This window comes from Hyperoodon ampullatus (genome assembly GCF_949752795.1).
Source record: "Hyperoodon ampullatus genome assembly, chromosome: X".
Taxonomy (NCBI): domain Eukaryota; kingdom Metazoa; phylum Chordata; class Mammalia; order Artiodactyla; family Ziphiidae; genus Hyperoodon; species Hyperoodon ampullatus.
The window spans coordinates 131,131,737-131,203,136 of NC_136913.1; the positions used below are offsets into that span (position 1 = coordinate 131,131,737).

The 71,400-nt window shown below is 54.3% G+C and overlaps 3 protein-coding genes across 3 annotated transcripts; all 3 read right to left on the reverse strand.

The window, feature by feature from the left end:
• Positions 1-21,133: 21,133 nt before the first annotated feature.
• On the reverse strand, positions 21,134-24,260 carry LOC307069844 (melanoma-associated antigen 8-like; the record flags this gene model as incomplete). The annotated part of the gene is made up of 5 exons (XM_079728146.1): positions 21,134-22,149; positions 22,224-22,294; positions 22,444-22,541; positions 22,896-23,032; positions 24,197-24,260. 5 exons carry the CDS (start codon positions 24,258-24,260, stop codon positions 21,134-21,136), a joined length of 1,386 nt encoding a protein of 461 aa, XP_079584272.1.
• A 4,813-nt stretch (positions 24,261-29,073) lies between these two features.
• On the reverse strand, positions 29,074-32,201 carry LOC307069846 (melanoma-associated antigen 8-like; the record flags this gene model as incomplete). The annotated part of the gene is made up of 5 exons (XM_079728148.1): positions 29,074-30,089; positions 30,164-30,234; positions 30,384-30,481; positions 30,837-30,973; positions 32,138-32,201. 5 exons carry the CDS (start codon positions 32,199-32,201, stop codon positions 29,074-29,076), a joined length of 1,386 nt encoding a protein of 461 aa, XP_079584274.1.
• A 4,813-nt stretch (positions 32,202-37,014) lies between these two features.
• Positions 37,015-37,968, reverse strand: LOC307069847 (melanoma-associated antigen 8-like; the record flags this gene model as incomplete). Its single annotated transcript, XM_079728149.1, has 1 exon — positions 37,015-37,968. One exon carries the CDS (start codon positions 37,966-37,968, stop codon positions 37,015-37,017), a length of 954 nt encoding a protein of 317 aa, XP_079584275.1.
• Between the last annotated feature and the right edge of the window lie 33,432 nt (positions 37,969-71,400).

Consider the following 71,400-nt stretch of genomic DNA (forward strand, 5'->3'; position numbering starts at 1 on the left):
TCCTCACCTCGACGCCCGGCAGGTCCTGGGATTCTTCCCTCCGCCCTCTTTAGGCCCCGCCCCTTACACCAGGTCCCCAGTGTCTCTGAGACCTGGAGGCGGAAGTCAAAACTCCTTGCCAAGTGCTCATTCCGTCCCGGGACTGCCCAGGGCTGATGGCAGGGGCGGGGATCAATGGCGTCCCCTCTGTCCTCCTTCAGAGTCCTCAGCTCGAGCCCTGGCAGGTCCGGGGACGCCCCCTGTGTTCACCCGAGGCCTGACCCTCACACCAAGGCTTTCACTGTCCCGAGACCCCCAGGGGGAATCTATGCACAACACATCAGGCCACCAAGCCCAGGGCTTCTCAGGGCTGATGATGATCCCGCGGGGGTCCCTCAGCGCTCCCTCGGCTCCTCACCTTGACTCTCCGCTGGCGCCCCCTCATGCACAGACATCTGAGTGCCTCTCTCGCTCTCCCCACACGGGGGAGTCCCTCCCCGAGCACCCTCAGCACCAGGGGCGGCTCTCAGCTCTCGCACCGCAGACGCAGAGCCCACCCCTCGTTACCCCCGCCCACCCGGGAGCCCGAGCCCCCTTCCAGCCACGAGCGTCCTCCCCCCCCACCCCACGCCCCGCCCCGCCCCGCCCCGGCGGGAGCTCCCTAACAACTACCGAACCCGCGCCCGGGAGTCCTCCCCCATCGACCCCCGCCTCAGCCAGGAGTACCTCCCCCTTCCTCCGCCACACGCAGCAGCCGTTAGCCCTCCCCTCCCTTGTCAGCCCCTTGGGGCGGGGGCCCGCCCATCCATCCTCCCCACCCCCACAGCCAGTCGTCCTCTCCTCTGGCCCCCAAAGCCGGCCCCACCCGTCCAGCAGGAAGCCCTCCGCTCCGGCCCCCCCACGCTTAGCCATTAGCCCCACCCTCTGCACCCCGACTCGAAAACGCCCCCCACCAGCCACCCAGCAGCCAGCGGTCCTCCCCTCGGACCCGAACACAGGGGGACCCTTCCCTCAGCACCCCTTCAACCCGCTGCCCTCCGCCGCCGCTCCCCCGCTCCCAACCGAGCAGCCCGTAGCCCTCCCACCACCTCCACTCCTTCCAGGGCCCCCGGTACCTGCGGAGTCCAGCCCCCGGCAAAGCCCCCGCCTGTCTCCTGACTTGCTCTGACTCTGTGGATGACTCCGGAGTCCCGCTCAGAAGGGGCTGAAGAGCTCGTCTCAGCAGTGCAGCCAGGAACTCTGCAGCCGACGGTCCCAGGCACTCTGTGCGAACGCCACGTGGGTTTCCGGGTGCTCCCGGAAGCTCCAGGAAGATGAGGGAGAAAGTTCTAGACGTCTCTTTACAGAGAAAGTGGTTGGATGACAAGAGCACGTGAGGAGGCGCTTTGCTACGGAAGCCGCAGTAGCCATGCGCACTGAGGGCCTGAGGTCCCAAGGTTTGGCGCCTCAGGAAGCAAAAGACACGCCCATTGGCCTTCCACCAATAGGAGGGCCTCCCTGCAAGGCTGTGGAGTTGGGGGAGCAAACTTGGCGATGCAGAGCCCATTGTGGCAAATAACTCAATTTGTCTTTACAGGTGGTTTTCTACTGTGATTGATAATGTCATAAACCTATTCTGATTTCTTTTGTTTTTTTTTAATTTTTGAATTTTATTTTATGTAAGTTTTTATACAGCAGGTTCTTATTAGTTACCCATTTTGTACATATAATTGTACATTTGTGAATCCAATCTCCCAACTCATCACACCACCACCCCCCACGCCCCCACCATTTTCCCACCTTGGTGTCCATATGTCTGTGCTCTACATCTGTGTCTCTGTTTCTGCCCTGCAAACCGGTTCATCTGTACCATTTTTCTAGGTTCCACACATATGCATTAATATACGATATTTGTTTTTCTCTCTCTGACTTCCTTCACTCTGTATGACAGTCTCTAGATCCATCCACGTCTCTACAAACGACCCATTTCGTTCCTTTGTACAGCTGAGTAATAAAGCAATAGTAATAAAGCTCTTCTTTATATGGACTGATTTCTTGTCTAGTTGTATCAACTAGCCATCTTCTCACATGGCACAAGAGGATGAGGCAGCTGTCTGGGGTCTCTTTTATAAGGGAGCTAATCTCATCCATGAGGGCTCCCCCATCATGGGCTAATCACTTCCCAGCGCCCCACCTCCAAATCCCATCCCTTTGGGGGTTAGAATTTCACAGGTGAATGAGGGGGAGAGGATTACAAATATTCAGTCCGTAGCCCTGTCAGTCCAACTATTGTTGCTCCTATGTTCCCTTTTTCCTGCTGAGATAATCAAGTTTTTCATTTACATTTTAACTTCTCTGCTGCCTTTTCAGGCAATTATCAGTTTTCGCTAAAACTTTACAATTCACCTATGAAATGGAAGAAGAACCCTCACCATGTCTGGGTCTGCAAAGTGCCTACCCTACCCTCTCACTGGAGAGGTGTCCCACAGGTGCTGATCAGGAATCCGACTCTGGACCCCCACCCTCACCCGCAGCAATCCTTTCCCTCCGTTGCCCACTGCGGAGGCCACACTCAGCTGAAACGTTCCGAGAAATTTATTAAAGAGAAACATTGACTGAAACCATTGAACGGAGGGCATGATAACACAGAGAGGAACTTCTAACGGCCACCGGACCCCACGGGTCCCCCCCCCAGGGTCCCCAACAAGGTGCCTCCGCTACACCCCACCCATCGGCCCTCCATCCCCCCCCAGTCTCCCTTCCTGAGGGCCCCACATGTGGCCTCTCTCCAGGACGATGTGTGCTGGCAACGCCTGCTCCCCGCAGGGAAGCCCCTCCCCCTATGGCCCACATGCCTGGGGCCTGGCCCTGCCCTATGGTGGGCACAGGACAGTCCCACAGCAGGGCACGCACCACTGAGCCGACGACGTGGTGTCCCGAAGAACAACCCGGTGGCCATTAATTGTACTGGTAATTACTTTCACATTTCCAAGTAAATTCCTATTGCAATGCTGTGTTATCTAGGTTGGGATCACAAACTATGAAGGAATGTTTCCCAGTTGATTTTACAAATACCAAAATTCAGCCTTGTATTGGATCAGTACAAATATATGTGGTCAATACCATTCACAAACGTAGAAACTGGAGCTCATTAAATACTATTATTAATATACAGAAATCAGTTGCATTTGTATACACTAAAAACAAAGTATCAGAAAGAGAAATTAAGGAAACTATCTCATTTACCATTGCATCACAATGATAGAATACCTAGGAATAAACCTACCTCAGGAGGCAAAAGACCTGTACACTGAAAAGTATAACGGTGATGAAAGAAACTGAAGACAACACAAACAGATGGAAAGATAACATTGCATTCTTGAATTGGAAGCATCAGTAGTGTTAAAATGACCATACTACTCAAGTCAACCTACAGAACTGCAATCAATGCAATTCCTATGAAAATACTCTTGGCATTTTACACAGAATTTGAAGAAATAATTTTAAATTTTCTATGGAAACACAAAAGACCCTGAAGAGCCAAAACAATCTTGAGAAAGAACAACAGAGCTGGAGGAATCATACTCCCTGGTTTCACACTACAGTATAAGGCTACAGTAATCAAAACAGTATGGTACTGGCACAAAAACAGACAAATAGATCAATGGAACAGGATAGAAAGCAAAGAAATAAACCCACGCACCTATGGTCAATTAATCTACAACAAACTAGGCAGGAATACAGTATACACTGGAGAAAAGACAGTCTCTTCAATAAGTGGTGCTGAGAGAACTGAACAGCTACATGTAAAAGAATGAAATTAGACCACTGTCCAACAGCATAAACAAAAATAAATGCAAAATAGGGTAAAGGCCTAAATGTAAGGCCGGATACTGTAAAACTCCTAGAGGGAAACACAGGCAGAACACTCTTTGACATAAATCACAGCAATAGTTTTTTGGATCTATCTCCTAAGGAAAAGAAGTAAAAGGAAAAATAAACAAATGGGACCTAACTAAACTTAAAAGCTTTTTTGCACAACAAAGGAAACCACTGACAAAACTAAAAGACAACCTATTGAATGGGAGAAAAGATTTGCAGCCGAAGTGACTGACAAAGGATTAATATCCAATATATATAAACAGCTCATACAACTCAACATCAAGAAAACAAACAACCCAATTAAAAACATGGGCAGAAGAACTGAATAGACATTTTTTCAAGGAGAAAATGCAGATGGCCAACAGGCACATGAAATGATCCTCCACATCACTAATCATCAGGCAACTGCAAGTCAAATCCACAAAGAGATATCACCTCACACCTAGTCAGAATGGCTATCATGAAAAAGAACACAAATAACAAATGTAGGTAAGGATGTGGAGAAAAGGGAACCCTTGTGCGCTGTTGGGAGAATGTAGATTGGTGCAGCCACTGGGGAAAACAGCATAGAGGTTTCTCAAAAAACTAAAAACAGAACTACCATAGGATCCTGCAGTTCCACTCCTGGGTATATATCCCCTCAAAACCCCACTAATTCGAAAAGATCCATGCACCCCAATGCTCATAGAAGCATTATTTACAATTGCAAAGATATGGAAGCTACCTAAGTGTCCATCGACAAATGAATGGATAAAGAACAGGTACTATATAGGTACAATGGACTACTACTCAGCCATAAAAAAGGAACAAACTTTTGCCTTTTGCAGCAACATGGATGGACTTGGAGGGCAATATGCTAAGTGAAGTCAGTCAGACAGGGAACGACAAATAATGCACGATATCACTCATATGTGGAATCTAAAAAATGCAACAAACCAGTGAATATATCAAAAAAGAAGCAGACTCAAAGATACAGAGAACAAACTAGTGTTTATCAGTAGGGATGAGGGAGGGGCACTACAGGGATGGAGGAGTGGGAGGCACAAACTTTGGGGTGTAAGACGGGCTACAAGGATGTATTGTACAACACGGGGAATAGAGCCAATATTTGGTAACAACTGTAAATTGAACGTAACCTTTAAAAATTCTATAAAATTTACAAAGTATTGGCATTTAAAACATCTTCTATGAAAAAGAACAACATTTGAAAAATCACTAAAGGAAACAGATGAATTTCCATGTCATCTTAGAAAACAGGAAAACAAAGATGCTACACCGGGTTCCCCCCTCTTGCCCGGGCCCTCACTGCTTAGAAGGCTGACCGCTCCCTCTTCAAACTCAAGAGTGAAGGATCAGCCTCCCTTCCTGCCCCACAGGAGAAGCTGCTGGACGTGGGCCTGGAAGGAGCCTGGCTGCTGCTCTGGCTCAGGGTCCCTGTTCCTCGTCGCTCACACCCTCTGCAGACAGGGATGGGAAGGACCTGGGATCCCATTCACTGACCCTGTGCAGATGCTCCAGGACCTGACACTTGCTGGTCTCCGCGTGGGCCCGGGGACCCCAGAGGAACTCGTAGCGGGCGGGGTCGCTGTGGGGCACCTGCCGGTACTCCACGTAGCCCTCCTGCACCCACACTTTGGTGAGGAGCTCCCTGGGCTCCCCATAGACGTAGTGCTCCCTCCCGGCACACACATCTATCTTGCTAAGTGCTCCCCAGACCACCTCCTCAGGGGCAACAAAGTCGGCCTCCAGGACGATCAGGCCCAGGAGCAGCACCAGGAGGCCGGTCTTGGGCATGCTCGGCCTGTCACTCAGCATCCCATCGTAGGTGAGGCCCAGGGTGGGGACGAGGACATAGGAGTGATTGCTGGGGTCCACTTCCTTCACGTCGAGGCCAAGGACCAGCTGCATGCCCTCGGAGGCTCGCCTGAAGACCATGGGGAAGTGGTCCTGGTAATCTTTGAGGATGGTCAGCATTTCTGCCTTTGTGGTCAACTCCTTGGTGTGATACTTGAACAGCAGGAACCCCACCAGTTCATCCACCTTCTGATGTAGAGCATGTTGGAGCACATCTTCCTGGTCATGCCAGGTGCTCGGCCCTTCCTCATCTTGGGGGCTGAGGCCGTCGTCTTCAGATTGGCTCCATGGAGGGGTGGCCATGGCAGTGGGGGAGGGGCTCTCGGGGGGACTGGGTTCTCCAGCATCAGCCACCTCCTCCAAGGTGCCCAGGAACAGGTCAGAGTAAGAAGAGGAGGACGAGGGGGATACGGCCTCCTCCCCCTCAGCCCCCAACAGCTGTGCCTCCACCAGGCCCTGGGCCGGGACTGGGGTCTGAAGGTCTGCCTCCGGCTGGCGGAGCTCACTCATCTCGACCAGGGGCATGAGGACTGGGGTCGGGCCGCCGACGGGAGTGTGGGCAGGGGTGACAGGTAGGGACCACGGACCTGGGGGAGAGAGGGCGTGTGAGCGGCCTCGGCGGAGAAAGGCACCCTGGGCAGCTCTGACAAAAGTCACTTACAGGTCTCGTCTTCAGGGGTGCCCTCGGGCCTCACAGGGGCGCTCCTCCTGGGCGGCCTGTCCCCTGCCAACCTGAAGAAGGGAGTGAGGGGGCTCCTCAGGGTGCAGCCAGCACGGCCCCAAGTTCTGGGGCTGAACGGGACGGTGGGGTGACTCGGGTGTTGTGGGGTCCCCTCTGTTCTGGGAGGGGGAGCCCCTGGGTACACACTCAGGGCACGCACCTCCCCTTGACTCCTGGCACTGCCTGCGCCTCCTCTGCTCTGTGGCCTGAGGACGCGGTCCTCAGACTTGGGCCTTCGCCTCCCGGTTCCTGGAGCCCCTGTAAGAGGGATGGAGGGGGCACCTCTTGCGTAGACTGTGGCACAGCCCTGGGCCCCTCGGTGCTGGTAGGAGGGATGGGCCGGACTCTGTGAGATCCCCCCAGTTCTGAGTTCTGGGGTGGGTGGTCTCCTCGGGGCTGGCTCGTAGTGCTCACCGTTCCCCTTAAGGGCCTGGACTCTCCCCTTTGCGGGCCTGAGGGGAAACTCAGAACAAGACCCCGAGTCTGAACAGAAAGCAGTGAGGGGGCCCCACGTGTGGCCGCACCTGTCCAGGGCCTCCCGAGGGTCCTAGGATGGGGACATTCTGGGTCCTCACCTCCTCCTCACATCCTGCCTGGCCTCCCAGCACTGACCACAGGGGCAGGTTTCTGTGGAGGCCCCTGTACCAGGGCTGGGGGTCTGCTCAGTCCGCCCTCGGGGTCCTGGGAGTCCACCCTCTGCGGACCTGAAGCCTCACGCCTCACACCGAACACCTGACCTCCCGAGGACCCTGAGCCAGAAGTCAGGAAACATCTCATCTGCTGACCGTGCTCTGGCGCCTCCAAGGCCCCCGTGGAAGGGCAAAGGATCCCTCCCTGTGTTGGGGTCTAACGTCCTCAATCCTTGCTTCCTCGCGTGCAGGCTGGACTCTGGGCAGGACCTGGGATTGTCCCGTCTGCCAGCGTGAGTCCCTGCTCCTTCTACCAGGGCGCCAGTCTCTCAGAGACCCGGACGTCAGGACGTCAGGACAGGCCTACTGTGCTCATCCCGCCCCGGGGCCTCCCACGGCCACCTGCCAGGGCGGGGATCTGGTGGGTCCTTTTTGTCCTCTCTCAGGGTCCCCTCAGTCCTGCCTAAGGGCTCTAACCTTAGTCCACCAGGGACCTGACATTTTACCCTCTGCCCTCATGAGACCCTGCCCCTTATCCCAGGTCCCCAGCTTCTCTGAGGCCCGGATGTCAGGATGTGCTGCTGTGCTCATCCCACCCTATGGGCTCCCAGGGCCAGCTCTGTTCTGGGGTCCAGGCTGCCCTCAATCCTCCCTCAGGGCCCTCACCTTGACTCCACGCAGGACCTGGGATTCTCTCCTGTGCCCGCCTGAGACCCCGCCCCTTATACCCCCTCCCCAGGCTCTCTGAGACCCCGCCCCTTTTAACGCCTCACCAGGGTCTCTGAGACCCGGATGTCAGGAAGTGCTGCATGGGGTCATCCCACCCTATCGCCTCCCCAGGGCCCCCTCTCTTCTGGGGTCCAGGGTCCGCTCATTCCTCCCTCAGGTTCCTCACCTCGACGCCCGGCAGGTCCTGGGATTCTTCCCTCCGCCCTCTTTAGGCCCCGCCCCTTACACCAGGTCCCCAGTGTCTCTGAGACCTGGAGGCGGAAGTCAAAACTCCTTGCCAAGTGCTCATTCCGTCCCGGGACTGCCCAGGGCTGATGGCAGGGGCGGGGATCAATGGCGTCCCCTCTGTCCTCCTTCAGAGTCCTCAGCTCGAGCCCTGGCAGGTCCGGGGACGCCCCCTGTGTTCACCCGAGGCCGGACCCTCACACCAAGGCTTTCACTGTCCCGAGACCCCCAGGGGGAATCTATGCACAACACATCAGGCCACCAAGCCCAGGGCTTCTCAGGGCTGAGATGATCCCGCGGGGGTCCCTCAGCGCTCCCTCGGCTCCTCACCTTGACTCTCCGCTGGCGCCCCCTCATGCACAGACATCTGAGTGCCTCTCTCGCCTCCCCACACGGGGGAGTCCTCCCCCGAGCACCCTCAGCACCAGGGGCGGCTCTCAGCTCTCGCACCGCAGACGCAGAGCCCACCCCTCGTTACCCCGCCCACCCGGGAGCCCGAGCCCCCTTCCAGCCACGAGCGTCCTCCCCCCCCCCCCCCACGCCCCGCCCCGCCCCGCCCCGGCGGGAGCTCCCCTAACAACTACCGAACCCGCGCCCGGGAGTCCTCCCCATCGACCCCCGCCTCAGCCAGGAGTACCTCCCCCTTCCTCCCGCCACACGCAGCAGCCGTTAGCCCTCCCCTCCCTTGTCAGCCCCTGGGGCGGGGGCCCGCCCATCCCATCCTCCCCACCCCCACAGCCAGTCGTCCTCTCCTCTGGCCCCCAAAGCCGGCCCCACCCGTCCAGCAGGAAGCCCTCCGCTCCGGCCCCCCCACGCTTAGCCATTAGCCCCACCCTCTGCACCCCGACTCGAAAACGCCCCCCACCAGCCACCCCAGCAGCCAGCGGTCCTCCCCTCGGACCCGAACACAGGGGGACCCTTCCCTCAGCACCCCTTCAACCCGCTGCCCTCCGCCGCCGCTCCCCCGCTCCCAACCGAGCAGCCCGTAGCCCTCCCACCACCTCCACTCCTTCCCAGGGCCCCCGGTACCTGCGGAGTCCAGCCCCCGGCAAAGCCCCCGCCTGTCTCCTGACTTGCTCTGACTCTGTGGATGACTCCGGAGTCCCGCTCAGAAGGGGCTGAAGAGCTCGTCTCAGCAGTGCAGCCAGGAACTCTGCAGCCGACGGTCCCAGGCACTCTGTGCGAACGCCACGTGGGTTTCCGGGTGCTCCCGGAAGCTCCAGGAAGATGAGGGAGAAAGTTCTAGACGTCTCTTTACAGAGAAAGTGGTTGGATGACAAGAGCACGTGAGGAGGCGCTTTGCTACGGAAGCCGCAGTAGCCATGCGCACTGAGGGCCTGAGGTCCCAAGGTTTGGCGCCTCAGGAAGCAAAAGACACGCCCATTGGCCTTCCACCAATAGGAGGGCCTCCCTGCAAGGCTGTGGAGTTGGGGGAGCAAACTTGGCGATGCAGAGCCCATTGTGGCAAATAACTCAATTTGTCTTTACAGGTGGTTTTCTACTGTGATTGATAATGTCATAAACCTATTCTGATTTCTTTTGTTTTTTTTTAATTTTTGAATTTTATTTTATGTAAGTTTTTATACAGCAGGTTCTTATTAGTTACCCATTTTGTACATATAATTGTACATTTGTGAATCCCAATCTCCCAACTCATCACACCACCACCCCCCACGCCCCCACCATTTTCCCACCTTGGTGTCCATATGTCTGTGCTCTACATCTGTGTCTCTGTTTCTGCCCTGCAAACCGGTTCATCTGTACCATTTTTCTAGGTTCCACACATATGCATTAATATACGATATTTGTTTTTCTCTCTCTGACTTCCTTCACTCTGTATGACAGTCTCTAGATCCATCCACGTCTCTACAAACGACCCATTTCGTTCCTTTGTACAGCTGAGTAATAAAGCAAGAGTAATAAAGCTCTTCTTTATATGGACTGATTTCTTGTCTAGTTGTATCAACTAGCCATCTTCTCACATGGCACAAGAGGATGAGGCAGCTGTCTGGGGTCTCTTTTATAAGGGAGCTAATCTCATCCATGAGGGCTCCCCCATCATGGGCTAATCACTTCCCAGCGCCCCACCTCCAAATCCCATCCCTTTGGGGGTTAGAATTTCACAGGTGAATGAGGGGGAGAGGATTACAAATATTCAGTCCGTAGCCCTGTCAGTCCAACTATTGTTGCTCCTATGTTCCCTTTTTCCTGCTGAGATAATCAAGTTTTTCATTTACATTTTAACTTCTCTGCTGCCTTTTCAGGCAATTATCAGTTTTCGCTAAAACTTTACAATTCACCTATGAAATGGAAGAAGAACCCTCACCATGTCTGGGTCTGCAAAGTGCCTACCCTACCCTCTCACTGGAGAGGTGTCCCACAGGTGCTGATCAGGAATCCGACTCTGGACCCCCACCCTCACCCGCAGCAATCCTTTCCCTCCGTTGCCCACTGCGGAGGCCACACTCAGCTGAAACGTTCCGAGAAATTTATTAAAGAGAAACATTGACTGAAACCATTGAACGGAGGGCATGATAACACAGAGAGGAACTTCTAACGGCCACCGGACCCCACGGGTCCCCCCCCCAGGGTCCCCAACAAGGTGCCTCCGCTACACCCCACCCATCGGCCCTCCATCCCCCCCCAGTCTCCCTTCCTGAGGGCCCCACATGTGGCCTCTCTCCAGGACGATGTGTGCTGGCAACGCCTGCTCCCCGCAGGGAAGCCCCTCCCCCTATGGCCCACATGCCTGGGGCCTGGCCCTGCCCTATGGTGGGCACAGGACAGTCCCACAGCAGGGCACGCACCACTGAGCCGACGACGTGGTGTCCCGAAGAACAACCCGGTGGCCATTAATTGTACTGGTAATTACTTTCACATTTCCAAGTAAATTCCTATTGCAATGCTGTGTTATCTAGGTTGGGATCACAAACTATGAAGGAATGTTTCCCAGTTGATTTTACAAATACCAAAATTCAGCCTTGTATTGGATCAGTACAAATATATGTGGTCAATACCATTCACAAACGTAGAAACTGGAGCTCATTAAATACTATTATTAATATACAGAAATCAGTTGCATTTGTATACACTAAAAACAAAGTATCAGAAAGAGAAATTAAGGAAACTATCTCATTTACCATTGCATCACAATGATAGAATACCTAGGAATAAACCTACCTCAGGAGGCAAAAGACCTGTACACTGAAAAGTATAACGGTGATGAAAGAAACTGAAGACAACACAAACAGATGGAAAGATAACATTGCATTCTTGAATTGGAAGCATCAGTAGTGTTAAAATGACCATACTACTCAAGTCAACCTACAGAACTGCAATCAATGCAATTCCTATGAAAATACTCTTGGCATTTTACACAGAATTTGAAGAAATAATTTTAAATTTTCTATGGAAACACAAAAGACCCTGAAGAGCCAAAACAATCTTGAGAAAGAACAACAGAGCTGGAGGAATCATACTCCCTGGTTTCACACTACAGTATAAGGCTACAGTAATCAAAACAGTATGGTACTGGCACAAAAACAGACAAATAGATCAATGGAACAGGATAGAAAGCAAAGAAATAAACCCACGCACCTATGGTCAATTAATCTACAACAAACTAGGCAGGAATACAGTATACACTGGAGAAAAGACAGTCTCTTCAATAAGTGGTGCTGAGAGAACTGAACAGCTACATGTAAAAGAATGAAATTAGACCACTGTCCAACAGCATAAACAAAAATAAATGCAAAATAGGGTAAAGGCCTAAATGTAAGGCCGGATACTGTAAAACTCCTAGAGGGAAACACAGGCAGAACACTCTTTGACATAAATCACAGCAATAGTTTTTTGGATCTATCTCCTAAGGAAAAGAAGTAAAAGGAAAAATAAACAAATGGGACCTAACTAAACTTAAAAGCTTTTTTGCACAACAAAGGAAACCACTGACAAAACTAAAAGACAACCTATTGAATGGGAGAAAAGATTTGCAGCCGAAGTGACTGACAAAGGATTAATATCCAATATATATAAACAGCTCATACAACTCAACATCAAGAAAACAAACAACCCAATTAAAAACATGGGCAGAAGAACTGAATAGACATTTTTTCAAGGAGAAAATGCAGATGGCCAACAGGCACATGAAATGATCCTCCACATCACTAATCATCAGGCAACTGCAAGTCAAATCCACAAAGAGATATCACCTCACACCTAGTCAGAATGGCTATCATGAAAAAGAACACAAATAACAAATGTAGGTAAGGATGTGGAGAAAAGGGAACCCTTGTGCGCTGTTGGGAGAATGTAGATTGGTGCAGCCACTGGGGAAAACAGCATAGAGGTTTCTCAAAAAACTAAAAACAGAACTACCATAGGATCCTGCAGTTCCACTCCTGGGTATATATCCCCTCAAAACCCCACTAATTCGAAAAGATCCATGCACCCCAATGCTCATAGAAGCATTATTTACAATTGCAAAGATATGGAAGCTACCTAAGTGTCCATCGACAAATGAATGGATAAAGAACAGGTACTATATAGGTACAATGGACTACTACTCAGCCATAAAAAAGGAACAAACTTTTGCCTTTTGCAGCAACATGGATGGACTTGGAGGGCAATATGCTAAGTGAAGTCAGTCAGACAGGGAACGACAAATAATGCACGATATCACTCATATGTGGAATCTAAAAAATGCAACAAACCAGTGAATATATCAAAAAAGAAGCAGACTCAAAGATACAGAGAACAAACTAGTGTTTATCAGTAGGGATGAGGGAGGGGCACTACAGGGATGGAGGAGTGGGAGGCACAAACTTTGGGGTGTAAGACGGGCTACAAGGATGTATTGTACAACACGGGGAATAGAGCCAATATTTGGTAACAACTGTAAATTGAACGTAACCTTTAAAAATTCTATAAAAATTACAAAGTATTGGCATTTAAAACATCTTCTATGAAAAAGAACAACATTTGAAAAATCACTAAAGGAAACAGATGAATTTCCATGTCATCTTAGAAAACAGGAAAACAAAGATGCTACACCGGGTTCCCCCCTCTTGCCCGGGCCCTCACTGCTTAGAAGGCTGACCGCTCCCTCTTCAAACTCAAGAGTGAAGGATCAGCCTCCCTTCCTGCCCCACAGGAGAAGCTGCTGGACGTGGGCCTGGAAGGAGCCTGGCTGCTGCTCTGGCTCAGGGTCCCTGTTCCTCGTCGCTCACACCCTCTGCAGACAGGGATGGGAAGGACCTGGGATCCCATTCACTGACCCTGTGCAGATGCTCCAGGACCTGACACTTGCTGGTCTCCGCGTGGGCCCGGGGACCCCAGAGGAACTCGTAGCGGGCGGGGTCGCTGTGGGGCACCTGCCGGTACTCCACGTAGCCCTCCTGCACCCACACTTTGGTGAGGAGCTCCCTGGGCTCCCCATAGACGTAGTGCTCCCTCCCGGCACACACATCTATCTTGCTAAGTGCTCCCCAGACCACCTCCTCAGGGGCAACAAAGTCGGCCTCCAGGACGATCAGGCCCAGGAGCAGCACCAGGAGGCCGGTCTTGGGCATGCTCGGCCTGTCACTCAGCATCCCATCGTAGGTGAGGCCCAGGGTGGGGACGAGGACATAGGAGTGATTGCTGGGGTCCACTTCCTTCACGTCGAGGCCAAGGACCAGCTGCATGCCCTCGGAGGCTCGCCTGAAGACCATGGGGAAGTGGTCCTGGTAATCTTTGAGGATGGTCAGCATTTCTGCCTTTGTGGTCAACTCCTTGGTGTGATACTTGAACAGCAGGAACCCCACCAGTTCATCCACCTTCTGATGTAGAGCATGTTGGAGCACATCTTCCTGGTCATGCCAGGTGCTCGGCCCTTCCTCATCTTGGGGGCTGAGGCCGTCGTCTTCAGATTGGCTCCATGGAGGGGTGGCCATGGCAGTGGGGGAGGGGCTCTCGGGGGGACTGGGTTCTCCAGCATCAGCCACCTCCTCCAAGGTGCCCAGGAACAGGTCAGAGTAAGAAGAGGAGGACGAGGGGGATACGGCCTCCTCCCCCTCAGCCCCCAACAGCTGTGCCTCCACCAGGCCCTGGGCCGGGACTGGGGTCTGAAGGTCTGCCTCCGGCTGGCGGAGCTCACTCATCTCGACCAGGGGCATGAGGACTGGGGTCGGGCCGCCGACGGGAGTGTGGGCAGGGGTGACAGGTAGGGACCACGGACCTGGGGGAGAGAGGGCGTGTGAGCGGCCTCGGCGGAGAAAGGCACCCTGGGCAGCTCTGACAAAAGTCACTTACAGGTCTCGTCTTCAGGGGTGCCCTCGGGCCTCACAGGGGCGCTCCTCCTGGGCGGCCTGTCCCCTGCCAACCTGAAGAAGGGAGTGAGGGGGCTCCTCAGGGTGCAGCCAGCACGGCCCCAAGTTCTGGGGCTGAACGGGACGGTGGGGTGACTCGGGTGTTGTGGGGTCCCCTCTGTTCTGGGAGGGGGAGCCCCTGGGTACACACTCAGGGCACGCACCTCCCCTTGACTCCTGGCACTGCCTGCGCCTCCTCTGCTCTGTGGCCTGAGGACGCGGTCCTCAGACTTGGGCCTTCGCCTCCCGGTTCCTGGAGCCCCTGTAAGAGGGATGGAGGGGGCACCTCTTGCGTAGACTGTGGCACAGCCCTGGGCCCCTCGGTGCTGGTAGGAGGGATGGGCCGGACTCTGTGAGATCCCCCCAGTTCTGAGTTCTGGGGTGGGTGGTCTCCTCGGGGCTGGCTCGTAGTGCTCACCGTTCCCCTTAAGGGCCTGGACTCTCCCCTTTGCGGGCCTGAGGGGAAACTCAGAACAAGACCCCGAGTCTGAACAGAAAGCAGTGAGGGGGCCCCACGTGTGGCCGCACCTGTCCAGGGCCTCCCGAGGGTCCTAGGATGGGGACATTCTGGGTCCTCACCTCCTCCTCACATCCTGCCTGGCCTCCCAGCACTGACCACAGGGGCAGGTTTCTGTGGAGGCCCCTGTACCAGGGCTGGGGGTCTGCTCAGTCCGCCCTCGGGGTCCTGGGAGTCCACCCTCTGTGGACCTGAAGCCTCACGCCTCACACCGAACACCTGACCTCCCGAGGACCCTGAGCCAGAAGTCAGGAAACATCTCATCTGCTGACCGTGCTCTGGCGCCTCCAAGGCCCCCGTGGAAGGGCAAAGGATCCCTCCCTGTGTTGGGGTCTAACGTCCTCAATCCTTGCTTCCTCGCGTGCAGGCTGGACTCTGGGCAGGACCTGGGATTGTCCCGTCTGCCAGCGTGAGTCCCTGCTCCTTCTACCAGGGCGCCAGTCTCTCAGAGACCCGGACGTCAGGACGTCAGGACAGGCCTACTGTGCTCATCCCGCCCCGGGGCCTCCCACGGCCACCTGCCAGGGCGGGGATCTGGTGGGTCCTTTTTGTCCTCTCTCAGGGTCCCCTCAGTCCTGCCTAAGGGCTCTAACCTTAGTCCACCAGGGACCTGACATTTTACCCTCTGCCCTCATGAGACCCTGCCCCTTATCCCAGGTCCCCAGCTTCTCTGAGGCCCGGATGTCAGGATGTGCTGCTGTGCTCATCCCACCCTATGGGCTCCCAGGGCCAGCTCTGTTCTGGGGTCCAGGCTGCCCTCAATCCTCCCTCAGGGCCCTCACCTTGACTCCACGCAGGACCTGGGATTCTCTCCTGTGCCCGCCTGAGACCCCGCCCCTTATACCCCCTCCCCAGGCTCTCTGAGACCCCGCCCCTTTTAACGCCTCACCAGGGTCTCTGAGACCCGGATGTCAGGAAGTGCTGCATGGGGTCATCCCACCCTATCGCCTCCCCAGGGCCCCCTCTCTTCTGGGGTCCAGGGTCCGCTCATTCCTCCCTCAGGTTCCTCACCTCGACGCCCGGCAGGTCCTGGGATTCTTCCCTCCGCCCTCTTTAGGCCCCGCCCCTTACACCAGGTCCCCAGTGTCTCTGAGACCTGGAGGCGGAAGTCAAAACTCCTTGCCAAGTGCTCATTCCGTCCCGGGACTGCCCAGGGCTGATGGCAGGGGCGGGGATCAATGGCGTCCCCTCTGTCCTCCTTCAGAGTCCTCAGCTCGAGCCCTGGCAGGTCCGGGGACGCCCCCTGTGTTCACCCGAGGCCGGACCCTCACACCAAGGCTTTCACTGTCCCGAGACCCCCAGGGGGAATCTATGCACAACACATCAGGCCACCAAGCCCAGGGCTTCTCAGGGCTGAGATGATCCCGCGGGGGTCCCTCAGCGCTCCCTCGGCTCCTCACCTTGACTCTCCGCTGGCGCCCCCTCATGCACAGACATCTGAGTGCCTCTCTCGCCTCCCCACATGGGGGAGTCCTCCCCCGAGCACCCTCAGCACCAGGGGCGGCTCTCAGCTCTCGCACCGCAGACGCAGAGCCCACCCCTCGTTACCCCGCCCACCCGGGAGCCCGAGCCCCCTTCCAGCCACGAGCGTCCTCCCCCCCCCACCCCACGCCCCGCCCCGCCCCGCCCCGGCGGGAGCTCCCCTAACAACTACCGAACCCGCGCCCGGGAGTCCTCCCCATCGACCCCCGCCTCAGCCAGGAGTACCTCCCCCTTCCTCCCGCCACACGCAGCAGCCGTTAGCCCTCCCCTCCCTTGTCAGCCCCTGGGGCGGGGGCCCGCCCATCCCATCCTCCCCACCCCCACAGCCAGTCGTCCTCTCCTCTGGCCCCCAAAGCCGGCCCCACCCGTCCAGCAGGAAGCCCTCCGCTCCGGCCCCCCCACACTTAGCCATTAGCCCCACCCTCTGCACCCCGACTCGAAAACGCCCCCCACCAGCCACCCCAGCAGCCAGCGGTCCTCCCCTCGGACCCGAACACAGGGGGACCCTTCCCTCAGCACCCCTTCAACCCGCTGCCCTCCGCCGCCGCTCCCCCGCTCCCAACCGAGCAGCCCGTAGCCCTCCCACCACCTCCACTCCTTCCCAGGGCCCCCGGTACCTGCGGAGTCCAGCCCCCGGCAAAGCCCCCGCCTGTCTCCTGACTTGCTCTGACTCTGTGGATGACTCCGGAGTCCCGCTCAGAAGGGGCTGAAGAGCTCGTCTCAGCAGTGCAGCCAGGAACTCTGCAGCCGACGGTCCCAGGCACTCTGTGCGAACGCCACGTGGGTTTCCGGGTGCTCCCGGAAGCTCCAGGAAGATGAGGGAGAAAGTTCTAGACGTCTCTTTACAGAGAAAGTGGTTGGATGACAAGAGCACGTGAGGAGGCGCTTTGCTACGGAAGCCGCAGTAGCCATGCGCACTGAGGGCCTGAGGTCCCAAGGTTTGGCGCCTCAGGAAGCAAAAGACACGCCCATTGGCCTTCCACCAATAGGAGGGCCTCCCTGCAAGGCTGTGGAGTTGGGGGAGCAAACTTGGCGATGCAGAGCCCATTGTGGCAAATAACTCAATTTGTCTTTACAGGTGGTTTTCTACTGTGATTGATAATGTCATAAACCTATTCTGATTTCTTTTGTTTTTTTTTAATTTTTGAATTTTATTTTATGTAAGTTTTTATACAGCAGGTTCTTATTAGTTACCCATTTTGTACATATAATTGTACATTTGTGAATCCCAATCTCCCAACTCATCACACCACCACCCCCCACGCCCCCACCATTTTCCCACCTTGGTGTCCATATGTCTGTGCTCTACATCTGTGTCTCTGTTTCTGCCCTGCAAACCGGTTCATCTGTACCATTTTTCTAGGTTCCACACATATGCATTAATATACGATATTTGTTTTTCTCTCTCTGACTTCCTTCACTCTGTATGACAGTCTCTAGATCCATCCACGTCTCTACAAACGACCCATTTCGTTCCTTTGTACAGCTGAGTAATAAAGCAAGAGTAATAAAGCTCTTCTTTATATGGACTGATTTCTTGTCTAGTTGTATCAACTAGCCATCTTCTCACATGGCACAAGAGGATGAGGCAGCTGTCTGGGGTCTCTTTTATAAGGGAGCTAATCTCATCCATGAGGGCTCCCCCATCATGGGCTAATCACTTCCCAGCGCCCCACCTCCAAATCCCATCCCTTTGGGGGTTAGAATTTCACAGGTGAATGAGGGGGAGAGGATTACAAATATTCAGTCCGTAGCCCTGTCAGTCCAACTATTGTTGCTCCTATGTTCCCTTTTTCCTGCTGAGATAATCAAGTTTTTCATTTACATTTTAACTTCTCTGCTGCCTTTTCAGGCAATTATCAGTTTTCGCTAAAACTTTACAATTCACCTATGAAATGGAAGAAGAACCCTCACCATGTCTGGGTCTGCAAAGTGCCTACCCTACCCTCTCACTGGAGAGGTGTCCCACAGGTGCTGATCAGGAATCCGACTCTGGACCCCCACCCTCACCCGCAGCAATCCTTTCCCTCCGTTGCCCACTGCGGAGGCCACACTCAGCTGAAACGTTCCGAGAAATTTATTAAAGAGAAACATTGACTGAAACCATTGAACGGAGGGCATGATAACACAGAGAGGAACTTCTAACGGCCACCGGACCCCACGGGTCCCCCCCCCAGGGTCCCCAACAAGGTGCCTCCGCTACACCCCACCCATCGGCCCTCCATCCCCCCCCAGTCTCCCTTCCTGAGGGCCCCACATGTGGCCTCTCTCCAGGACGATGTGTGCTGGCAACGCCTGCTCCCCGCAGGGAAGCCCCTCCCCCTATGGCCCACATGCCTGGGGCCTGGCCCTGCCCTATGGTGGGCACAGGACAGTCCCACAGCAGGGCACGCACCACTGAGCCGACGACGTGGTGTCCCGAAGAACAACCCGGTGGCCATTAATTGTACTGGTAATTACTTTCACATTTCCAAGTAAATTCCTATTGCAATGCTGTGTTATCTAGGTTGGGATCACAAACTATGAAGGAATGTTTCCCAGTTGATTTTACAAATACCAAAATTCAGCCTTGTATTGGATCAGTACAAATATATGTGGTCAATACCATTCACAAACGTAGAAACTGGAGCTCATTAAATACTATTATTAATATACAGAAATCAGTTGCATTTGTATACACTAAAAACAAAGTATCAGAAAGAGAAATTAAGGAAACTATCTCATTTACCATTGCATCACAATGATAGAATACCTAGGAATAAACCTACCTCAGGAGGCAAAAGACCTGTACACTGAAAAGTATAACGGTGATGAAAGAAACTGAAGACAACACAAACAGATGGAAAGATAACATTGCATTCTTGAATTGGAAGCATCAGTAGTGTTAAAATGACCATACTACTCAAGTCAACCTACAGAACTGCAATCAATGCAATTCCTATGAAAATACTCTTGGCATTTTACACAGAATTTGAAGAAATAATTTTAAATTTTCTATGGAAACACAAAAGACCCTGAAGAGCCAAAACAATCTTGAGAAAGAACAACAGAGCTGGAGGAATCATACTCCCTGGTTTCACACTACAGTATAAGGCTACAGTAATCAAAACAGTATGGTACTGGCACAAAAACAGACAAATAGATCAATGGAACAGGATAGAAAGCAAAGAAATAAACCCACGCACCTATGGTCAATTAATCTACAACAAACTAGGCAGGAATACAGTATACACTGGAGAAAAGACAGTCTCTTCAATAAGTGGTGCTGAGAGAACTGAACAGCTACATGTAAAAGAATGAAATTAGACCACTGTCCAACAGCATAAACAAAAATAAATGCAAAATAGGGTAAAGGCCTAAATGTAAGGCCGGATACTGTAAAACTCCTAGAGGGAAACACAGGCAGAACACTCTTTGACATAAATCACAGCAATAGTTTTTTGGATCTATCTCCTAAGGAAAAGAAGTAAAAGGAAAAATAAACAAATGGGACCTAACTAAACTTAAAAGCTTTTTTGCACAACAAAGGAAACCACTGACAAAACTAAAAGACAACCTATTGAATGGGAGAAAAGATTTGCAGCCGAAGTGACTGACAAAGGATTAATATCCAATATATATAAACAGCTCATACAACTCAACATCAAGAAAACAAACAACCCAATTAAAAACATGGGCAGAAGAACTGAATAGACATTTTTTCAAGGAGAAAATGCAGATGGCCAACAGGCACATGAAATGATCCTCCACATCACTAATCATCAGGCAACTGCAAGTCAAATCCACAAAGAGATATCACCTCACACCTAGTCAGAATGGCTATCATGAAAAAGAACACAAATAACAAATGTAGGTAAGGATGTGGAGAAAAGGGAACCCTTGTGCGCTGTTGGGAGAATGTAGATTGGTGCAGCCACTGGGGAAAACAGCATAGAGGTTTCTCAAAAAACTAAAAACAGAACTACCATAGGATCCTGCAGTTCCACTCCTGGGTATATATCCCCTCAAAACCCCACTAATTCGAAAAGATCCATGCACCCCAATGCTCATAGAAGCATTATTTACAATTGCAAAGATATGGAAGCTACCTAAGTGTCCATCGACAAATGAATGGATAAAGAACAGGTACTATATAGGTACAATGGACTACTACTCAGCCATAAAAAAGGAACAAACTTTTGCCTTTTGCAGCAACATGGATGGACTTGGAGGGCAATATGCTAAGTGAAGTCAGTCAGACAGGGAACGACAAATAATGCACGATATCACTCATATGTGGAATCTAAAAAATGCAACAAACCAGTGAATATATCAAAAAAGAAGCAGACTCAAAGATACAGAGAACAAACTAGTGTTTATCAGTAGGGATGAGGGAGGGGCACTACAGGGATGGAGGAGTGGGAGGCACAAACTTTGGGGTGTAAGACGGGCTACAAGGATGTATTGTACAACACGGGGAATAGAGCCAATATTTGGTAACAACTGTAAATTGAACGTAACCTTTAAAAATTCTATAAAAATTACAAAGTATTGGCATTTAAAACATCTTCTATGAAAAAGAACAACATTTGAAAAATCACTAAAGGAAACAGATGAATTTCCATGTCATCTTAGAAAACAGGAAAACAAAGATGCTACACCGGGTTCCCCCCTCTTGCCCGGGCCCTCACTGCTTAGAAGGCTGACCGCTCCCTCTTCAAACTCAAGAGTGAAGGATCAGCCTCCCTTCCTGCCCCACAGGAGAAGCTGCTGGACGTGGGCCTGGAAGGAGCCTGGCTGCTGCTCTGGCTCAGGGTCCCTGTTCCTCGTCGCTCACACCCTCTGCAGACAGGGATGGGAAGGACCTGGGATCCCATTCACTGACCCTGTGCAGATGCTCCAGGACCTGACACTTGCTGGTCTCCGCGTGGGCCCGGGGACCCCAGAGGAACTCGTAGCGGGCGGGGTCGCTGTGGGGCACCTGCCGGTACTCCACGTAGCCCTCCTGCACCCACACTTTGGTGAGGAGCTCCCTGGGCTCCCCATAGACGTAGTGCTCCCTCCCGGCACACACATCTATCTTGCTAAGTGCTCCCCAGACCACCTCCTCAGGGGCAACAAAGTCGGCCTCCAGGACGATCAGGCCCAGGAGCAGCACCAGGAGGCCGGTCTTGGGCATGCTCGGCCTGTCACTCAGCATCCCATCGTAGGTGAGGCCCAGGGTGGGGACGAGGACATAGGAGTGATTGCTGGGGTCCACTTCCTTCACGTCGAGGCCAAGGACCAGCTGCATGCCCTCGGAGGCTCGCCTGAAGACCATGGGGAAGTGGTCCTGGTAATCTTTGAGGATGGTCAGCATTTCTGCCTTTGTGGTCAACTCCTTGGTGTGATACTTGAACAGCAGGAACCCCACCAGTTCATCCACCTTCTGATGTAGAGCATGTTGGAGCACATCTTCCTGGTCATGCCAGGTGCTCGGCCCTTCCTCATCTTGGGGGCTGAGGCCGTCGTCTTCAGATTGGCTCCATGGAGGGGTGGCCATGGCAGTGGGGGAGGGGCTCTCGGGGGGACTGGGTTCTCCAGCATCAGCCACCTCCTCCAAGGTGCCCAGGAACAGGTCAGAGTAAGAAGAGGAGGACGAGGGGGATACGGCCTCCTCCCCCTCAGCCCCCAACAGCTGTGCCTCCACCAGGCCCTGGGCCGGGACTGGGGTCTGAAGGTCTGCCTCCGGCTGGCGGAGCTCACTCATCTCGACCAGGGGCATGAGGACTGGGGTCGGGCCGCCGACGGGAGTGTGGGCAGGGGTGACAGGTAGGGACCACGGACCTGGGGGAGAGAGGGCGTGTGAGCGGCCTCGGCGGAGAAAGGCACCCTGGGCAGCTCTGACAAAAGTCACTTACAGGTCTCGTCTTCAGGGGTGCCCTCGGGCCTCACAGGGGCGCTCCTCCTGGGCGGCCTGTCCCCTGCCAACCTGAAGAAGGGAGTGAGGGGGCTCCTCAGGGTGCAGCCAGCACGGCCCCAAGTTCTGGGGCTGAACGGGACGGTGGGGTGACTCGGGTGTTGTGGGGTCCCCTCTGTTCTGGGAGGGGGAGCCCCTGGGTACACACTCAGGGCACGCACCTCCCCTTGACTCCTGGCACTGCCTGCGCCTCCTCTGCTCTGTGGCCTGAGGACGCGGTCCTCAGACTTGGGCCTTCGCCTCCCGGTTCCTGGAGCCCCTGTAAGAGGGATGGAGGGGGCACCTCTTGCGTAGACTGTGGCACAGCCCTGGGCCCCTCGGTGCTGGTAGGAGGGATGGGCCGGACTCTGTGAGATCCCCCCAGTTCTGAGTTCTGGGGTGGGTGGTCTCCTCGGGGCTGGCTCGTAGTGCTCACCGTTCCCCTTAAGGGCCTGGACTCTCCCCTTTGCGGGCCTGAGGGGAAACTCAGAACAAGACCCCGAGTCTGAACAGAAAGCAGTGAGGGGGCCCCACGTGTGGCCGCACCTGTCCAGGGCCTCCCGAGGGTCCTAGGATGGGGACATTCTGGGTCCTCACCTCCTCCTCACATCCTGCCTGGCCTCCCAGCACTGACCACAGGGGCAGGTTTCTGTGGAGGCCCCTGTACCAGGGCTGGGGGTCTGCTCAGTCCGCCCTCGGGGTCCTGGGAGTCCACCCTCTGCGGACCTGAAGCCTCATGCCTCACACCGAACACCTGACCTCCCGAGGACCCTGAGCCAGAAGTCAGGAAACATCTCATCTGCTGACCGTGCTCTGGCGCCTCCAAGGCCCCCGTGGAAGGGCAAAGGATCCCTCCCTGTGTTGGGGTCTAACGTCCTCAATCCTTGCTTCCTCGCGTGCAGGCTGGACTCTGGGCAGGACCTGGGATTGTCCCGTCTGCCAGCGTGAGTCCCTGCTCCTTCTACCAGGGCGCCAGTCTCTCAGAGACCCGGACGTCAGGACGTCAGGACAGGCCTACTGTGCTCATCCCGCCCCGGGGCCTCCCACGGCCACCTGCCAGGGCGGGGATCTGGTGGGTCCTTTTTGTCCTCTCTCAGGGTCCCCTCAGTCCTGCCTAAGGGCTCTAACCTTAGTCCACCAGGGACCTGACATTTTACCCTCTGCCCTCATGAGACCCTGCCCCTTATCCCAGGTCCCCAGCTTCTCTGAGGCCCGGATGTCAGGATGTGCTGCTGTGCTCATCCCACCCTATGGGCTCCCAGGGCCAGCTCTGTTCTGGGGTCCAGGCTGCCCTCAGTCCTCCCTCAGGGCCCTCACCTTGACTCCACGCAGGACCTGGGATTCTCTCCTGTGCCCGCCTGAGACCCCGCCCCTTATACCCCCTCCCCAGCCTCTCTGAGACCCCGCCCCTTTTAACCCCTCACCAGGGTCTCTGAGACCCGGATGTCAGGAAGTGCTGCATGGGGTCATCCCACCCTATCGCCTCCCCAGGGCCCCCTCTCTTCTGGGGTCCAGGGTCCGCTCATTCCTCCCTCAGGTTCCTCACCTCGACTCCCAGCAGGTCCTGGGATTCTTCCCTCCGCCCTCTTTAGGCCCCGCCCCTTACACCAGGTCCCCAGTGTCTCTGAGACCTGGAGGCGGAAGTCAAAACTCCTTGCCAAGTGCTCATTCCGTCCCGGGACTGCCCAGGGCTGATGGCAGGGGCGGGGATCAATGGCGTCCCCTCTGTCCTCCTTCAGAGTCCTCAGCTCGAGCCCTGGCAGGTCCGGGGACGCCCCCTGTGTTCACCCGAGGCTGGACCCTCACACCAAGGCTTTCACTGTCCCGAGACCCCCAGGGGGAATCTATGCACAACACATCAGGCCACCAAGCCCAGGGCTTCTCAGGGCTGAGATGATCCCGCGGGGGTCCCTCAGCGCTCCCTCGGCTCCTCACCTTGACTCTCCGCTGGCGCCCCCTCATGCACAGACATCTGAGTGCCTCTCTCGCCTCCCCACATGGGGGAGTCCTCCCCCGAGCACCCTCAGCACCAGGGGCGGCTCTCAGCTCTCGCACCCCAGACGCAGAGCCCACCCCTCGTGCCCCCGCCCACCCGGGAGCCCGAGCCCCCTTCCAGCCACGAGCGTCCTCCCCCACCCCACCCCACGCCCCGCCCCGCCCCGCCCCGCCCCGGCGGGAGCTCCCCTAACAACTACCGAACCCGCGCCCGGGAGTCCTCCCCATCGACCCCCGCCTCAGCCAGGAGTACCTCCCCCTTCCTCCCGCCACACGCAGCAGCCGTTAGCCCTCCCCTCCCTTGTCAGCCCCTGGGGCGGGGGCCCGCCCATCCCATCCTCCCCACCCCCACAGCCAGTCGTCCTCTCCTCTGGCCCCCAAAGCCGGCCCCACCCGTCCAGCAGGAAGCCCTCCGCTCCGGCCCCCCCACGCTTAGCCATTAGCCCCACCCTCTGCACCCCGACTCGAAAACGCCCCCCACCAGCCACCCCAGCAGCCAGCGGTCCTCCCCTCGGACCCGAACACAGGGGGACCCTTCCCTCAGCACCCCTTCAACCCGCTGCCCTCCGCCGCCGCTCCCCCGCTCCCAACCGAGCAGCCCGTAGCCCTCCCACCACCTCCACTCCTTCCCAGGGCCCCCGGTACCTGCGGAGTCCAGCCCCCGGCAAAGCCCCCGCCTGTCTCCTGACTTGCTCTGACTCTGTGGATGACTCCGGAGTCCCGCTCAGAAGGGGCTGAAGAGCTCGTCTCAGCAGTGCAGCCAGGAACTCTGCAGCCGACGGTCCCAGGCACTCTGTGCGAACGCCACGTGGGTTTCCGGGTGCTCCCGGAAGCTCCAGGAAGATGAGGGAGAAAGTTCTAGACGTCTCTTTACAGAGAAAGTGGTTGGATGACAAGAGCACGTGAGGAGGCGCTTTGCTACGGAAGCCGCAGTAGCCATGCGCACTGAGGGCCTGAGGTCCCAAGGTTTGGCGCCTCAGGAAGCAAAAGACACGCCCATTGGCCTTCCACCAATAGGAGGGCCTCCCTGCAAGGCTGTGGAGTTGGGGGAGCAAACTTGGCGATGCAGAGCCCATTGTGGCAAATAACTCAATTTGTCTTTACAGGTGGTTTTCTACTGTGATTGATAATGTCATAAACCTATTCTGATTTCTTTTGTTTTTTTTTAATTTTTGAATTTTATTTTATGTAAGTTTTTATACAGCAGGTTCTTATTAGTTACCCATTTTGTACATATAATTGTACATTTGTGAATCCCAATCTCCCAACTCATCACACCACCACCCCCCACGCCCCCACCATTTTCCCACCTTGGTGTCCATATGTCTGTGCTCTACATCTGTGTCTCTGTTTCTGCCCTGCAAACCGGTTCATCTGTACCATTTTTCTAGGTTCCACACATATGCATTAATATACGATATTTGTTTTTCTCTCTCTGACTTCCTTCACTCTGTATGACAGTCTCTAGATCCATCCACGTCTCTACAAACGACCCATTTCGTTCCTTTGTACAGCTGAGTAATAAAGCAAGAGTAATAAAGCTCTTCTTTATATGGACTGATTTCTTGTCTAGTTGTATCAACTAGCCATCTTCTCACATGGCACAAGAGGATGAGGCAGCTGTCTGGGGTCTCTTTTATAAGGGAGCTAATCTCATCCATGAGGGCTCCCCCATCATGGGCTAATCACTTCCCAGCGCCCCACCTCCAAATCCCATCCCTTTGGGGGTTAGAATTTCACAGGTGAATGAGGGGGAGAGGATTACAAATATTCAGTCCGTAGCCCTGTCAGTCCAACTATTGTTGCTCCTATGTTCCCTTTTTCCTGCTGAGATAATCAAGTTTTTCATTTACATTTTAACTTCTCTGCTGCCTTTTCAGGCAATTATCAGTTTTCGCTAAAACTTTACAATTCACCTATGAAATGGAAGAAGAACCCTCACCATGTCTGGGTCTGCAAAGTGCCTACCCTACCCTCTCACTGGAGAGGTGTCCCACAGGTGCTGATCAGGAATCCGACTCTGGACCCCCACCCTCACCCGCAGCAATCCTTTCCCTCCGTTGCCCACTGCGGAGGCCACACTCAGCTGAAACGTTCCGAGAAATTTATTAAAGAGAAACATTGACTGAAACCATTGAACGGAGGGCATGATAACACAGAGAGGAACTTCTAACGGCCACCGGACCCCACGGGTCCCCCCCCCAGGGTCCCCAACAAGGTGCCTCCGCTACACCCCACCCATCGGCCCTCCATCCCCCCCCAGTCTCCCTTCCTGAGGGCCCCACATGTGGCCTCTCTCCAGGACGATGTGTGCTGGCAACGCCTGCTCCCCGCAGGGAAGCCCCTCCCCCTATGGCCCACATGCCTGGGGCCTGGCCCTGCCCTATGGTGGGCACAGGACAGTCCCACAGCAGGGCACGCACCACTGAGCCGACGACGTGGTGTCCCGAAGAACAACCCGGTGGCCATTAATTGTACTGGTAATTACTTTCACATTTCCAAGTAAATTCCTATTGCAATGCTGTGTTATCTAGGTTGGGATCACAAACTATGAAGGAATGTTTCCCAGTTGATTTTACAAATACCAAAATTCAGCCTTGTATTGGATCAGTACAAATATATGTGGTCAATACCATTCACAAACGTAGAAACTGGAGCTCATTAAATACTATTATTAATATACAGAAATCAGTTGCATTTGTATACACTAAAAACAAAGTACCAGAAAGAGAAATTAAGGAAACTATCTCATTTACCATTGCATCACAATGATAGAATACCTAGGAATAAACCTACCTAAGGAGGCAAAAGACCTGTACACTGAAAAGTATAACGGTGATGAAAGAAACTGAAGACAACACAAACAGATGGAAAGATAACATTGCATTCTTGAATTGGAAGCATCAGTAGTGTTAAAATGACCATACTACTCAAGTCAACCTACAGAACTGCAATCAATGCAATTCCTATGAAAATACTCTTGGCATTTTACACAGAATTTGAAGAAATAATTTTAAATTTTCTATGGAAACACAAAAGACCCTGAAGAGCCAAAACAATCTTGAGAAAGAACAACAGAGCTGGAGGAATCATACTCCCTGGTTTCACACTACAGTATAAGGCTACAGTAATCAAAACAGTATGGTACTGGCACAAAAACAGACAAATAGATCAATGGAACAGGATAGAAAGCAAAGAAATAAACCCACGCACCTATGGTCAATTAATCTACAACAAACTAGGCAGGAATACAGTATACACTGGAGAAAAGACAGTCTCTTCAATAAGTGGTGCTGAGAGAACTGAACAGCTACATGTAAAAGAATGAAATTAGACCACTGTCCAACAGCATAAACAAAAATAAATGCAAAATAGGGTAAAGGCCTAAATGTAAGGCCGGATACTGTAAAACTCCTAGAGGGAAACACAGGCAGAACACTCTTTGACATAAATCACAGCAATAGTTTTTTGGATCTATCTCCTAAGGAAAAGAAGTAAAAGGAAAAATAAACAAATGGGACCTAACTAAACTTAAAAGCTTTTTTGCACAACAAAGGAAACCACTGACAAAACTAAAAGACAACCTATTGAATGGGAGAAAAGATTTGCAGCTGAAGTGACTGACAAAGGATTAATATCCAATATATATAAACAGCTCATACAACTCAACATCAAGAAAACAAACAACCCAATTAAAAACATGGGCAGAAGAACTGAATAGACATTTTTTCAAGGAGAAAATGCAGATGGCCAACAGGCACATGAAATGATCCTCCACATCACTAATCATCAGGCAACTGCAAGTCAAATCCACAAAGAGATATCATCTCACACCTAGTCAGAATGGCTATCATGAAAAAGAACACAAATAACAAATGTAGGTAAGGATGTGGAGAAAAGGGAACCCTTGTGTGCTGTTGGGAGAATGTAGATTGGTGCAGCCACTGGGGAAAACAGCATAGAGGTTTCTCAAAAAACTAAAAACAGAACTACCATAGGATCCTGCAGTTCCACTCCTGGGTATATATCCCCTCAAAACCCCACTAATTCGAAAAGATCCATGCACCCCAATGCTCATAGAAGCATTATTTACAATTGCAAAGATATGGAAGCTACCTAAGTGTCCATCGACAAATGAATGGATAAAGAACAGGTACTATATAGGTACAATGGACTACTACTCAGCCATAAAAAAGGAACAAACTTTTGCCTTTTGCAGCAACATGGATGGACTTGGAGGGCAATATGCTAAGTGAAGTCAGTCAGACAGGGAACGACAAATAATGCACGATATCACTCATATGTGGAATCTAAAAAATGCAACAAACCAGTGAATATATCAAAAAAGAAGCAGACTCAAAGATACAGAGAACAAACTAGTGTTTATCAGTAGGGATGAGGGAGGGGCACTACAGGGATGGAGGAGTGGGAGGCACAAACTTTGGGGTGTAAGACGGGCTACAAGGATGTATTGTACAACACGGGGAATAGAGCCAATATTTGGTAACAACTGTAAATTGAACGTAACCTTTAAAAATTCTATAAAAATTGCAAAGTATTGGCATTTAAAACATCTTCTATGAAAAAGAACAACATTTGAAAAATCACTAAAGGAAACAGATGAATTTCCATGTCATCTTAGAAAACAGGAAAACAAAGATGCTACACCGGGTTCCCCCCTCTTGCCCGGGCCCTCACTGCTTAGAAGGCTGACCGCTCCCTCTTCAAACTCAAGAGTGAAGGATCAGCCTCCCTTCCTGCCCCACAGGAGAAGCTGCTGGACGTGGGCCTGGAAGGAGCCTGGCTGCTGCTCTGGCTCAGGGTCCCTGTTCCTCGTCGCTCACACCCTCTGCAGACAGGGATGGGAAGGACCTGGGATCCCATTCACTGACCCTGTGCAGATGCTCCAGGACCTGACACTTGCTGGTCTCCGCGTGGGCCCGGGGACCCCAGAGGAACTCGTAGCGGGCGGGGTCGCTGTGGGGCACCTGCCGGTACTCCACGTAGCCCTCCTGCACCCACACTTTGGTGAGGAGCTCCCTGGGCTCCCCATAGACGTAGTGCTCCCTCCCGGCACACACATCTATCTTGCTAAGTGCTCCCCAGACCACCTCCTCAGGGGCAACAAAGTCGGCCTCCAGGACGATCAGGCCCAGGAGCAGCACCAGGAGGCCGGTCTTGGGCATGCTCGGCCTGTCACTCAGCATCCCATCGTAGGTGAGGCCCAGGGTGGGGACGAGGACATAGGAGTGATTGCTGGGGTCCACTTCCTTCACGTCGAGGCCAAGGACCAGCTGCATGCCCTCGGAGGCTCGCCTGAAGACCATGGGGAAGTGGTCCTGGTAATCTTTGAGGATGGTCAGCATTTCTGCCTTTGTGGTCAACTCCTTGGTGTGATACTTGAACAGCAGGAACCCCACCAGTTCATCCACCTTCTGATGTAGAGCATGTTGGAGCACATCTTCCTGGTCATGCCAGGTGCTCGGCCCTTCCTCATCTTGGGGGCTGAGGCCGTCGTCTTCAGATTGGCTCCATGGAGGGGTGGCCATGGCAGTGGGGGAGGGGCTCTCGGGGGGACTGGGTTCTCCAGCATCAGCCACCTCCTCCAAGGTGCCCAGGAACAGGTCAGAGTAAGAAGAGGAGGACGAGGGGGATACGGCCTCCTCCCCCTCAGCCCCCAACAGCTGTGCCTCCACCAGGCCCTGGGCCGGGACTGGGGTCTGAAGGTCTGCCTCCGGCTGGCGGAGCTCACTCATCTCGACCAGGGGCATGAGGACTGGGGTCGGGCCGCCGACGGGAGTGTGGGCAGGGGTGACAGGTAGGGACCACGGACCTGGGGGAGAGAGGGCGTGTGAGCGGCCTCGGCGGAGAAAGGCACCCTGGGCAGCTCTGACAAAAGTCACTTACAGGTCTCGTCTTCAGGGGTGCCCTCGGGCCTCACAGGGGCGCTCCTCCTGGGCGGCCTGTCCCCTGCCAACCTGAAGAAGGGAGTGAGGGGGCTCCTCAGGGTGCAGCCAGCACGGCCCCAAGTTCTGGGGCTGAACGGGACGGTGGGGTGACTCGGGTGTTGTGGGGTCCCCTCTGTTCTGGGAGGGGGAGCCCCTGGGTACACACTCAGGGCACGCACCTCCCCTTGACTCCTGGCACTGCCTGCGCCTCCTCTGCTCTGTGGCCTGAGGACGCGGTCCTCAGACTTGGGCCTTCGCCTCCCGGTTCCTGGAGCCCCTGTAAGAGGGATGGAGGGGGCACCTCTTGCGTAGACTGTGGCACAGCCCTGGGCCCCTCGGTGCTGGTAGGAGGGATGGGCCGGACTCTGTGAGATCCCCCCCAGTTCTGAGTTCTGGGGTGGGTGGTCTCCTCGGGGCTGGCTCGTAGTGCTCACCGTTCCCCTTAAGGGCCTGGACTCTCCCCTTTGCGGGCCTGAGGGGAAACTCAGAACAAGACCCCGAGTCTGAACAGAAAGCAGTGAGGGGGCCCCACGTGTGGCCGCACCTGTCCAGGGCCTCCCGAGGGTCCTAGGATGGGGACATTCTGGGTCCTCACCTCCTCCTCACATCCTGCCTGGCCTCCCAGCACTGACCACAGGGGCAGGTTTCTGTGGAGGCCCCTGTACCAGGGCTGGGGGTCTGCTCAGTCCGCCCTCGGGGTCCTGGGAGTCCACCCTCTGCGGACCTGAAGCCTCATGCCTCACACCGAACACCTGACCTCCCGAGGACCCTGAGCCAGAAGTCAGGAAACATCTCATCTGCTGACCGTGCTCTGGCGCCTCCAAGGCCCCCGTGGAAGGGCAAAGGATCCCTCCCTGTGTTGGGGTCTAACGTCCTCAATCCTTGCTTCCTCGCGTGCAGGCTGGACTCTGGGCAGGACCTGGGATTGTCCCGTCTGCCAGCGTGAGTCCCTGCTCCTTCTACCAGGGCGCCAGTCTCTCAGAGACCCGGACGTCAGGACGTCAGGACAGGCCTACTGTGCTCATCCCGCCCCGGGGCCTCCCACGGCCACCTGCCAGGGCGGGGATCTGGTGGGTCCTTTTTGTCCTCTCTCAGGGTCCCCTCAGTCCTGCCTAAGGGCTCTAACCTTAGTCCACCAGGGACCTGACATTTTACCCTCTGCCCTCATGAGACCCTGCCCCTTATCCCAGGTCCCCAGCTTCTCTGAGGCCCGGATGTCAGGATGTGCTGCTGTGCTCATCCCACCCTATGGGCTCCCAGGGCCAGCTCTGTTCTGGGGTCCAGGCTGCCCTCAGTCCTCCCTCAGGGCCCTCACCTTGACTCCACGCAGGACCTGGGATTCTCTCCTGTGCCCGCCTGAGACCCCGCCCCTTATACCCCCTCCCCAGCCTCTCTGAGACCCCGCCCCTTTTAACCCCTCACCAGGGTCTCTGAGACCCGGATGTCAGGAAGTGCTGCATGGGGTCATCCCACCCTATCGCCTCCCCAGGGCCCCCTCTCTTCTGGGGTCCAGGGTCCGCTCATTCCTCCCTCAGGTTCCTCACCTCGACTCCCAGCAGGTCCTGGGATTCTTCCCTCCGCCCTCTTTAGGCCCCGCCCCTTACACCAGGTCCCCAGTGTCTCTGAGACCTGGAGGCGGAAGTCAAAACTCCTTGCCAAGTGCTCATTCCGTCCCGGGACTGCCCAGGGCTGATGGCAGGGGCGGGGATCAATGGCGTCCCCTCTGTCCTCCTTCAGAGTCCTCAGCTCGAGCCCTGGCAGGTCCGGGGACGCCCCCTGTGTTCACCCGAGGCTGGACCCTCACACCAAGGCTTTCACTGTCCCGAGACCCCCAGGGGGAATCTATGCACAACACATCAGGCCACCAAGCCCAGGGCTTCTCAGGGCTGAGATGATCCCGCGGGGGTCCCTCAGCGCTCCCTCGGCTCCTCACCTTGACTCTCCGCTGGCGCCCCCTCATGCACAGACATCTGAGTGCCTCTCTCGCCTCCCCACATGGGGGAGTCCTCCCCCGAGCACCCTCAGCACCAGGGGCGGCTCTCAGCTCTCGCACCCCAGACGCAGAGCCCACCCCTCGTGCCCCCGCCCACCCGGGAGCCCGAGCCCCCTTCCAGCCACGAGCGTCCTCCCCCCCCCACCCCACGCCCCGCCCCGCCCCGCCCCGCCCCGGCGGGAGCTCCCCTAACAACTACCGAACCCGCGCCCGGGAGTCCTCCCCATCGACCCCCGCCTCAGCCAGGAGTACCTCCCCCTTCCTCCCGCCACACGCAGCAGCCGTTAGCCCTCCCCTCCCTTGTCAGCCCCTGGGGCGGGGGCCCGCCCATCCCATCCTCCCCACCCCCACAGCCAGTCGTCCTCTCCTCTGGCCCCCAAAGCCGGCCCCACCCGTCCAGCAGGAAGCCCTCCGCTCCGGCCCCCCCACGCTTAGCCATTAGCCCCACCCTCTGCACCCCGACTCGAAAACGCCCCCCACCAGCCACCCCAGCAGCCAGCGGTCCTCCCCTCGGACCCGAACACAGGGGGACCCTTCCCTCAGCACCCCTTCAACCCGCTGCCCTCCGCCGCCGCTCCCCCGCTCCCAACCGAGCAGCCCGTAGCCCTCCCACCACCTCCACTCCTTCCCAGGGCCCCCGGTACCTGCGGAGTCCAGCCCCCGGCAAAGCCCCCGCCTGTCTCCTGACTTGCTCTGACTCTGTGGATGACTCCGGAGTCCCGCTCAGAAGGGGCTGAAGAGCTCGTCTCAGCAGTGCAGCCAGGAACTCTGCAGCCGACGGTCCCAGGCACTCTGTGCGAACGCCACGTGGGTTTCCGGGTGCTCCCGGAAGCTCCAGGAAGATGAGGGAGAAAGTTCTAGACGTCTCTTTACAGAGAAAGTGGTTGGATGACAAGAGCACGTGAGGAGGCGCTTTGCTACGGAAGCCGCAGTAGCCATGCGCACTGAGGGCCTGAGGTCCCAAGGTTTGGCGCCTCAGGAAGCAAAAGACACGCCCATTGGCCTTCCACCAATAGGAGGGCCTCCCTGCAAGGCTGTGGAGTTGGGGGAGCAAACTTGGCGATGCAGAGCCCATTGTGGCAAATAACTCAATTTGTCTTTACAGGTGGTTTTCTACTGTGATTGATAATGTCATAAACCTATTCTGATTTCTTTTGTTTTTTTTTAATTTTTGAATTTTATTTTATGTAAGTTTTTATACAGCAGGTTCTTATTAGTTACCCATTTTGTACATATAATTGTACATTTGTGAATCCCAATCTCCCAACTCATCACACCACCACCCCCCACGCCCCCACCATTTTCCCACCTTGGTGTCCATATGTCTGTGCTCTACATCTGTGTCTCTGTTTCTGCCCTGCAAACCGGTTCATCTGTACCATTTTTCTAGGTTCCACACATATGCATTAATATACGATATTTGTTTTTCTCTCTCTGACTTCCTTCACTCTGTATGACAGTCTCTAGATCCATCCACGTCTCTACAAACGACCCATTTCGTTCCTTTGTACAGCTGAGTAATAAAGCAAGAGTAATAAAGCTCTTCTTTATATGGACTGATTTCTTGTCTAGTTGTATCAACTAGCCATCTTCTCACATGGCACAAGAGGATGAGGCAGCTGTCTGGGGTCTCTTTTATAAGGGAGCTAATCTCATCCATGAGGGCTCCCCCATCATGGGCTAATCACTTCCCAGCGCCCCACCTCCAAATCCCATCCCTTTGGGGGTTAGAATTTCACAGGTGAATGAGGGGGAGAGGATTACAAATATTCAGTCCGTAGCCCTGTCAGTCCAACTATTGTTGCTCCTATGTTCCCTTTTTCCTGCTGAGATAATCAAGTTTTTCATTTACATTTTAACTTCTCTGCTGCCTTTTCAGGCAATTATCAGTTTTCGCTAAAACTTTACAATTCACCTATGAAATGGAAGAAGAACCCTCACCATGTCTGGGTCTGCAAAGTGCCTACCCTACCCTCTCACTGGAGAGGTGTCCCACAGGTGCTGATCAGGAATCCGACTCTGGACCCCCACCCTCACCCGCAGCAATCCTTTCCCTCCATTGCCCACTGAGGAGGCCACACTCAGCTGAAACGTTCCGAGAAATTTATTAAAGAGAAGCATTGACTGAAACCATTGAACGGAGGGCATGATAACACAGAGAGGAACTTCTAACGGCCACCGGACCCCACGGGTCCCCCCCCCCAGGGTCCCCAACAAGGTGCCTCCGCTACACCCCACCCATCGGCCCTCCATCCCCCCCCAGTCTCCCTTCCTGAGGGCCCCACATGTGGCCTCTCTCCAGGACGATGTGTGCTGGCAATGCCTGCTCCCCGCAGGGAAGCCCCTCCCCCTATGGCCCACATGCCTGGGGCCTGGCCCTGCCCTATGGTGGGCACAGGACAGTCCCACAGCAGGGCACGCACCACTGAGCCGACGACGTGGTGTCCCGAAGAACAACCCGGTGGCCATTAATTGTACTGGTAATTACTTTCACATTTCCAAGTAAATTCCTATTGCAATGCTGTGTTATCTAGGTTGGGATCACAAACTATGAAGGAATGTTTCCCAGTTGATTTTACAAATACCAAAATTCAGCCTTGTATTGGATCAGTACAAATATATGTGGTCAATACCATTCACAAACGTAGAAACTGGAGCTCATTAAATACTATTATTAATATACAGAAATCAGTTGCATTTGTATACACTAAAAACAAAGTATCAGAAAGAGAAATTAAGGAAACTATCTCATTTACCATTGCATCACAATGATAGAATACCTAGGAATAAACCTACCTAAGGAGGCAAAAGACCTGTACACTGAAAAGTATAACGGTGATGAAAGAAACTGAAGACAACACAAACAGATGGAAAGATAACATTGCATTCTTGAATTGGAAGCATCAGTAGTGTTAAAATGACCATACTACTCAAGTCAACCTACAGAACTGCAATCAATGCAATTCCTATGAAAATACTCTTGGCATTTTACACAGAATTTGAAGAAATAATTTTAAATTTTCTATGGAAACACAAAAGACCCTGAAGAGCCAAAACAATCTTGAGAAAGAACAACAGAGCTGGAGGAATCATACTCCCTGGTTTCACACTACAGTATAAGGCTACAGTAATCAAAACAGTATGGTACTGGCACAAAAACAGACAAATAGATCAATGGAACAGGATAGAAAGCAAAGAAATAAACCCACGCACCTATGGTCAATTAATCTACAACAAACTAGGCAGGAATACAGTATACACTGGAGAAAAGACAGTCTCTTCAATAAGTGGTGCTGAGAGAACTGAACAGCTACATGTAAAAGAATGAAATTAGACCACTGTCCAACAGCATAAACAAAAATAAATGCAAAATAGGGTAAAGGCCTAAATGTAAGGCCGGATACTGTAAAACTCCTAGAGGGAAACACAGGCAGAACACTCTTTGACATAAATCACAGCAATAGTTTTTTGGATCTATCTCCTAAGGAAAAGAAGTAAAAGGAAAAATAAACAAATGGGACCTAACTAAACTTAAAAGCTTTTTTGCACAACAAAGGAAACCACTGACAAAACTAAAAGACAACCTATTGAATGGGAGAAAAGATTTGCAGCTGAAGTGACTGACAAAGGATTAATATCCAATATATATAAACAGCTCATACAACTCAACATCAAGAAAACAAACAACCCAATTAAAAACATGGGCAGAAGAACTGAATAGACATTTTTTCAAGGAGAAAATGCAGATGGCCAACAGGCACATGAAATGATCCTCCACATCACTAATCATCAGGCAACTGCAAGTCAAATCCACAAAGAGATATCACCTCACACCTAGTCAGAATGGCTATCATGAAAAAGAACACAAATAACAAATGTAGGTAAGGATGTGGAGAAAAGGGAACCCTTGTGTGCTGTTGGGAGAATGTAGATTGGTGCAGCCACTGGGGAAGACAGCATAGAGGTTTCTCAAAAAACTAAAAACAGAACTACCATAGGATCCTGCAGTTCCACTCCTGGGTATATATCCCCTCAAAACCCCACTAATTCGAAAAGATCCATGCACCCCAATGCTCATAGAAGCATTATTTACAATTGCAAAGATATGGAAGCTACCTAAGTGTCCATCGACAAATGAATGGATAAAGAACAGGTACTATATAGGTACAATGGACTACTACTCAGCCATAAAAAAGGAACAAACTTTTGCCTTTTGCAGCAACATGGATGGACTTGGAGGGCAATATGCTAAGTGAAGTCAGTCAGACAGGGAACGACAAATAATGCACGATATCACTCATATGTGGAATCTAAAAAATGCAACAAACCAGTGAATATATCAAAAAAGAAGCAGACTCAAAGATACAGAGAACAAACTAGTGTTTATCAGTAGGGATGAGGGAGGGGCACTACAGGGATGGAGGAGTGGGAGGCACAAACTTTGGGGTGTAAGACGGGCTACAAGGATGTATTGTACAACACGGGGAATAGAGCCAATATTTGGTAACAACTGTAAATTGAACGTAACCTTTAAAAATTCTATAAAAATTACAAAGTATTGGCATTTAAAACATCTTCTATGAAAAAGAACAACATTTGAAAAATCACTAAAGGAAACAGATGAATTTCCATGTCATCTTAGAAAACAGGAAAACAAAGATGCTACACCGGGTTCCCCCCTCTTGCCCGGGCCCTCACTGCTTAGAAGGCTGACCGCTCCCTCTTCAAACTCAAGAGTGAAGGATCAGCCTCCCTTCCTGCCCCACAGGAGAAGCTGCTGGACGTGGGCCTGGAAGGAGCCTGGCTGCTGCTCTGGCTCAGGGTCCCTGTTCCTCGTCGCTCACACCCTCTGCAGACAGGGATGGGAAGGACCTGGGATCCCATTCACTGACCCTGTGCAGATGCTCCAGGACCTGACACTTGCTGGTCTCCGCGTGGGCCCGGGGACCCCAGAGGAACTCGTAGCGGGCGGGGTCGCTGTGGGGCACCTGCCGGTACTCCACGTAGCCCTCCTGCACCCACACTTTGGTGAGGAGCTCCCTGGGCTCCCCATAGACGTAGTGCTCCCTCCCGGCACACACATCTATCTTGCTAAGTGCTCCCCAGACCACCTCCTCAGGGGCAACAAAGTCGGCCTCCAGGACGATCAGGCCCAGGAGCAGCACCAGGAGGCCGGTCTTGGGCATGCTCGGCCTGTCACTCAGCATCCCATCGTAGGTGAGGCCCAGGGTGGGGACGAGGACATAGGAGTGATTGCTGGGGTCCACTTCCTTCACGTCGAGGCCAAGGACCAGCTGCATGCCCTCGGAGGCTCGCCTGAAGACCATGGGGAAGTGGTCCTGGTAATCTTTGAGGATGGTCAGCATTTCTGCCTTTGTGGTCAACTCCTTGGTGTGATACTTGAACAGCAGGAACCCCACCAGTTCATCCACCTTCTGATGTAGAGCATGCTGGAGCACATCTTCCTGGTCATGCCAGGTGCTCGGCCCTTCCTCATCTTGGGGGCTGAGGCCGTCGTCTTCAGATTGGCTCCATGGAGGGGTGGCCATGGCAGTGGGGGAGGGGCTCTGGGGGGGACTGGGTTCTCCAGCATCAGCCACCTCCTCCAAGGTGCCCAGGAACAGGTCAGAGTAAGAAGAGGAGGACGAGGGGGATACGGCCTCCTCCCCCTCAGTCCCCAACAGCTGTGCCTCCACCAGGCCCTGGGCCGGGACTGGGGTCTGAAGGTCTGCCTCCGGCTGGCGGAGCTCACTCATCTCGACCAGGGGCATGATGACTGGGGTCGGGCCGCCGACGGGAGTGTGGGCAGGGGTGACAGGTAGGGACCACGGACCTGGGGGAGAGAGGGCGTGTGAGCGGCCTCGGCGGAGAAAGGCACCCTGGGCAGCTCTGACAAAAGTCACTTACAGGTCTCGTCTTCAGGGGTGCCCTCGGGCCTCACAGGGGCGCTCCTCCTGGGCGGCCTGTCCCCTGCCAACCTGAAGAAGGGAGTGAGGGGGCTCCTCAGGGTGCAGCCAGCACGGCCCCAAGTTCTGGGGCTGAACGGGACGGTGGGGTGACTCGGGTGTTGTGGGGTCCCCTCTGTTCTGGGAGGGGGAGCCCCTGGGTACACACTCAGGGCACGCACCTCCCCTTGACTCCTGGCACTGCCTGCGCCTCCTCTGCTCTGTGGCCTGAGGACGCGGTCCTCAGACTTGGGCCTTCACCTCCCGGTTCCTGGAGCCCCTGTAAGAGGGATGGAGGGGGCACCTCTTGCGTAGACTGTGGCACAGCCCTGGGCCCCTCGGTGCTGGTAGGAGGGATGGGCCGGACTCTGTGAGATCCCCCCAGTTCTGAGTTCTGGGGTGGGTGGTCTCCTCGGGGCTGGCTCGTAGTGCTCACCGTTCCCCTTAAGGGCCTGGACTCTCCCCTTTGCGGGCCTGAGGGGAAACTCAGAACAAGACCCCGAGTCTGAACAGAAAGCAGTGAGGGGGCCCCACGTGTGGCCGCACCTGTCCAGGGCCTCCCGAGGGTCCTAGGATGGGGACATTCTGGGTCCTCACCTCCTCCTCACATCCTGCCTGGCCTCCCAGCACTGACCACAGGGGCAGGTTTCTGTGGAGGCCCCTGTACCAGGGCTGGGGGTCTGCTCAGTCCGCCCTCGGGGTCCTGGGAGTCCACCCTCTGCGGACCTGAAGCCTCACGCCTCACACCAAACACCTGACCTCCCGAGGACCCTGAGCCAGAAGTCAGGAAACATCTCATCTGCTGACCGTGCTCTGGCGCCTCCAAGGCCCCCGTGGAAGGGCAAAGGATCCCTCCCTGTGTTGGGGTCTAACGTCCTCAATCCTTGCTTCCTCGCGTGCAGGCTGGACTCTGGGCAGGACCTGGGATTGTCCCGTCTGCCAGCGTGAGTCCCTGCTCCTTCTACCAGGGCGCCAGTCTCTCAGAGACCCGGACGTCAGGACGTCAGGACAGGCCTACTGTGCTCATCCCGCCCCGGGGCCTCCCACGGCCACCTGCCAGGGCGGGGATCTGGTGGGTCCTTTTTGTCCTCTCTCAGGGTCCCCTCAGTCCTGCCTGAGGGCTCTAGCCTTAGTCCACCAGGGACCTGACATTTTACCCTCTGCCCTCATGAGACCCTGCCCCTTATCCCAGGTCCCCAGCTTCTCTGAGGCCCGGATGTCAGGATGTGCTGCTGTGCTCATCCCACCCTATGGGCTCCCAGGGCCAGCTCTGTTCTGGGGTCCAGGCTGCCCTCAGTCCTCCCTCAGGGCCCTCACCTTGACTCCACGCAGGACCTGGGATTCTCTCCTGTGCCCGCCTGAGACCCCGCCCCTTATACCCCCTCCCCAGCCTCTCTGAGACCCCGCCCCTTTTAACCCCTCACCAGGGTCTCTGAGACCCGGATGTCAGGAAGTGCTGCATGGGGTCATCCCACCCTATCGCCTCCCCAGGGCCCCCTCTCTTCTGGGGTCCAGGGTCCGCTCATTCCTCCCTCAGGTTCCTCACCTCGACGCCCGGCAGGTCCTGGGATTCTTCCCTCCGCCCTCTTTAGGCCCCGCCCCTTACACCAGGTCCCCAGTGTCTCTGAGACCTGGAGGCGGAAGTCAAAACTCCTTGCCAAGTGCTCATTCCGTCCCGGGACTGCCCAGGGCTGATGGCAGGGGCGGGGATCAATGGCGTCCCCTCTGTCCTCCTTCAGAGTCCTCAGCTCGAGCCCTGGCAGGTCCGGGGACGCCCCCTGTGTTCACCCGAGGCCGGACCCTCACACCAAGGCTTTCACTGTCCCGAGACCCCCAGGGGGAATCTATGCACAACACATCAGGCCACCAAGCCCAGGGCTTCTCAGGGCTGAGATGATCCCGCGGGGGTCCCTCAGCGCTCCCTCGGCTCCTCACCTTGACTCTCCGCTGGCGCCCCCTCATGCACAGACATCTGAGTGCCTCTCTCGCCTCCCCACACGGGGGAGTCCTCCCCCGAGCACCCTCAGCACCAGGGGCGGCTCTCAGCTCTCGCACCGCAGACGCAGAGCCCACCCCTCGTGCCCCCGCCCACCCGGGAGCCCGAGCCCCCTTCCAGCCACGAGCGTCCTCCCCCCCCACCCCACGCCCCGCCCCGCCCCGCCCCGGCGGGAGCTCCCCTAACAACTACCGAACCCGCGCCCGGGAGTCCTCCCCATCGACCCCCGCCTCAGCCAGGAGTACCTCCCCCTTCCTCCCGCCACACGCAGCAGCCGTTAGCCCTCCCCTCCCTTGTCAGCCCCTGGGGCGGGGGCCCGCCCATCCCATCCTCCCCACCCCCACAGCCAGTCGTCCTCTCCTCTGGCCCCCAAAGCCGGCCCCACCCGTCCAGCAGGAAGCCCTCCGCTCCGGCCCCCCCACGCTTAGCCATTAGCCCCACCCTCTGCACCCCGACTCGAAAACGCCCCCCACCAGCCACCCCAGCAGCCAGCGGTCCTCCCCTCGGACCCGAACACAGGGGGACCCTTCCCTCAGCACCCCTTCAACCCGCTGCCCTCCGCCGCCGCTCCCCCGCTCCCAACCGAGCAGCCCGTAGCCCTCCCACCACCTCCACTCCTTCCCAGGGCCCCCGGTACCTGCGGAGTCCAGCCCCCGGCAAAGCCCCCGCCTGTCTCCTGACTTGCTCTGACTCTGTGGATGACTCCGGAGTCCCGCTCAGAAGGGGCTGAAGAGCTCGTCTCAGCAGTGCAGCCAGGAACTCTGCAGCCGACGGTCCCAGGCACTCTGTGCGAACGCCACGTGGGTTTCCGGGTGCTCCCGGAAGCTCCAGGAAGATGAGGGAGAAAGTTCTAGACGTCTCTTTACAGAGAAAGTGGTTGGATGACAAGAGCACGTGAGGAGGCGCTTTGCTACGGAAGCCGCAGTAGCCATGCGCACTGAGGGCCTGAGGTCCCAAGGTTTGGCGCCTCAGGAAGCAAAAGACACGCCCATTGGCCTTCCACCAATAGGAGGGCCTCCCTGCAAGGCTGTGGAGTTGGGGGAGCAAACTTGGCGATGCAGAGCCCATTGTGGCAAATAACTCAATTTGTCTTTACAGGTGGTTTTCTACTGTGATTGATAATGTCATAAACCTATTCTGATTTCTTTTGTTTTTTTTAATTTTTGAATTTTATTTTATGTAAGTTTTTATACAGCAGGTTCTTATTAGTAACCCATTTTGTACATATAATTGTACATTTGTGAATCCCAATCTCCCAACTCATCACACCACCACCCCCCACGACCCCACCATTTTCCCACCTTGGTGTCCATATGTCTGTGCTCTACATCTGTGTCTCTGTTTCTGCCCTGCAAACCGGTTCTTCTGTACCATTTTTCTAGGTTCCACACATATGCATTAATATACGATATTTGTTTTTCTCTCTCTGACTTCCTTCACTCTGTATGACAGTCTCTAGATCCATCCACGTCTCTACAAACGACCCATTTCGTTCCTTTGTACAGCTGAGTAATAAAGCAAGAGTAATAAAGCTCTTCTTTATATGGACTGATTTCTTGTCTAGTTGTATCAACTAGCCATCTTCTCACATGGCACAAGAGGATGAGGCAGCTGTCTGGGGTCTCTTTTATAAGGGAGCTAATCTCATCCATGAGGGCTCCCCCATCATGGGCTAATCACTTCCCAGCGCCCCACCTCCAAATCCCATCCCTTTGGGGGTTAGAATTTCACAGGTGAATGAGGGGGAGAGGATTACAAATATTCAGTCCGTAGCCCTGTCAGTCCAACTATTGTTGCTCCTATGTTCCCTTTTTCCTGCTGAGATAATCAAGTTTTTCATTTACATTTTAACTTCTCTGCTGCCTTTTCAGGCAATTATCAGTTTTTGCTAAAACTTTACAATTCACCTATGAAATGGAAGAAGAACCCTCACCATGTCTGGGTCTGCAAAGTGCCTACCCTACCCTCTCACTGGAGAGGTGTCCCACAGGTGCTGATCAGGAATCCGACTCTGGACCCCCACCCTCGCCCGCAGCAATCCTTTCCCTCCGTTGCCCACTGCGGAGGCCACACTCAGCTGAAACGTTCCGAGAAATTTATTAAAGAGAAGCATTGACTGAAACCATTGAACGGAGGGCATGATAACACAGAGAGGAACTTCTAACGGCCACCGGACCCCACGGGTCCCCCCCCCAGGGTCCCCAACAAGGTGCCTCCGCTACACCCCACCCATCGGCCCTCCATCCCCCCCCAGTCTCCCTTCCTGAGGGCCCCACATGTGGCCTCTCTCCAGGACGATGTGTGCTGGCAATGCCTGCTCCCCGCAGGGAAGCCCCTCCCCCTATGGCCCACATGCCTGGGGCCTGGCCCTGCCCTATGGTGGGCACAGGACAGTCCCACAGCAGGGCACGCACCACTGAGCCGACGACGTGGTGTCCCGAAGAACAACCCGGTGGCCATTAATTGTACTGGTAATTACTTTCACATTTCCAAGTAAATTCCTATTGCAATGCTGTGTTATCTAGGTTGGGATCACAAACTATGAAGGAATGTTTCCCAGTTGATTTTACAAATACCAAAATTCAGCCTTGTATTGGATCAGTACAAATATATGTGGTCAATACCATTCACAAACGTAGAAACTGGAGCTCATTAAATACTATTATTAATATACAGAAATCAGTTGCATTTGTATACACTAAAAACAAAGTATCAGAAAGAGAAATTAAGGAAACTATCTCATTTACCATTGCATCACAATGATAGAATACCTAGGAATAAACCTACCTCAGGAGGCAAAAGACCTGTACACTGAAAAGTATAACGGTGATGAAAGAAACTGAAGACAACACAAACAGATGGAAAGATAACATTGCATTCTTGAATTGGAAGCATCAGTAGTGTTAAAATGACCATACTACTCAAGTCAACCTACAGAACTGCAATCAATGCAATTCCTATGAAAATACTCTTGGCATTTTACACAGAATTTGAAGAAATAATTTTAAATTTTCTATGGAAACACAAAAGACCCTGAAGAGCCAAAACAATCTTGAGAAAGAACAACAGAGCTGGAGGAATCATACTCCCTGGTTTCACACTACAGTATAAGGCTACAGTAATCAAAACAGTATGGTACTGGCACAAAAACAGACAAATAGATCAATGGAACAGGATAGAAAGCAAAGAAATAAACCCACGCACCTATGGTCAATTAATCTACAACAAACTAGGCAGGAATACAGTATACACTGGAGAAAAGACAGTCTCTTCAATAAGTGGTGCTGAGAGAACTGAACAGCTACATGTAAAAGAATGAAATTAGACCACTGTCCAACAGCATAAACAAAAATAAATGCAAAATAGGGTAAAGGCCTAAATGTAAGGCCGGATACTGTAAAACTCCTAGAGGGAAACACAGGCAGAACACTCTTTGACATAAATCACAGCAATAGTTTTTTGGATCTATCTCCTAAGGAAAAGAAGTAAAAGGAAAAATAAACAAATGGGACCTAACTAAACTTAAAAGCTTTTTTGCACAACAAAGGAAACCACTGACAAAACTAAAAGACAACCTATTGAATGGGAGAAAAGATTTGCAGCTGAAGTGACTGACAAAGGATTAATATCCAATATATATAAACAGCTCATACAACTCAACATCAAGAAAACAAACAACCCAATTAAAAACATGGGCAGAAGAACTGAATAGACATTTTTTCAAGGAGAAAATGCAGATGGCCAACAGGCACATGAAATGATCCTCCACATCACTAATCATCAGGCAACTGCAAGTCAAATCCACAAAGAGATATCACCTCACACCTAGTCAGAATGGCTATCATGAAAAAGAACACAAATAACAAATGTAGGTAAGGATGTGGAGAAAAGGGAACCCTTGTGTGCTGTTGGGAGAATGTAGATTGGTGCAGCCACTGGGGAAAACAGCATAGAGGTTTCTCAAAAAACTAAAAACAGAACTACCATAGGATCCTGCAGTTCCACTCCTGGGTATATATCCCCTCAAAACCCCACTAATTCGAAAAGATCCATGCACCCCAATGCTCATAGAAGCATTATTTACAATTGCAAAGATATGGAAGCTACCTAAGTGTCCATCGACAAATGAATGGATAAAGAACAGGTACTATATAGGTACAATGGACTACTACTCAGCCATAAAAAAGGAACAAACTTTTGCCTTTTGCAGCAACATGGATGGACTTGGAGGGCAATATGCTAAGTGAAGTCAGTCAGACAGGGAACGACAAATAATGCACGATATCACTCATATGTGGAATCTAAAAAATGCAACAAACCAGTGAATATATCAAAAAAGAAGCAGACTCAAAGATACAGAGAACAAACTAGTGTTTATCAGTAGGGATGAGGGAGGGGCACTACAGGGATGGAGGAGTGGGAGGCACAAACTTTGGGGTGTAAGACGGGCTACAAGGATGTATTGTACAACACGGGGAATAGAGCCAATATTTGGTAACAACTGTAAATTGAACGTAACCTTTAAAAATTCTATAAAAATTACAAAGTATTGGCATTTAAAACATCTTCTATGAAAAAGAACAACATTTGAAAAATCACTAAAGGAAACAGATGAATTTCCATGTCATCTTAGAAAACAGGAAAACAAAGATGCTACACCGGGTTCCCCCCTCTTGCCCGGGCCCTCACTGCTTAGAAGGCTGACCGCTCCCTCTTCAAACTCAAGAGTGAAGGATCAGCCTCCCTTCCTGCCCCACAGGAGAAGCTGCTGGACGTGGGCCTGGAAGGAGCCTGGCTGCTGCTCTGGCTCAGGGTCCCTGTTCCTCGTCGCTCACACCCTCTGCAGACAGGGATGGGAAGGACCTGGGATCCCATTCACTGACCCTGTGCAGATGCTCCAGGACCTGACACTTGCTGGTCTCCGCGTGGGCCCGGGGACCCCAGAGGAACTCGTAGCGGGCGGGGTCGCTGTGGGGCACCTGCCGGTACTCCACGTAGCCCTCCTGCACCCACACTTTGGTGAGGAGCTCCCTGGGCTCCCCATAGACGTAGTGCTCCCTCCCGGCACACACATCTATCTTGCTAAGTGCTCCCCAGACCACCTCCTAAGGGGCAACAAAGTCGGCCTCCAGGACGATCAGGCCCAGGAGCAGCACCAGGAGGCCGGTCTTGGGCATGCTCGGCCTGTCACTCAGCATCCCATCGTAGGTGAGGCCCAGGGTGGGGACGAGGACATAGGAGTGATTGCTGGGGTCCACTTCCTTCACGTCGAGGCCAAGGACCAGCTGCATGCCCTCGGAGGCTCGCCTGAAGACCATGGGGAAGTGGTCCTGGTAATCTTTGAGGATGGTCAGCATTTCTGCCTTTGTGGTCAACTCCTTGGTGTGATACTTGAACAGCAGGAACCCCACCAGTTCATCCACCTTCTGATGTAGAGCATGTTGGAGCACATCTTCCTGGTCATGCCAGGTGCTCGGCCCTTCCTCATCTTGGGGGCTGAGGCCGTCGTCTTCAGATTGGCTCCATGGAGGGGTGGCCATGGCAGTGGGGGAGGGGCTCTGGGGGGGACTGGGTTCTCCAGCATCAGCCACCTCCTCCAAGGTGCCCAGGAACAGGTCAGAGTAAGAAGAGGAGGACGAGGGGGATACGGCCTCCTCCCCCTCAGCCCCCAACAGCTGTGCCTCCACCAGGCCCTGGGCCGGGACTGGGGTCTGAAGGTCTGCCTCCGGCTGGCGGAGCTCACTCATCTCGACCAGGGGCATGATGACTGGGGTCGGGCCGCCGACGGGAGTGTGGGCAGGGGTGACAGGTAGGGACCACGGACCTGGGGGAGAGAGGGAGTGTGAGCGGCCTCGGCGGAGAAAGGCACCCTGGGCAGCTCTGACAAAAGTCACTTACAGGTCTCGTCTTCAGGGGTGCCCTCGGGCCTCACAGGGGCGCTCCTCCTGGGCGGCCTGTCCCCTGCCAACCTGAAGAAGGGAGTGAGGGGGCTCCTCAGGGTGCAGCCAGCACGGCCCCAAGTTCTGGGGCTGAACGGGACGGTGGGGTGACTCGGGTGTTGTGGGGTCCCCTCTGTTCTGGGAGGGGGAGCCCCTGGGTACACACTCAGGGCACGCACCTCCCCTTGACTCCTGGCACTGCCTGCGCCTCCTCTGCTCTGTGGCCTGAGGACGCGGTCCTCAGACTTGGGCCTTCGCCTCCCGGTTCCTGGAGCCCCTGTAAGAGGGATGGAGGGGGCACCTCTTGCGTAGACTGTGGCACAGCCCTGGGCCCCTCGGTGCTGGTAGGAGGGATGGGCCGGACTCTGTGAGATCCCCCCAGTTCTGAGTTCTGGGGTGGGTGGTCTCCTCGGGGCTGGCTCGTAGTGCTCACCGTTCCCCTTAAGGGCCTGGACTCTCCCCTTTGCGGGCCTGAGGGGAAACTCAGAACAAGACCCCGAGTCTGAACAGAAAGCAGTGAGGGGGCCCCACGTGTGGCCGCACCTGTCCAGGGCCTCCCGAGGGTCCTAGGATGGGGACATTCTGGGTCCTCACCTCCTCCTCACATCCTGCCTGGCCTCCCAGCACTGACCACAGGGGCAGGTTTCTGTGGAGGCCCCTGTACCAGGGCTGGGGGTCTGCTCAGTCCGCCCTCGGGGTCCTGGGAGTCCACCCTCTGCGGACCTGAAGCCTCACGCCTCACACCGAACACCTGACCTCCCGAGGACCCTGAGCCAGAAGTCAGGAAACATCTCATCTGCTGACCGTGCTCTGGCGCCTCCAAGGCCCCCGTGGAAGGGCAAAGGATCCCTCCCTGTGTTGGGGTCTAACGTCCTCAATCCTTGCTTCCTCGCGTGCAGGCTGGACTCTGGGCAGGACCTGGGATTGTCCCGTCTGCCAGCGTGAGTCCCTGCTCCTTCTACCAGGGCGCCAGTCTCTCAGAGACCCGGACGTCAGGACGTCAGGACAGGCCTACTGTGCTCATCCCGCCCCGGGGCCTCCCACGGCCACCTGCCAGGGCGGGGATCTGGTGGGTCCTTTTTGTCCTCTCTCAGGGTCCCCTCAGTCCTGCCTAAGGGCTCTAACCTTAGTCCACCAGGGACCTGACATTTTACCCTCTGCCCTCATGAGACCCTGCCCCTTATCCCAGGTCCCCAGCTTCTCTGAGGCCCGGATGTCAGGATGTGCTGCTGTGCTCATCCCACCCTATGGGCTCCCAGGGCCAGCTCTGTTCTGGGGTCCAGGCTGCCCTCAGTCCTCCCTCAGGGCCCTCACCTTGACTCCACGCAGGACCTGGGATTCTCTCCTGTTCCCGCCTGAGACCCCGCCCCTTATACCCCCTCCCCAGGCTCTCTGAGACCCCGCCCCTTTTAACGCCTCACCAGGGTCTCTGAGACCCGGATGTCAGGAAGTGCTGCATGGGGTCATCCCACCCTATCGCCTCCCCAGGGCCCCCTCTCTTCTGGGGTCCAGGGTCCGCTCATTCCTCCCTCAGGTTCCTCACCTCGACGCCCGGCAGGTCCTGGGATTCTTCCCTCCGCCCTCTTTAGGCCCCGCCCCTTACACCAGGTCCCCAGTGTCTCTGAGACCTGGAGGCGGAAGTCAAAACTCCTTGCCAAGTGCTCATTCCGTCCCGGGACTGCCCAGGGCTGATGGCAGGGGCGGGGATCAATGGCGTCCCCTCTGTCCTCCTTCAGAGTCCTCAGCTCGAGCCCTGGCAGGTCCGGGGACGCCCCCTGTGTTCACCCGAGGCCGGACCCTCACACCAAGGCTTTCACTGTCCCGAGACCCCCAGGGGGAATCTATGCACAACACATCAGGCCACCAAGCCCAGGGCTTCTCAGGGCTGAGATGATCCCGCGGGGGTCCCTCAGCGCTCCCTCGGCTCCTCACCTTGACTCTCCGCTGGCGCCCCCTCATGCACAGACATCTGAGTGCCTCTCTCGCCTCCCCACACGGGGGAGTCCTCCCCCGAGCACCCTCAGCACCAGGGGCGGCTCTCAGCTCTCGCACCGCAGACGCAGAGCCCACCCCTCGTTACCCCGCCCACCCGGGAGCCCGAGCCCCCTTCCAGCCACGAGCGTCCTCCCCCCCCACCCCACGCCCCGCCCCGCCCCGCCCCGGCGGGAGCTCCCCTAACAACTACCGAACCCGCGCCCGGGAGTCCTCCCCATCGACCCCCGCCTCAGCCAGGAGTACCTCCCCCTTCCTCCCGCCACACGCAGCAGCCGTTAGCCCTCCCCTCCCTTGTCAGCCCCTGGGGCGGGGGCCCGCCCATCCCATCCTCCCCACCCCCACAGCCAGTCGTCCTCTCCTCTGGCCCCCAAAGCCGGCCCCACCCGTCCAGCAGGAAGCCCTCCGCTCCGGCCCCCCCACGCTTAGCCATTAGCCCCACCCTCTGCACCCCGACTCGAAAACGCCCCCCACCAGCCACCCCAGCAGCCAGCGGTCCTCCCCTCGGACCCGAACACAGGGGGACCCTTCCCTCAGCACCCCTTCAACCCGCTGCCCTCCGCCGCCGCTCCCCCGCTCCCAACCGAGCAGCCCGTAGCCCTCCCACCACCTCCACTCCTTCCCAGGGCCCCCGGTACCTGCGGAGTCCAGCCCCCGGCAAAGCCCCCGCCTGTCTCCTGACTTGCTCTGACTCTGTGGATGACTCCGGAGTCCCGCTCAGAAGGGGCTGAAGAGCTCGTCTCAGCAGTGCAGCCAGGAACTCTGCAGCCGACGGTCCCAGGCACTCTGTGCGAACGCCACGTGGGTTTCCGGGTGCTCCCGGAAGCTCCAGGAAGATGAGGGAGAAAGTTCTAGACGTCTCTTTACAGAGAAAGTGGTTGGATGACAAGAGCACGTGAGGAGGCGCTTTGCTACGGAAGCCGCAGTAGCCATGCGCACTGAGGGCCTGAGGTCCCAAGGTTTGGCGCCTCAGGAAGCAAAAGACACGCCCATTGGCCTTCCACCAATAGGAGGGCCTCCCTGCAAGGCTGTGGAGTTGGGGGAGCAAACTTGGCGATGCAGAGCCCATTGTGGCAAATAACTCAATTTGTCTTTACAGGTGGTTTTCTACTGTGATTGATAATGTCATAAACCTATTCTGATTTCTTTTGTTTTTTTTAATTTTTGAATTTTATTTTATGTAAGTTTTTATACAGCAGGTTCTTATTAGTTACCCATTTTGTACATATAATTGTACATTTGTGAATCCCAATCTCCCAACTCATCACACCACCACCCCCCACGCCCCCACCATTTTCCCACCTTGGTGTCCATATGTCTGTGCTCTACATCTGTGTCTCTGTTTCTGCCCTGCAAACCGGTTCATCTGTACCATTTTTCTAGGTTCCACACATATGCATTAATATACGATATTTGTTTTTCTCTCTCTGACTTCCTTCACTCTGTATGACAGTCTCTAGATCCATCCACGTCTCTACAAACGACCCATTTCGTTCCTTTGTACAGCTGAGTAATAAAGCAAGAGTAATAAAGCTCTTCTTTATATGGACTGATTTCTTGTCTAGTTGTATCAACTAGCCATCTTCTCACATGGCACAAGAGGATGAGGCAGCTGTCTGGGGTCTCTTTTATAAGGGAGCTAATCTCATCCATGAGGGCTCCCCCATCATGGGCTAATCACTTCCCAGCGCCCCAAATCCCATCCCTTTGGGGGTTAGAATTTCACAGGTGAATGAGGGGGAGAGGATTACAAATATTCAGTCCGTAGCCCTGTCAGTCCAACTATTGTTGCTCCTATGTTCCCTTTTTCCTGCTGAGATAATCAAGTTTTTCATTTACATTTTAACTTCTCTGCTGCCTTTTCAGGCAATTATCAGTTTTCGCTAAAACTTTACAATTCACCTATGAAATGGAAGAAGAACCCTCACCATGTCTGGGTCTGCAAAGTGCCTACCCTACCCTCTCACTGGAGAGGTGTCCCACAGGTGCTGATCAGGAATCCGACTCTGGACCCCCACCCTCGCCCGCAGCAATCCTTTCCCTCCATTGCCCACTGAGGAGGCCACACTCAGCTGAAACGTTCCGAGAAATTTATTAAAGAGAAGCATTGATTGAAACCATTGAACGGAGGGCATGATAACACAGAGAGGAACTTCTAACGGCCACCGGACCCCACGGGTCCCCCCCCCCAGGGTCCCCAACAAGGTGCCTCCGCTACACCCCACCCATCGGCCCTCCATCCCCCCCCAGTCTCCCTTCCTGAGGGCCCCACATGTGGCCTCTCTCCAGGACGATGTGTGCTGGCAATGCCTGCTCCCCGCAGGGAAGCCCCTCCCCCTATGGCCCACATGCCTGGGGCCTGGCCCTGCCCTATGGTGGGCACAGGACAGTCCCACAGCAGGGCACGCACCACTGAGCCGACGACGTGGTGTCCCGAAGAACAACCCGGTGGCCATTAATTGTACTGCTAATTACTTTCACATTTCCAAGTAAATTCCTATTGCAATGCTGTGTTATCTAGGTTGGGATCACAAACTATGAAGGAATGTTTCCCAGTTGATTTTACAAATACCAAAATTCAGCCTTGTATTGGATCAGTACAAATATATGTGGTCAATACCATTCACAAACGTAGAAACTGGAGCTCATTAAATACTATTATTAATATACAGAAATCAGTTGCATTTGTATACACTAAAAACAAAGTATCAGAAAGAGAAATTAAGGAAACTATCTCATTTACCATTGCATCACAATGATAGAATACCTAGGAATAAACCTACCTAAGGAGGCAAAAGACCTGTACACTGAAAAGTATAACGGTGATGAAAGAAACTGAAGACAACACAAACAGATGGAAAGATAACATTGCATTCTTGAATTGGAAGCATCAGTAGTGTTAAAATGACCATACTACTCAAGTCAACCTACAGAACTGCAATCAATGCAATTCCTATGAAAATACTCTTGGCATTTTACACAGAATTTGAAGAAATAATTTTAAATTTTCTATGGAAACACAAAAGACCCTGAAGAGCCAAAACAATCTTGAGAAAGAACAACAGAGCTGGAGGAATCATACTCCCTGGTTTCACACTACAGTATAAGGCTACAGTAATCAAAACAGTATGGTACTGGCACAAAAACAGACAAATAGATCAATGGAACAGGATAGAAAGCAAAGAAATAAACCCACGCACCTATGGTCAATTAATCTACAACAAACTAGGCAGGAATACAGTATACACTGGAGAAAAGACAGTCTCTTCAATAAGTGGTGCTGAGAGAACTGAACAGCTACATGTAAAAGAATGAAATTAGACCACTGTCCAACAGCATAAACAAAAATAAATGCAAAATAGGGTAAAGGCCTAAATGTAAGGCCGGATACTGTAAAACTCCTAGAGGGAAACACAGGCAGAACACTCTTTGACATAAATCACAGCAATAGTTTTTTGGATCTATCTCCTAAGGAAAAGAAGTAAAAGGAAAAATAAACAAATGGGACCTAACTAAACTTAAAAGCTTTTTTGCACAACAAAGGAAACCACTGACAAAACTAAAAGACAACCTATTGAATGGGAGAAAAGATTTGCAGCTGAAGTGACTGACAAAGGATTAATATCCAATATATATAAACAGCTCATACAACTCAACATCAAGAAAACAAACAACCCAATTAAAAACATGGGCAGAAGAACTGAATAGACATTTTTTCAAGGAGAAAATGCAGATGGCCAACAGGCACATGAAATGATCCTCCACATCACTAATCATCAGGCAACTGCAAGTCAAATCCACAAAGAGATATCACCTCACACCTAGTCAGAATGGCTATCATGAAAAAGAACACAAATAACAAATGTAGGTAAGGATGTGGAGAAAAGGGAACCCTTGTGCGCTGTTGGGAGAATGTAGATTGGTGCAGCCACTGGGGAAAACAGCATAGAGGTTTCTCAAAAAACTAAAAACAGAACTACCATAGGATCCTGCAGTTCCACTCCTGGGTATATATCCCCTCAAAACCCCACTAATTCGAAAAGATCCATGCACCCCAATGCTCATAGAAGCATTATTTACAATTGCAAAGATATGGAAGCTACCTAAGTGTCCATCGACAAATGAATGGATAAAGAACAGGTACTATATAGGTACAATGGACTACTACTCAGCCATAAAAAAGGAACAAACTTTTGCCTTTTGCAGCAACATGGATGGACTTGGAGGGCAATATGCTAAGTGAAGTCAGTCAGACAGGGAACGACAAATAATGCACGATATCACTCATATGTGGAATCTAAAAAATGCAACAAACCAGTGAATATATCAAAAAAGAAGCAGACTCAAAGATACAGAGAACAAACTAGTGTTTATCAGTAGGGATGAGGGAGGGGCACTACAGGGATGGAGGAGTGGGAGGCACAAACTTTGGGGTGTAAGACGGGCTACAAGGATGTATTGTACAACACGGGGAATAGAGCCAATATTTGGTAACAACTGTAAATTGAACGTAACCTTTAAAAATTCTATAAAAATTACAAAGTATTGGCATTTAAAACATCTTCTATGAAAAAGAACAACATTTGAAAAATCACTAAAGGAAACAGATGAATTTCCATGTCATCTTAGAAAACAGGAAAACAAAGATGCTACACCGGGTTCCCCCCTCTTGCCCGGGCCCTCACTGCTTAGAAGGCTGACCGCTCCCTCTTCAAACTCAAGAGTGAAGGATCAGCCTCCCTTCCTGCCCCACAGGAGAAGCTGCTGGACGTGGGCCTGGAAGGAGCCTGGCTGCTGCTCTGGCTCAGGGTCCCTGTTCCTCGTCGCTCACACCCTCTGCAGACAGGGATGGGAAGGACCTGGGATCCCATTCACTGACCCTGTGCAGATGCTCCAGGACCTGACACTTGCTGGTCTCCGCGTGGGCCCGGGGACCCCAGAGGAACTCGTAGCGGGCGGGGTCGCTGTGGGGCACCTGCCGGTACTCCACGTAGCCCTCCTGCACCCACACTTTGGTGAGGAGCTCCCTGGGCTCCCCATAGACGTAGTGCTCCCTCCCGGCACACACATCTATCTTGCTAAGTGCTCCCCAGACCACCTCCTCAGGGGCAACAAAGTCGGCCTCCAGGACGATCAGGCCCAGGAGCAGCACCAGGAGGCCGGTCTTGGGCATGCTCGGCCTGTCACTCAGCATCCCATCGTAGGTGAGGCCCAGGGTGGGGACGAGGACATAGGAGTGATTGCTGGGGTCCACTTCCTTCACGTCGAGGCCAAGGACCAGCTGCATGCCCTCGGAGGCTCGCCTGAAGACCATGGGGAAGTGGTCCTGGTAATCTTTGAGGATGGTCAGCATTTCTGCCTTTGTGGTCAACTCCTTGGTGTGATACTTGAACAGCAGGAACCCCACCAGTTCATCCACCTTCTGATGTAGAGCATGTTGGAGCACATCTTCCTGGTCATGCCAGGTGCTCGGCCCTTCCTCATCTTGGGGGCTGAGGCCGTCGTCTTCAGATTGGCTCCATGGAGGGGTGGCCATGGCAGTGGGGGAGGGGCTCTGGGGGGGACTGGGTTCTCCAGCATCAGCCACCTCCTCCAAGGTGCCCAGGAACAGGTCAGAGTAAGAAGAGGAGGACGAGGGGGATACGGCCTCCTCCCCCTCAGCCCCCAACAGCTGTGCCTCCACCAGGCCCTGGGCCGGGACTGGGGTCTGAAGGTCTGCCTCCGGCTGGCGGAGCTCACTCATCTCGACCAGGGGCATGAGGACTGGGGTCGGGCCGCCGACGGGAGTGTGGGCAGGGGTGACAGGTAGGGACCACGGACCTGGGGGAGAGAGGGCGTGTGAGCGGCCTCGGCGGAGAAAGGCACCCTGGGCAGCTCTGACAAAAGTCACTTACAGGTCTCGTCTTCAGGGGTGTCCTCGGGCCTCACAGGGGCGCTCCTCCTGGGCGGCCTGTCCCCTGCCAACCTGAAGAAGGGAGTGAGGGGGCTCCTCAGGGTGCAGCCAGCACGGCCCCAAGTTCTGGGGCTGAACGGGACGGTGGGGTGACTCGGGTGTTGTGGGGTCCCCTCTGTTCTGGGAGGGGGAGCCCCTGGGTACACACTCAGGGCACGCACCTCCCCTTGACTCCTGGCACTGCCTGCGCCTCCTCTGCTCTGTGGCCTGAGGACGCGGTCCTCAGACTTGGGCCTTCGCCTCCCGGTTCCTGGAGCCCCTGTAAGAGGGATGGAGGGGGCACCTCTTGCGTAGACTGTGGCACAGCCCTGGGCCCCTCGGTGCTGGTAGGAGGGATGGGCCGGACTCTGTGAGATCCCCCCAGTTCTGAGTTCTGGGGTGGGTGGTCTCCTCGGGGCTGGCTCGTAGTGCTCACCGTTCCCCTTAAGGGCCTGGACTCTCCCCTTTGCGGGCCTGAGGGGAAACTCAGAACAAGACCCCGAGTCTGAACAGAAAGCAGTGAGGGGGCCCCACGTGTGGCCGCACCTGTCCAGGGCCTCCCGAGGGTCCTAGGATGGGGACATTCTGGGTCCTCACCTCCTCCTCACATCCTGCCTGGCCTCCCAGCACTGACCACAGGGGCAGGTTTCTGTGGAGGCCCCTGTACCAGGGCTGGGGGTCTGCTCAGTCCGCCCTCGGGGTCCTGGGAGTCCACCCTCTGCGGACCTGAAGCCTCACGCCTCACACCGAACACCTGACCTCCCGAGGACCCTGAGCCAGAAGTCAGGAAACATCTCATCTGCTGACCGTGCTCTGGCGCCTCCAAGGCCCCCGTGGAAGGGCAAAGGATCCCTCCCTGTGTTGGGGTCTAACGTCCTCAATCCTTGCTTCCTCGCGTGCAGGCTGGACTCTGGGCAGGACCTGGGATTGTCCCGTCTGCCAGCGTGAGTCCCTGCTCCTTCTACCAGGGCGCCAGTCTCTCAGAGACCCGGACGTCAGGACGTCAGGACAGGCCTACTGTGCTCATCCCGCCCCGGGGCCTCCCACGGCCACCTGCCAGGGCGGGGATCTGGTGGGTCCTTTTTGTCCTCTCTCAGGGTCCCCTCAGTCCTGCCTAAGGGCTCTAACCTTAGTCCACCAGGGACCTGACATTTTACCCTCTGCCCTCATGAGACCCTGCCCCTTATCCCAGGTCCCCAGCTTCTCTGAGGCCCGGATGTCAGGATGTGCTGCTGTGCTCATCCCACCCTATGGGCTCCCAGGGCCAGCTCTGTTCTGGGGTCCAGGCTGCCCTCAGTCCTCCCTCAGGGCCCTCACCTTGACTCCACGCAGGACCTGGGATTCTCTCCTGTTCCCGCCTGAGACCCCGCCCCTTATACCCCCTCCCCAGGCTCTCTGAGACCCCGCCCCTTTTAACGCCTCACCAGGGTCTCTGAGACCCGGATGTCAGGAAGTGCTGCATGGGGTCATCCCACCCTATCGCCTCCCCAGGGCCCCCTCTCTTCTGGGGTCCAGGGTCCGCTCATTCCTCCCTCAGGTTCCTCACCTCGACGCCCGGCAGGTCCTGGGATTCTTCCCTCCGCCCTCTTTAGGCCCCGCCCCTTACACCAGGTCCCCAGTGTCTCTGAGACCTGGAGGCGGAAGTCAAAACTCCTTGCCAAGTGCTCATTCCGTCCCGGGACTGCCCAGGGCTGATGGCAGGGGCGGGGATCAATGGCGTCCCCTCTGTCCTCCTTCAGAGTCCTCAGCTCGAGCCCTGGCAGGTCCGGGGACGCCCCCTGTGTTCACCCGAGGCCGGACCCTCACACCAAGGCTTTCACTGTCCCGAGACCCCCAGGGGGAATCTATGCACAACACATCAGGCCACCAAGCCCAGGGCTTCTCAGGGCTGAGATGATCCCGCGGGGGTCCCTCAGCGCTCCCTCGGCTCCTCACCTTGACTCTCCGCTGGCGCCCCCTCATGCACAGACATCTGAGTGCCTCTCTCGCCTCCCCACACGGGGGAGTCCTCCCCCGAGCACCCTCAGCACCAGGGGCGGCTCTCAGCTCTCGCACCGCAGACGCAGAGCCCACCCCTCGTTACCCCGCCCACCCGGGAGCCCGAGCCCCCTTCCAGCCACGAGCGTCCTCCCCCCCCACCCCACGCCCCGCCCCGCCCCGCCCCGGCGGGAGCTCCCCTAACAACTACCGAACCCGCGCCCGGGAGTCCTCCCCATCGACCCCCGCCTCAGCCAGGAGTACCTCCCCCTTCCTCCCGCCACACGCAGCAGCCGTTAGCCCTCCCCTCCCTTGTCAGCCCCTGGGGCGGGGGCCCGCCCATCCCATCCTCCCCACCCCCACAGCCAGTCGTCCTCTCCTCTGGCCCCCAAAGCCGGCCCCACCCGTCCAGCAGGAAGCCCTCCGCTCCGGCCCCCCCACGCTTAGCCATTAGCCCCACCCTCTGCACCCCGACTCGAAAACGCCCCCCACCAGCCACCCCAGCAGCCAGCGGTCCTCCCCTCGGACCCGAACACAGGGGGACCCTTCCCTCAGCACCCCTTCAACCCGCTGCCCTCCGCCGCCGCTCCCCCGCTCCCAACCGAGCAGCCCGTAGCCCTCCCACCACCTCCACTCCTTCCCAGGGCCCCCGGTACCTGCGGAGTCCAGCCCCCGGCAAAGCCCCCGCCTGTCTCCTGACTTGCTCTGACTCTGTGGATGACTCCGGAGTCCCGCTCAGAAGGGGCTGAAGAGCTCGTCTCAGCAGTGCAGCCAGGAACTCTGCAGCCGACGGTCCCAGGCACTCTGTGCGAACGCCACGTGGGTTTCCGGGTGCTCCCGGAAGCTCCAGGAAGATGAGGGAGAAAGTTCTAGACGTCTCTTTACAGAGAAAGTGGTTGGATGACAAGAGCACGTGAGGAGGCGCTTTGCTACGGAAGCCGCAGTAGCCATGCGCACTGAGGGCCTGAGGTCCCAAGGTTTGGCGCCTCAGGAAGCAAAAGACACGCCCATTGGCCTTCCACCAATAGGAGGGCCTCCCTGCAAGGCTGTGGAGTTGGGGGAGCAAACTTGGCGATGCAGAGCCCATTGTGGCAAATAACTCAATTTGTCTTTACAGGTGGTTTTCTACTGTGATTGATAATGTCATAAACCTATTCTGATTTCTTTTGTTTTTTTTAATTTTTGAATTTTATTTTATGTAAGTTTTTATACAGCAGGTTCTTATTAGTTACCCATTTTGTACATATAATTGTACATTTGTGAATCCCAATCTCCCAACTCATCACACCACCACCCCCCACGCCCCCACCATTTTCCCACCTTGGTGTCCATATGTCTGTGCTCTACATCTGTGTCTCTGTTTCTGCCCTGCAAACCGGTTCTTCTGTACCATTTTTCTAGGTTCCACACATATGCATTAATATACGATATTTGTTTTTCTCTCTCTGACTTCCTTCACTCTGTATGACAGTCTCTAGATCCATCCACGTCTCTACAAACGACCCATTTCGTTCCTTTGTACAGCTGAGTAATAAAGCAAGAGTAATAAAGCTCTTCTTTATATGGACTGATTTCTTGTCTAGTTGTATCAACTAGCCATCTTCTCACATGGCACAAGAGGATGAGGCAGCTGTCTGGGGTCTCTTTTATAAGGGAGCTAATCTCATCCATGAGGGCTCCCCCATCATGGGCTAATCACTTCCCAGCGCCCCACCTCCAAATCCCATCCCTTTGGGGGTTAGAATTTCACAGGTGAATGAGGGGGAGAGGATTACAAATATTCAGTCCGTAGCCCTGTCAGTCCAACTATTGTTGCTCCTATGTTCCCTTTTTCCTGCTGAGATAATCAAGTTTTTCATTTACATTTTAACTTCTCTGCTGCCTTTTCAGGCAATTATCAGTTTTCGCTAAAACTTTACAATTCACCTATGAAATGGAAGAAGAACCCTCACCATGTCTGGGTCTGCAAAGTGCCTACCCTACCCTCTCACTGGAGAGGTGTCCCACAGGTGCTGATCAGGAATCCGACTCTGGACCCCCACCCTCGCCCGCAGCAATCCTTTCCCTCCATTGCCCACTGAGGAGGCCACACTCAGCTGAAACGTTCCGAGAAATTTATTAAAGAGAAGCATTGATTGAAACCATTGAACGGAGGGCATGATAACACAGAGAGGAACTTCTAACGGCCACCGGACCCCACGGGTCCCCCCCCCCAGGGTCCCCAACAAGGTGCCTCCGCTACACCCCACCCATCGGCCCTCCATCCCCCCCCAGTCTCCCTTCCTGAGGGCCCCACATGTGGCCTCTCTCCAGGACGATGTGTGCTGGCAATGCCTGCTCCCCGCAGGGAAGCCCCTCCCCCTATGGCCCACATGCCTGGGGCCTGGCCCTGCCCTATGGTGGGCACAGGACAGTCCCACAGCAGGGCACGCACCACTGAGCCGACGACGTGGTGTCCCGAAGAACAACCCGGTGGCCATTAATTGTACTGCTAATTACTTTCACATTTCCAAGTAAATTCCTATTGCAATGCTGTGTTATCTAGGTTGGGATCACAAACTATGAAGGAATGTTTCCCAGTTGATTTTACAAATACCAAAATTCAGCCTTGTATTGGATCAGTACAAATATATGTGGTCAATACCATTCACAAACGTAGAAACTGGAGCTCATTAAATACTATTATTAATATACAGAAATCAGTTGCATTTGTATACACTAAAAACAAAGTATCAGAAAGAGAAATTAAGGAAACTATCTCATTTACCATTGCATCACAATGATAGAATACCTAGGAATAAACCTACCTAAGGAGGCAAAAGACCTGTACACTGAAAAGTATAACGGTGATGAAAGAAACTGAAGACAACACAAACAGATGGAAAGATAACATTGCATTCTTGAATTGGAAGCATCAGTAGTGTTAAAATGACCATACTACTCAAGTCAACCTACAGAACTGCAATCAATGCAATTCCTATGAAAATACTCTTGGCATTTTACACAGAATTTGAAGAAATAATTTTAAATTTTCTATGGAAACACAAAAGACCCTGAAGAGCCAAAACAATCTTGAGAAAGAACAACAGAGCTGGAGGAATCATACTCCCTGGTTTCACACTACAGTATAAGGCTACAGTAATCAAAACAGTATGGTACTGGCACAAAAACAGACAAATAGATCAATGGAACAGGATAGAAAGCAAAGAAATAAACCCACGCACCTATGGTCAATTAATCTACAACAAACTAGGCAGGAATACAGTATACACTGGAGAAAAGACAGTCTCTTCAATAAGTGGTGCTGAGAGAACTGAACAGCTACATGTAAAAGAATGAAATTAGACCACTGTCCAACAGCATAAACAAAAATAAATGCAAAATAGGGTAAAGGCCTAAATGTAAGGCCGGATACTGTAAAACTCCTAGAGGGAAACACAGGCAGAACACTCTTTGACATAAATCACAGCAATAGTTTTTTGGATCTATCTCCTAAGGAAAAGAAGTAAAAGGAAAAATAAACAAATGGGACCTAACTAAACTTAAAAGCTTTTTTGCACAACAAAGGAAACCACTGACAAAACTAAAAGACAACCTATTGAATGGGAGAAAAGATTTGCAGCTGAAGTGACTGACAAAGGATTAATATCCAATATATATAAACAGCTCATACAACTCAACATCAAGAAAACAAACAACCCAATTAAAAACATGGGCAGAAGAACTGAATAGACATTTTTTCAAGGAGAAAATGCAGATGGCCAACAGGCACATGAAATGATCCTCCACATCACTAATCATCAGGCAACTGCAAGTCAAATCCACAAAGAGATATCACCTCACACCTAGTCAGAATGGCTATCATGAAAAAGAACACAAATAACAAATGTAGGTAAGGATGTGGAGAAAAGGGAACCCTTGTGCGCTGTTGGGAGAATGTAGATTGGTGCAGCCACTGGGGAAAACAGCATAGAGGTTTCTCAAAAAACTAAAAACAGAACTACCATAGGATCCTGCAGTTCCACTCCTGGGTATATATCCCCTCAAAACCCCACTAATTCGAAAAGATCCATGCACCCCAATGCTCATAGAAGCATTATTTACAATTGCAAAGATATGGAAGCTACCTAAGTGTCCATCGACAAATGAATGGATAAAGAACAGGTACTATATAGGTACAATGGACTACTACTCAGCCATAAAAAAGGAACAAACTTTTGCCTTTTGCAGCAACATGGATGGACTTGGAGGGCAATATGCTAAGTGAAGTCAGTCAGACAGGGAACGACAAATAATGCACGATATCACTCATATGTGGAATCTAAAAAATGCAACAAACCAGTGAATATATCAAAAAAGAAGCAGACTCAAAGATACAGAGAACAAACTAGTGTTTATCAGTAGGGATGAGGGAGGGGCACTACAGGGATGGAGGAGTGGGAGGCACAAACTTTGGGGTGTAAGACGGGCTACAAGGATGTATTGTACAACACGGGGAATAGAGCCAATATTTGGTAACAACTGTAAATTGAACGTAACCTTTAAAAATTCTATAAAAATTACAAAGTATTGGCATTTAAAACATCTTCTATGAAAAAGAACAACATTTGAAAAATCACTAAAGGAAACAGATGAATTTCCATGTCATCTTAGAAAACAGGAAAACAAAGATGCTACACCGGGTTCCCCCCTCTTGCCCGGGCCCTCACTGCTTAGAAGGCTGACCGCTCCCTCTTCAAACTCAAGAGTGAAGGATCAGCCTCCCTTCCTGCCCCACAGGAGAAGCTGCTGGACGTGGGCCTGGAAGGAGCCTGGCTGCTGCTCTGGCTCAGGGTCCCTGTTCCTCGTCGCTCACACCCTCTGCAGACAGGGATGGGAAGGACCTGGGATCCCATTCACTGACCCTGTGCAGATGCTCCAGGACCTGACACTTGCTGGTCTCCGCGTGGGCCCGGGGACCCCAGAGGAACTCGTAGCGGGCGGGGTCGCTGTGGGGCACCTGCCGGTACTCCACGTAGCCCTCCTGCACCCACACTTTGGTGAGGAGCTCCCTGGGCTCCCCATAGACGTAGTGCTCCCTCCCGGCACACACATCTATCTTGCTAAGTGCTCCCCAGACCACCTCCTCAGGGGCAACAAAGTCGGCCTCCAGGACGATCAGGCCCAGGAGCAGCACCAGGAGGCCGGTCTTGGGCATGCTCGGCCTGTCACTCAGCATCCCATCGTAGGTGAGGCCCAGGGTGGGGACGAGGACATAGGAGTGATTGCTGGGGTCCACTTCCTTCACGTCGAGGCCAAGGACCAGCTGCATGCCCTCGGAGGCTCGCCTGAAGACCATGGGGAAGTGGTCCTGGTAATCTTTGAGGATGGTCAGCATTTCTGCCTTTGTGGTCAACTCCTTGGTGTGATACTTGAACAGCAGGAACCCCACCAGTTCATCCACCTTCTGATGTAGAGCATGCTGGAGCACATCTTCCTGGTCATGCCAGGTGCTCGGCCCTTCCTCATCTTGGGGGCTGAGGCCGTCGTCTTCAGATTGGCTCCATGGAGGGGTGGCCATGGCAGTGGGGGAGGGGCTCTGGGGGGGACTGGGTTCTCCAGCATCAGCCACCTCCTCCAAGGTGCCCAGGAACAGGTCAGAGTAAGAAGAGGAGGACGAGGGGGATACGGCCTCCTCCCCCTCAGCCCCCAACAGCTGTGCCTCCACCAGGCCCTGGGCCGGGACTGGGGTCTGAAGGTCTGCCTCCGGCTGGCGGAGCTCACTCATCTCGACCAGGGGCATGAGGACTGGGGTCGGGCCGCCGACGGGAGTGTGGGCAGGGGTGACAGGTAGGGACCACGGACCTGGGGGAGAGAGGGCGTGTGAGCGGCCTCGGCGGAGAAAGGCACCCTGGGCAGCTCTGACAAAAGTCACTTACAGGTCTCGTCTTCAGGGGTGTCCTCGGGCCTCACAGGGGCGCTCCTCCTGGGCGGCCTGTCCCCTGCCAACCTGAAGAAGGGAGTGAGGGGGCTCCTCAGGGTGCAGCCAGCACGGCCCCAAGTTCTGGGGCTGAACGGGACGGTGGGGTGACTCGGGTGTTGTGGGGTCCCCTCTGTTCTGGGAGGGGGAGCCCCTGGGTACACACTCAGGGCACGCACCTCCCCTTGACTCCTGGCACTGCCTGCGCCTCCTCTGCTCTGTGGCCTGAGGACGCGGTCCTCAGACTTGGGCCTTCGCCTCCCGGTTCCTGGAGCCCCTGTAAGAGGGATGGAGGGGGCACCTCTTGCGTAGACTGTGGCACAGCCCTGGGCCCCTCGGTGCTGGTAGGAGGGATGGGCCGGACTCTGTGAGATCCCCCCAGTTCTGAGTTCTGGGGTGGGTGGTCTCCTCGGGGCTGGCTCGTAGTGCTCACCGTTCCCCTTAAGGGCCTGGACTCTCCCCTTTGCGGGCCTGAGGGGAAACTCAGAACAAGACCCCGAGTCTGAACAGAAAGCAGTGAGGGGGCCCCACGTGTGGCCGCACCTGTCCAGGGCCTCCCGAGGGTCCTAGGATGGGGACATTCTGGGTCCTCACCTCCTCCTCACATCCTGCCTGGCCTCCCAGCACTGACCACAGGGGCAGGTTTCTGTGGAGGCCCCTGTACCAGGGCTGGGGGTCTGCTCAGTCCGCCCTCGGGGTCCTGGGAGTCCACCCTCTGCGGACCTGAAGCCTCACGCCTCACACCAAACACCTGACCTCCCGAGGACCCTGAGCCAGAAGTCAGGAAACATCTCATCTGCTGACCGTGCTCTGGCGCCTCCAAGGCCCCCGTGGAAGGGCAAAGGATCCCTCCCTGTGTTGGGGTCTAACGTCCTCAATCCTTGCTTCCTCGCGTGCAGGCTGGACTCTGGGCAGGACCTGGGATTGTCCCGTCTGCCAGCGTGAGTCCCTGCTCCTTCTACCAGGGCGCCAGTCTCTCAGAGACCCGGACGTCAGGACGTCAGGACAGGCCTACTGTGCTCATCCCGCCCCGGGGCCTCCCACGGCCACCTGCCAGGGCGGGGATCTGGTGGGTCCTTTTTGTCCTCTCTCAGGGTCCCCTCAGTCCTGCCTAAGGGCTCTAACCTTAGTCCACCAGGGACCTGACATTTTACCCTCTGCCCTCATGAGACCCTGCCCCTTATCCCAGGTCCCCAGCTTCTCTGAGGCCCGGATGTCAGGATGTGCTGCTGTGCTCATCCCACCCTATGGGCTCCCAGGGCCAGCTCTGTTCTGGGGTCCAGGCTGCCCTCAGTCCTCCCTCAGGGCCCTCACCTTGACTCCACGCAGGACCTGGGATTCTCTCCTGTTCCCGCCTGAGACCCCGCCCCTTATACCCCCTCCCCAGGCTCTCTGAGACCCCGCCCCTTTTAACGCCTCACCAGGGTCTCTGAGACCCGGATGTCAGGAAGTGCTGCATGGGGTCATCCCACCCTATCGCCTCCCCAGGGCCCCCTCTCTTCTGGGGTCCAGGGTCCGCTCATTCCTCCCTCAGGTTCCTCACCTCGACGCCCGGCAGGTCCTGGGATTCTTCCCTCCGCCCTCTTTAGGCCCCGCCCCTTACACCAGGTCCCCAGTGTCTCTGAGACCTGGAGGCGGAAGTCAAAACTCCTTGCCAAGTGCTCATTCCGTCCCGGGACTGCCCAGGGCTGATGGCAGGGGCGGGGATCAATGGCGTCCCCTCTGTCCTCCTTCAGAGTCCTCAGCTCGAGCCCTGGCAGGTCCGGGGACGCCCCCTGTGTTCACCCGAGGCCGGACCCTCACACCAAGGCTTTCACTGTCCCGAGACCCCCAGGGGGAATCTATGCACAACACATCAGGCCACCAAGCCCAGGGCTTCTCAGGGCTGAGATGATCCCGCGGGGGTCCCTCAGCGCTCCCTCGGCTCCTCACCTTGACTCTCCGCTGGCGCCCCCTCATGCACAGACATCTGAGTGCCTCTCTCGCCTCCCCACACGGGGGAGTCCTCCCCCGAGCACCCTCAGCACCAGGGGCGGCTCTCAGCTCTCGCACCGCAGACGCAGAGCCCACCCCTCGTTACCCCGCCCACCCGGGAGCCCGAGCCCCCTTCCAGCCACGAGCGTCCTCCCCCCCCACCCCACGCCCCGCCCCGCCCCGCCCCGGCGGGAGCTCCCCTAACAACTACCGAACCCGCGCCCGGGAGTCCTCCCCATCGACCCCCGCCTCAGCCAGGAGTACCTCCCCCTTCCTCCCGCCACACGCAGCAGCCGTTAGCCCTCCCCTCCCTTGTCAGCCCCTGGGGCGGGGGCCCGCCCATCCCATCCTCCCCACCCCCACAGCCAGTCGTCCTCTCCTCTGGCCCCCAAAGCCGGCCCCACCCGTCCAGCAGGAAGCCCTCCGCTCCGGCCCCCCCACGCTTAGCCATTAGCCCCACCCTCTGCACCCCGACTCGAAAACGCCCCCCACCAGCCACCCCAGCAGCCAGCGGTCCTCCCCTCGGACCCGAACACAGGGGGACCCTTCCCTCAGCACCCCTTCAACCCGCTGCCCTCCGCCGCCGCTCCCCCGCTCCCAACCGAGCAGCCCGTAGCCCTCCCACCACCTCCACTCCTTCCCAGGGCCCCCGGTACCTGCGGAGTCCAGCCCCCGGCAAAGCCCCCGCCTGTCTCCTGACTTGCTCTGACTCTGTGGATGACTCCGGAGTCCCGCTCAGAAGGGGCTGAAGAGCTCGTCTCAGCAGTGCAGCCAGGAACTCTGCAGCCGACGGTCCCAGGCACTCTGTGCGAACGCCACGTGGGTTTCCGGGTGCTCCCGGAAGCTCCAGGAAGATGAGGGAGAAAGTTCTAGACGTCTCTTTACAGAGAAAGTGGTTGGATGACAAGAGCACGTGAGGAGGCGCTTTGCTACGGAAGCCGCAGTAGCCATGCGCACTGAGGGCCTGAGGTCCCAAGGTTTGGCGCCTCAGGAAGCAAAAGACACGCCCATTGGCCTTCCACCAATAGGAGGGCCTCCCTGCAAGGCTGTGGAGTTGGGGGAGCAAACTTGGCGATGCAGAGCCCATTGTGGCAAATAACTCAATTTGTCTTTACAGGTGGTTTTCTACTGTGATTGATAATGTCATAAACCTATTCTGATTTCTTTTGTTTTTTTTAATTTTTGAATTTTATTTTATGTAAGTTTTTATACAGCAGGTTCTTATTAGTTACCCATTTTGTACATATAATTGTACATTTGTGAATCCCAATCTCCCAACTCATCACACCACCACCCCCCACGCCCCCACCATTTTCCCACCTTGGTGTCCATATGTCTGTGCTCTACATCTGTGTCTCTGTTTCTGCCCTGCAAACCGGTTCTTCTGTACCATTTTTCTAGGTTCCACACATATGCATTAATATACGATATTTGTTTTTCTCTCTCTGACTTCCTTCACTCTGTATGACAGTCTCTAGATCCATCCACGTCTCTACAAACGACCCATTTCGTTCCTTTGTACAGCTGAGTAATAAAGCAAGAGTAATAAAGCTCTTCTTTATATGGACTGATTTCTTGTCTAGTTGTATCAACTAGCCATCTTCTCACATGGCACAAGAGGATGAGGCAGCTGTCTGGGGTCTCTTTTATAAGGGAGCTAATCTCATCCATGAGGGCTCCCCCATCATGGGCTAATCACTTCCCAGCGCCCCACCTCCAAATCCCATCCCTTTGGGGGTTAGAATTTCACAGGTGAATGAGGGGGAGAGGATTACAAATATTCAGTCCGTAGCCCTGTCAGTCCAACTATTGTTGCTCCTATGTTCCCTTTTTCCTGCTGAGATAATCAAGTTTTTCATTTACATTTTAACTTCTCTGCTGCCTTTTCAGGCAATTATCAGTTTTCGCTAAAACTTTACAATTCACCTATGAAATGGAAGAAGAACCCTCACCATGTCTGGGTCTGCAAAGTGCCTACCCTACCCTCTCACTGGAGAGGTGTCCCACAGGTGCTGATCAGGAATCCGACTCTGGACCCCCACCCTCGCCCGCAGCAATCCTTTCCCTCCATTGCCCACTGAGGAGGCCACACTCAGCTGAAACGTTCCGAGAAATTTATTAAAGAGAAGCATTGACTGAAACCATTGAACGGAGGGCATGATAACACAGAGAGGAACTTCTAACGGCCACCGGACCCCACGGGTCCCCCCCCCCCAGGGTCCCCAACAAGGTGCCTCCGCTACACCCCACCCATCGGCCCTCCATCCCCCCCCAGTCTCCCTTCCTGAGGGCCCCACATGTGGCCTCTCTCCAGGACGATGTGTGCTGGCAATGCCTGCTCCCCGCAGGGAAGCCCCTCCCCCTATGGCCCACATGCCTGGGGCCTGGCCCTGCCCTATGGTGGGCACAGGACAGTCCCACAGCAGGGCACGCACCACTGAGCCGACGACGTGGTGTCCCGAAGAACAACCCGGTGGCCATTAATTGTACTGCTAATTACTTTCACATTTCCAAGTAAATTCCTATTGCAATGCTGTGTTATCTAGGTTGGGATCACAAACTATGAAGGAATGTTTCCCAGTTGATTTTACAAATACCAAAATTCAGCCTTGTATTGGATCAGTACAAATATATGTGGTCAATACCATTCACAAACGTAGAAACTGGAGCTCATTAAATACTATTATTAATATACAGAAATCAGTTGCATTTGTATACACTAAAAACAAAGTATCAGAAAGAGAAATTAAGGAAACTATCTCATTTACCATTGCATCACAATGATAGAATACCTAGGAATAAACCTACCTAAGGAGGCAAAAGACCTGTACACTGAAAAGTATAACGGTGATGAAAGAAACTGAAGACAACACAAACAGATGGAAAGATAACATTGCATTCTTGAATTGGAAGCATCAGTAGTGTTAAAATGACCATACTACTCAAGTCAACCTACAGAACTGCAATCAATGCAATTCCTATGAAAATACTCTTGGCATTTTACACAGAATTTGAAGAAATAATTTTAAATTTTCTATGGAAACACAAAAGACCCTGAAGAGCCAAAACAATCTTGAGAAAGAACAACAGAGCTGGAGGAATCATACTCCCTGGTTTCACACTACAGTATAAGGCTACAGTAATCAAAACAGTATGGTACTGGCACAAAAACAGACAAATAGATCAATGGAACAGGATAGAAAGCAAAGAAATAAACCCACGCACCTATGGTCAATTAATCTACAACAAACTAGGCAGGAATACAGTATACACTGGAGAAAAGACAGTCTCTTCAATAAGTGGTGCTGAGAGAACTGAACAGCTACATGTAAAAGAATGAAATTAGACCACTGTCCAACAGCATAAACAAAAATAAATGCAAAATAGGGTAAAGGCCTAAATGTAAGGCCGGATACTGTAAAACTCCTAGAGGGAAACACAGGCAGAACACTCTTTGACATAAATCACAGCAATAGTTTTTTGGATCTATCTCCTAAGGAAAAGAAGTAAAAGGAAAAATAAACAAATGGGACCTAACTAAACTTAAAAGCTTTTTTGCACAACAAAGGAAACCACTGACAAAACTAAAAGACAACCTATTGAATGGGAGAAAAGATTTGCAGCTGAAGTGACTGACAAAGGATTAATATCCAATATATATAAACAGCTCATACAACTCAACATCAAGAAAACAAACAACCCAATTAAAAACATGGGCAGAAGAACTGAATAGACATTTTTTCAAGGAGAAAATGCAGATGGCCAACAGGCACATGAAATGATCCTCCACATCACTAATCATCAGGCAACTGCAAGTCAAATCCACAAAGAGATATCACCTCACACCTAGTCAGAATGGCTATCATGAAAAAGAACACAAATAACAAATGTAGGTAAGGATGTGGAGAAAAGGGAACCCTTGTGCGCTGTTGGGAGAATGTAGATTGGTGCAGCCACTGGGGAAAACAGCATAGAGGTTTCTCAAAAAACTAAAAACAGAACTACCATAGGATCCTGCAGTTCCACTCCTGGGTATATATCCCCTCAAAACCCCACTAATTCGAAAAGATCCATGCACCCCAATGCTCATAGAAGCATTATTTACAATTGCAAAGATATGGAAGCTACCTAAGTGTCCATCGACAAATGAATGGATAAAGAACAGGTACTATATAGGTACAATGGACTACTACTCAGCCATAAAAAAGGAACAAACTTTTGCCTTTTGCAGCAACATGGATGGACTTGGAGGGCAATATGCTAAGTGAAGTCAGTCAGACAGGGAACGACAAATAATGCACGATATCACTCATATGTGGAATCTAAAAAATGCAACAAACCAGTGAATATATCAAAAAAGAAGCAGACTCAAAGATACAGAGAACAGGGCCTCCCTGGTGGCGCAGTGGTTGAGAGTCCGCCTGCTGATGCAGGGGATACGGGTTCGTGCCCCGGTCTGGGAGGATCCCATATGCCGCGGAGTGGCTGGGCCCGTGAGCCATGGCCGCTGAGCCTGCGCATCCAGAGCCTGTGCTCCGCAACGGGAGAGGCCACAACAGTGAGAGGCCCGCGTACCGCAAAAAAAAAAAAAAAAAAAAAAAAAAAAAAAAAAAGATACAGAGAACAAACTAGTGTTTATCAGTAGGGATGAGGGAGGGGCACTACAGGGATGGAGGAGTGGGAGGCACAAACTTTGGGGTGTAAGACGGGCTACAAGGATGTATTGTACAACACGGGGAATAGAGCCAATATTTGGTAACAACTGTAAATTGAACGTAACCTTTAAAAATTCTATAAAAATTACAAAGTATTGGCATTTAAAACATCTTCTATGAAAAAGAACAACATTTGAAAAATCACTAAAGGAAACAGATGAATTTCCATGTCATCTTAGAAAACAGGAAAACAAAGATGCTACACCGGGTTCCCCCCTCTTGCCCGGGCCCTCACTGCTTAGAAGGCTGACCGCTCCCTCTTCAAACTCAAGAGTGAAGGATCAGCCTCCCTTCCTGCCCCACAGGAGAAGCTGCTGGACGTGGGCCTGGAAGGAGCCTGGCTGCTGCTCTGGCTCAGGGTCCCTGTTCCTCGTCGCTCACACCCTCTGCAGACAGGGATGGGAAGGACCTGGGATCCCATTCACTGACCCTGTGCAGATGCTCCAGGACCTGACACTTGCTGGTCTCCGCGTGGGCCCGGGGACCCCAGAGGAACTCGTAGCGGGCGGGGTCGCTGTGGGGCACCTGCCGGTACTCCACGTAGCCCTCCTGCACCCACACTTTGGTGAGGAGCTCCCTGGGCTCCCCATAGACGTAGTGCTCCCTCCCGGCACACACATCTATCTTGCTAAGTGCTCCCCAGACCACCTCCTCAGGGGCAACAAAGTCGGCCTCCAGGACGATCAGGCCCAGGAGCAGCACCAGGAGGCCGGTCTTGGGCATGCTCGGCCTGTCACTCAGCATCCCATCGTAGGTGAGGCCCAGGGTGGGGACGAGGACATAGGAGTGATTGCTGGGGTCCACTTCCTTCACGTCGAGGCCAAGGACCAGCTGCATGCCCTCGGAGGCTCGCCTGAAGACCATGGGGAAGTGGTCCTGGTAATCTTTGAGGATGGTCAGCATTTCTGCCTTTGTGGTCAACTCCTTGGTGTGATACTTGAACAGCAGGAACCCCACCAGTTCATCCACCTTCTGATGTAGAGCATGTTGGAGCACATCTTCCTGGTCATGCCAGGTGCTCGGCCCTTCCTCATCTTGGGGGCTGAGGCCGTCGTCTTCAGATTGGCTCCATGGAGGGGTGGCCATGGCAGTGGGGGAGGGGCTCTGGGGGGGACTGGGTTCTCCAGCATCAGCCACCTCCTCCAAGGTGCCCAGGAACAGGTCAGAGTAAGAAGAGGAGGACGAGGGGGATACGGCCTCCTCCCCCTCAGCCCCCAACAGCTGTGCCTCCACCAGGCCCTGGGCCGGGACTGGGGTCTGAAGGTCTGCCTCTGGCTGGCGGAGCTCACTCATCTCGACCAGGGGCATGAGGACTGGGGTCGGGCCGCCGACGGGAGTGTGGGCAGGGGTGACAGGTAGGGACCACGGACCTGGGGGAGAGAGGGCGTGTGAGCGGCCTCGGCGGAGAAAGGCACCCTGGGCAGCTCTGACAAAAGTCACTTACAGGTCTCGTCTTCAGGGGTGCCCTCGGGCCTCACAGGGGCGCTCCTCCTGGGCGGCCTGTCCCCTGCCAACCTGAAGAAGGAAGTGAGGGGGCTCCTCAGGGTGCAGCCAGCACGGCCCCAAGTTCTGGGGCTGAACGGGACGTTGGGGTGACTCGGGTGTTGTGGGGTCCCCTCTGTTCTGGGAGGGGGAGCCCCTGGGTACACACTCAGGGCACGCACCTCCCCTTGACTCCTGGCACTGCCTGCGCCTCCTCTGCTCTGTGGCCTGAGGACGCGGTCCTCAGACTTGGGCCTTCGCCTCCCGGTTCCTGGAGCCCCTGTAAGAGGGATGGAGGGGGCACCTCTTGCGTAGACTGTGGCACAGCCCTGGGCCCCTCGGTGCTGGTAGGAGGGATGGGCCGGACTCTGTGAGATCCCCGCAGTTCTGAGTTCTGGGGTGGGTGGTCTCCTCGGGGCTGGCTCGTAGTGCTCACCGTTCCCCTTAAGGGCCTGGACTCTCCCCTTTGCGGGCCTGAGGGGAAACTCAGAACAAGACCCCGAGTCTGAACAGAAAGCAGTGAGGGGGCCCCACGTGTGGCCGCACCTGTCCAGGGCCTCCCGAGGGTCCTAGGATGGGGACATTCTGGGTCCTCACCTCCTCCTCACATCCTGCCTGGCCTCCCAGCACTGACCACAGGGGCAGGTTTCTGTGGAGGCCCCTGTACCAGGGCTGGGGGTCTGCTCAGTCCGCCCTCGGGGTCCTGGGAGTCCACCCTCTGCGGACCTGAAGCCTCACGCCTCACACCAAACACCTGACCTCCCGAGGACCCTGAGCCAGAAGTCAGGAAACATCTCATCTGCTGACCGTGCTCTGGCGCCTCCAAGGCCCCCGTGGAAGGGCAAAGGATCCCTCCCTGTGTTGGGGTCTAACGTCCTCAATCCTTGCTTCCTCGCGTGCAGGCTGGACTCTGGGCAGGACCTGGGATTGTCCCGTCTGCCAGCGTGAGTCCCTGCTCCTTCTACCAGGGCGCCAGTCTCTCAGAGACCCGGACGTCAGGACGTCAGGACAGGCCTACTGTGCTCATCCCGCCCCGGGGCCTCCCACGGCCACCTGCCAGGGCGGGGATCTGGTGGGTCCTTTTTGTCCTCTCTCAGGGTCCCCTCAGTCCTGCCTAAGGGCTCTAACCTTAGTCCACCAGGGACCTGACATTTTACCCTCTGCCCTCATGAGACCCTGCCCCTTATCCCAGGTCCCCAGCTTCTCTGAGGCCCGGATGTCAGGATGTGCTGCTGTGCTCATCCCACCCTATGGGCTCCCAGGGCCAGCTCTGTTCTGGGGTCCAGGCTGCC